The sequence below is a fragment of the Pagrus major genome, chromosome 2 (genome assembly GCF_040436345.1).
Source record: "Pagrus major chromosome 2, Pma_NU_1.0".
Classification (NCBI taxonomy): Eukaryota; Metazoa; Chordata; class Actinopteri; order Spariformes; family Sparidae; genus Pagrus; species Pagrus major.
This window is the reverse complement of record NC_133216.1, coordinates 15,207,334-15,266,772: the sequence shown is the minus strand read 5'-3', so window position 1 is coordinate 15,266,772 and position 59,439 is coordinate 15,207,334. Positions and strand designations below refer to the sequence as shown.

Genomic DNA, 59,439 nt, shown 5'->3' with positions numbered 1-59,439 from the left:
AAAGTGTGCCCGTCTTAATTGGATGTTGGGCCTTCACTGTGCAGAATGTTTGTGCAGAGTTCAACTTTAGAAGAAAGACTCTGTAATCACCAAAATGATGGGGGGTTTTTGTACACTCAAGGGAATATAAATCAAGCTGGTGTTGGTTTAATCGTTTAAAGAATGGCTTTTATCAGTTTTTGCATATTAACTCTTCTGTATCACAAACTGCGGGCTCAGAGTTTGATGGATGTGGACATTTATTAGGCACTGAGGGTCTAATAAAAGATGTGACATGTTTATATGGGAAGAGCCACATCCAGCAGTTTTACAGCTTGACAAATATTAGGACTGAAAGACGGGAAATCCCAGCCTCAGTTTCTCTTTTAACCATTCCAGTTGAAAAATCTGTTTTGAAAGTCGCCCAACTTTATGTAAAAGCACTGAAAAATCTGTGTTTTAATACGTATAATGGATGATCCTGCCATGCGTCCAGCTGTTTTTGTAAGTTTTGTATCCTTTGTTAGAAGGTAAGAAAGACAACACAAACACTCAGTTCACTGTACAAAATCTTCATTTTTTGTTTTTTTCTTCCTTAATGACATACAACAGGGGACCCGTAAACAAAAAGAGAAAGTCATCTGATACAAGCTAGAATGCAGTTCAAAAATATATAATAAAACAAAATTAATAAAAAGCAGGTCTCTTATCCCTTGTAGTTAGAGGAAATAGTTTGAATACAGCTTAATATGATGTACAAAATATCACACAGTGATAAATTGCTAATAAAAAAATAAAAACACAAAGAAATGAGTCCTTTACCTTGGCCTCTGACTGGTAACAGATTTTTTTTTTTTTTACTTATTTTTTTCATTTTTCATGTTTTTTAATCATTTTGCTTTTTTACAAGCTATACATCGCCATTATCAATCACAAGCAAGTTCTATGCCTAGCAAGGAAGAATGATTCACTTATGATATTACAGTATTCTTACATCTTAATAATCATATTCATAATCAAAAGAAAAGAAATGCAAGAAAGAAAACAAGGAAATGATGGACATTTACAGCACGTAATGGCATCTCTAGTCATCATTTACAACCTCTGTTTCGATTTCTTTTTTTGATGTGTCATACTGATTTGTCTTTATACTCGGCGAGGGGACGTACTGCGGTAGCTCAGAGTGAGATAACTGAGCCACAGCAGGTTGTAGTATTTACTCCAGATTGTATAAGAAATATCTGCAAAAACATTATTTCTGCACCCTGTCTGCTACCACTCCTCGCAACAAGCATCCACTATTAGATGTAGTGCAAAGTGAAGCCAAATAGTAGTTATATAACAGGACGTTATGCCCAGCAGCAGTGCAATAATGCAGTTGCACCCGGTTGGTTCTCTGTCTAAATTCAGACAACAGTCTACCACCCTGTTTCAGGAGGAAAAACCCTCAAACTATGACTACTAGTGTCTCTAGTGATTATGCAAGGAGTGTTTACCTCTAGGCTACTTTGACCTCTGACCCCTAGTGTGACCCTGTAATCTTGAAGAGGAAGGAGGGTGCCCCTTAACCAGCTGGTTTAACACCAGATTTTATCAGACTTTTCTCAAGGTAATTAACAGTCAAATATTTGTAAGTCATTGCAGGGCAATTTTTTACCTAAATGAAACTTGCGTCCTGCAGTTATGTGTATAACTGCAGAACGCAAACAGATGTGAGGTGTCCTCAAAGGAGCAACCTAAGCCGAATGTTATGTTCTTCCTGACATGACAAAAATGGCTGATTTTTAAATTGACTTCCATTTCTCTTTTCTTTTTCCCACCCTGGAGCTATTCCTCCCAGACATTAGCTCTCCTGGTTATGTGCTACTGTGCAACTGATGCACGTCAAACAAGAAGAGGGAACCTTAATCGTCAAGCTCTTTTTTGAAAAGCCTGAATAAATAATGAGCCAGAAACAGAGCACCGTCTACTGACTTCAAGATGAAATGAAAAAATCTGAGCAGCTCTTGTCTGAGGAAACTTTTTCGGTCCAGGTGGTCCTCACTGTGGTACAGTTACCATCTGTACACTCCTCGAGCCAGTTTCAGAGAACAGCGACCGTTAACTTTCTGAAATGTGACCACGGTTAATGAAATGATTCGACGATGAAATGTCATTTAAAAAGTCGACTGACTCGACGTAGATCTGTAGCCCGATGAGTGAGAAACACAGTCTCTCATCCTCACACACGCACACACACACACAAAACAGGTCCCTGATTCTGACTCAAGACTGACAAGGTCTTTCATAGCACCGTGATTTAACTAGTGCGCACACAAACACACACATGCACACACTCGTCTGTACAGTAAAAAGCACCAAATGACACAATCGGTCATTTGTCGAGACCCGCCTCACACTCCTGTAGTCTACGGCCTTTGATTGACCTCTGTCTTCTAGCATCAGTCTGTGGAGTCGAGCTCAATCTGTACATCTGTAGAAATGCATCGTGATTGTGGAAACGTGTTCGTTTATCTTGTACAGCAGAGTGACATTTAATCACGCACACACACACACACACTCACACACACACACACACACCTAGAGGCAGAATCACGGGGACGCTTTAATACTCAGACAAACGATGAGACTTGGCTGTAAAATTAAAGCTATTTGTTCCAACACTGGTTAGCGACTGTCTAGTGCCTCCTCATGCCACATACACACACATCTACGTTTGACATTCTCCAACCCCAAATACACACACACGCTCTACTGGAGTCTTTGGAATGTAATACATTGATTCCCACCAAGAGGTTTCTGGGAAAGGTTACCGTTTTTTTTTTTTTAGTCATGCCTACATATGTATGTTAGCCACAAGCAATCTGTCAACTACTTCAAAAAAGATCTGTAGGATGAATTGTGGTGCATTTGTGTGTGCTGTGCAGTGCGAGTGTTTCCTTGGTGAAAATGTGAGTTAGTGTGTCAGCAAAAATCAAGCGCACACACACACACACACACACACACACACACACACACACACACACACACACACACAGTGCTTTGTAATAGGCTGAAGAAAAAAAAAAGCTGAACAGAATATTGTAGTGTAGAAAAGTGTTACTCCAAACATGATTATTTGAAACGGAGCAGCCGGGAGTTTAAAGATATAAAAAAGCAGAGTGATTAGTATTACAAGAAGTCACTGAGGCATCAGAGAACAGTGAGGGAAGGTTGAGGGGAGGTGACGTCCTGTGGCGATGACCCAGCCAGTGGGGTGCAGGACAATTGTGTGTGTGTGTGTGTGTGTGTGTGTGTGTGTGTGACTGTGTGTGTAAGCAGGTGAAATTTGTCCACTGTAGTCTTCAGTCTCTTTTGTCCCAGTTGTTTTTGAAGGACTCTAAAAGCAGAAAAAAGGTAAACACAAAGTTAGACCACAAGATGTTCAAACAGCTCATGACATAAAGCCAATACATAATGTTATTATTATATATAAAGCAGGCAGACAACAAAATTATATATAATTTTTTTTTTTTTAAATCATATTTGGAGTGAAGAGTTTTTATAGGTGAGGAAACCAAAACGGTAGTCATTTACGGCAGCTCAGCGGATTACAATCTAATAATGTTTATGTGTGTCATGGTTCTCTAAATCCACAATTCAATTCGACTTTAGATTTTAAAGGTCACATAGTGTCATGGTGCGTGAACGGCCCAGGACAGGAAGGCTGTCAAGTTCATTGGTTTCCTCATGTTTTCTGGGTCTTGTCCACCTATTCAGACTTTTTGGAAGGAAGTGGCATCAATCATTTCAAAAATCTGAAAACGGGCTAAGTAAAGACAATGCCTAATTCTTCTCTTTCTGCCAGCAAGTAAGGCCATCACAAAATACTGTCTCTAGGTGACATACAACTTCAAAATTGGGTGAAAAGTTATTTAGTGGCCAGACAAATCCCTCATAGACATTGTACCATGTGTAACTTTTCATTTAAAATAGGCAAATTTGCTTTGATTTACTGATTTACTGTTTTTGTGTGTTTTTTGTCCTCAGTTCTTATAATGTGGATAATGTGAAAAATGTCCATAAATAAAGAATTAAAAACAGATCACAGCCCTAACAACTGTCATTTATATCTTTACTTCATCCTTAAAAAAAAGGGGCCACATGGTATCAAGTGTGAAATAATCATCATGTCTTGTTTGTGTAATGAACTGCACTATGGCCACATGGTCAAATTGAAATAATTAATACAAAATGTAAGAACAGTGTTTCACCAGTCAGTTGGGAACAAATTGTTATACACAAAAACAGAAAGAAGAGTCAGTAGATAGCAGACGGGTACTTCACAACAACAGCTTGAGTTTCCTCAACTCCAAACACCCCACGCTTTTTCCAGTATGTGTAGCAGCCCACACACAGACAAAAAAAAAAAAATAGGAGAAACACCTATCCTGCTTTCTAGGACTGAAATTAAAGGCTCATTTTAAACATTTTTTTAATTTAGAATTGAAATCACCCCTATAAAAAAAATGTTGCAAAATGGCAAATGTTTAAAGCTCAACGGCAGATCCATTGTACTCAGAATGAAAGCTATCCATGTATGTTTTTTTATTTAAAAAAGAAGATGAAAAATGCTGAAATAAAAACCTGACAGATTAAATATGTGCTCCATCAATCAATTTAGTATCTCACTTTTATAAAGTTGGGGACTCGCAAGAGACAGATTTTAAAAATGAATAGTCAAAAGAGAAGCAGCAGAGGCTTAGATATCCTGACTCTAAGTCCAGTCCAGTATGAGTCAAGCTTTAAAAAAAAAAACTAAAGACTACAACACTTTAATTTATTATGCCCCCTGATGATGACACATTTTAGTTGTTATTTTCTCTGGAAAGCTCCCCCTGAGCCACAGCTGTCTTTTGAGAAGTGCTAACCATAACAAAGAAACAGTTCCTCTTCAAGATTGAATATTGTGCTTCTTTCAATGATAAGACTGAAGACAGTGAAAAGTTCTGAATCTTGATGGACTTGTATCAGAGCAGCTCACTGTGTGTGCACTCCCATAGTAAGTTAACTCCGTCTCACCAGAACGACGACAGTGCTGTCAGACAAAGATCTTGGCAAGTGCATCTGCGCCGGCGCTGGCAATGAAGGGCTGTGAAGGGTGGAAGGCCACGTCATGAATGGCCTCGTCGTGTTTCTTCCTGTGGGCCGTGATCTCCTGCACGCACGTCCTGTTGTCCAGCATCCACAGGCGCACCGAGCAGTCGTGGCCTGCAGGGGGCAGAAAGTGGGTGCAAGCAAAGGAAACAAAGTCATGAGGGACAACGTGGAGTACAATGTAAAGAAATCTTATTCACTCTTAGATGTTCAGCTACATCACGACACAGTACAGCTGTGGTACTCACTGCCAGAGATGAGGTAAGTGCCTTTAGGGTCTGTGGTGAGACAGGTGACCGCATCCAGGTGAGCCACCATAGAGTGGACAACTTTACCTGAACAAACGCACAAAGGAAGCCGATTTAGACACATTGACATACTTGACAAAGTCTGCAGAGGAAGTGAAAAGATGACAAATAACGGATACCTGTCTTGTTGTCTAGGAAGCGGATGGTGCGGTTCTCATGTGCAGTGATGGAGACGGGCTCAGATGGGTGACTGACCACACGGTTGATCAGCTCACTGCCTGCAAAGGACAAAAAAAAACATTTTAATAAAGTCTGTTTTATCTCTTCATCTAACTTCTTTACTTTATTACTTGTGACAGGAAATGTTAGAAATTGGGTGATGGACACATACCATCCTTGGTCTGTGTCTCTAGCGCAGTGGTGCTCTGCTCTGTGTTGAGGTCGTAGAGCAGCGTCTCACCGCCGTCAAATGACACCACCACCTGGTTGGGGTCAGTGGCAACAAAAGCCACCGAGGTGGGCGTGCCGTGCTCTGGGAGAACACAGGAGATGGTTAAGTTGTGCAACGTGGACATAACATAAAAGCTGAAAAATAAAATCTCAAAAGTGATGTTCTACCTCTCTCCTTGTTGAAGACAGACAGGCAGGGAGCCGAGTTCTGAGGGTCCCAGATGCGAATGGTGCCGTCGGCCGAGCACGAGGCGAGACGATGGTGGACCGCCGAGTAAGTCAAACCCCACACGCTATCCTCGTGGCCTGCAAGCACGCTGCTCTCGATGCCGGGATCTGTGAGGACAATCACACATCTTATTAAAAAAATCATGGGGAAAACCTCAATTGGTGACTGATTATATTCTGACAGTTGAGGATGGCTGACCGTAGTTATCGTAAGGATCCACGTTGAGGTCGAGCATCTTCCAACACCTGACAGTTCCGTCTAGACCTCCGCTGTAGCAGGAGTCTCCGTCCTCGCCCATGGTCAGAGACAGAACAGCTCCACTGGTGAAAAAATGGGAGAGGGAGGTCAGGGGTTGAACTGCACCCGTTTATGTTTGCGATGTGAGTTAGTATTTGTACACATCTCAGACTCACCTGTGTGCTCTAAATGTGTAGATGGGCTCGACATCCAACGCTGCGTTCCTGTGGAGGGACACAGTCTTTTAAAAGTGCTGCAACTAACGATTACTTTCACTGTCCATTATTTTCTTGATTAATCGATAAGTTGTTTGGTCTATAAAATGGTGAAAATGTTGATCAGTGTTTCCTAAAAGCCTAAGATGAAGTGCTCAAATGTCTTGTTTTGTCCACAATCCAAAGATATTCAGTTTACTGTCACAGCGGAGTAAAGAAACCAAAAAAATATCACATTTAAGAAGCTGGAATCAGAGAATTTTGACTTTGCAGCTCTATGCTCGTTCTGTCCATCTGCTGCTTGAAAGCCATTAGGCATGAGATATAAAAAGTGCTAAATAAATCAACTCTCCATTTTCTTCTCCCTGGTGGTTCTTACTTTTTAGAGTGCATGGCCTTGTTGAGGTTCCACAGCTTTAGTGTTCCATCCTCGGAGGCTGTGAGCAGCACGGCTTGGCTGGGGTGAAAGGTCAGAGCGCGGATGGCGTCAAAGTGGCTGCGTAGTGTGAAGCGAGGGTTCCATGTCTTCTTGAACTCCTCTCTGTTGTCCTGCATCTGACGGGACACACATTTTTTAAAAAATGGAACATTCCCATATTTTGAGCACGCACATTTAGTTTGGATTACGAATCTGTAATTACATCCATAGAGAGATCGTTGTCATTGGCGACAGTGAGATCAGCCAGTTCGCCAAGGTTTATGTCCCCTCCTCCGACAGCGTCCATGATGAAGACATCAGAGGAAAAACCCAGGGCGCCGCCTGCATGTTGGAGGTGCAAAAGCACTAGAGTTACTATAATACATCATGAAAAGGGTAAAATACAGCAATGATTCTATGTTCTGCCTGGCAAGAATCTATTTATCTTGTTTCCTGACTCCCACACTGTGTACTAGAGGAAATATTTTTAAGTGTGGGAGCAACTTTGTACATTTACCCCTACGCAGATATGACAGCATCTAAATTTGAGATTTAACGTCTCGGCCACAATAATCCGTGTGGGAGACTTGAGGACGAATATTTGGAGGAGGATAGTCTATGGTTTTCTACAGGGCGTATTTGATGAGGGATGTCTTACCTTCCCCGGAGCGAGCCTGTCCCGATACAGAGGGGGGCGGGGTGGGTTTAGGGGGGAAGTCCGACATCATGCCTTGTAACTTGTTCCTGCGGTTCTCTGAACCCGGCAAGAGGAGAGAGACACAAAACATCCAGTCATGCAGAGAGGCGCAGGAAGGACGGAGAGGCCGACAGACGGACAGATGAGGCAAAAAGACTTCATTCTTTGGATACACAACAAACGCTCACACAGTTTTTAAAGACTCTGTTTGTGAGAGGATGAAATCAATAAAAGCACAGGCACACAGTGTAGAGATGGCTCAAAGAATGAAATGTGGACATATAAAAAAAAGAGAAGGCAGCATGCGTGATAACCTTTCAAATGACCCCCGACCACAGAGAGTGCATCTACAGACAGAGATGACAGCTACACAACTGTAAAGAGTCACAGACTGACAGCTCGTGAAACAGGACAGAGAGACAGGTGGTTGGGAAAAGAGGTTGGTTTTATTGACAAGAAGAGATGCCAAGACACAATGAAGAGTAAAAGATAAAAAGGTGAGCAAGGCTAGAGGGGAGGGGAGGGCAGCGGCAAAAAAGACAGATACACTGGTGGCAGTGATTCTGGTAGTGCTGGTGCTGATGGTGTTTCTATGGCAACAGCGTACCTAACTCCCGTCCGTCCCCCGAGATCCGGGCCTCTCCCGCCCCCTCCCCATCCTCCCCCGAGCCCAGGAAGTCAAATTCACTGAGGGCGTCTTCCGAGTCGTCTTCGTCCTCCTCATCCTCGGGGTCCAGGTCTGTGGTCATGGGCTCCGAACCCATCTGGACACAAGAACAGAGAAACTGATGTTACTCACGTGATCGCTCATGAATTCAGTTTGCCTGATTTCATTTTTGAATCATCGCTCATACCTTTACACGAGACTTCTTGTTCTTGCGCGGTCCATCGATGCAGTCGGTGGCCATGCCCTGGAAGTCGTCTTCCTCGTCGCTGTCGTCTTCATCGTCGTCCTCACAGCCGTGCAGGAAGGGGATCTTATCGAGCACCGAGCCCCCCAGACGTTCCTTAGAGCTTTCCTTCCCCGCGTTCCTGCAATTACACACAGAATTATTCTCTTAAGTTAAAAGGAATAAAGCAATTATTGAGGACAACACCATATAAAATTACCTCAATTATACCGTATTATACCATATTATTAAACTTTTCTTTTTCCTTTCCTGCTCAGGGAGCCACACTCAAACATGTCTGAGCGGTACAAACTATATATTTCTAAGTAAGCCTGATGAAGGATGCCCTCCATTTTAGAAAATCTTTTGTGCATCTTGTTCTGTTGTCTTTTGAGATTAGGATGTACTATTGTTTCACTGTCTTCACATTTCTGCTTGTTCAGACAAAGGCATGTGGGTGCTCTTCACAAAGCTGCCTCATGATACAGCAACGAATTGTCTCATGTTATCACGACGGTAATAAGGTACGCTTACATTAATCCTATTGAGACTTTATAGAAGTATTTCAGCCCTTGCATAGAACTGGGTTGTTTATGCAGTAGAAAGAAGCGAAAAATGGCTCTCTGACGGGTGATGTACTGCGAGTTAGGTGGTGCTTGGTTTTGGCTCGAAACATGTTTCTGTAAACATTTTAGGCAAGACAAAGGCAGTGTAGTAACAGAATCTTGATGATGCGTGAGTGTTGAGCTCCGTGTGAAGGCAAGATGAAGAGAAGTTTACTATTGATCAGTTGGACACACTACCAACACTGTAGTAATACAAAGCTGGTTGAATGCATATTTTCTTTCTGGTAAATCTAATTTATACTCTGATTGTAATGATACTAATACATAGTGGCCATCACTATTCTTTTGTATCTGCTTCCACAGTCTCACCTCTTGATTTGTTCCTCGATCTGTCTGACCAACAACGACTCTCCACCTGCCCGGGGCTCTGGCTCGGCACAGGTTTCACTGGGTGGAGGCCCGTTAGCTTCGGGGCTGCTCCGCCCGAGCAGGGAGCGCACACGCTTAGACCGCATGTCCAGGATGGTGTCTGAATAACCCACTTCCTCCAGATATCTACATTCACAGGAAAAAGCACAGATAAATATACACTCAGACTGTTCAATGATAAAGTACTGATTGAATACATTAGTATGGTGCGGAGATAAAAAAGGGAGCTGATGACGGAGAGGCCTTACTTGCGTAGTAGCTGACGTCCCTCCTTCCAGGACATCTGATTGGCTGGCTCAGAGTCTGACTCAGCCGGCCCATTGGGAACTACAGAAAATAGATTGGTCAATAGTGATGCAACAGCAAGGCATGAGCAGAAAAAGAGAAAAGCAGGAACTTTGCTCTGAATGTACAGCAGCAGTAAAAGAAGCAACAGCAGACGATTATGTAACAGTTCCAAATAACAGAATCTAAAGGGGCTTTGTTAAACATACGTTGGTCTGCTTCTGTCTCTGGTTTCTTGTCTCCTGGACTCTGGTCGTTTCCTGTCTTCAGCTTCTGGTGCTTTGCCCTGCAACCCCAGGAAACACCACATGAGGGCAGCGTTAAGGGCAAATACATGGAAATCTTTTACTATCAAGTCACTATGCCGAAAGCATGCAAAACATTAGGACAACAGGCTGAGTGGATGACAGACACGAGGACAGAGATGTGTCTTACCTCTCTTGTTTGAGGGCGTACTCTAGCATTTTGATCCGCCTCACCAGGTCCTGTTTCATATTCTCCTGCCCTTTCCTCTCACCCTGTAGGAACGCCACCTGTGCCTGAAAACGCACACATACACAGGATGCTTTAAAAAAAAAAAAAACACACATACATGCATACATACATGATCAGAAAATCAGTTAATGTAGACAGTGTGACCGCTATAACTGCAGTAAATTAGATAAAATGCATGTACTCCCCCTATTAAGGCTGTAGAGTGAAGCATTTGATATCAACAGAGACCGTGAATGTGAAGGGGGGAAAAAAAAGTTTGATGTGACGAGCATAGCAAACATGACTTCTGAGAAGCCGGAATAAGTAGAGGGTTGTGGAACAGGGCTCTTATTTTTAACTTCTCCTGACCGAGGCCTCAGTGCGCATCTGCAGCAGAGGAAAAACAAGACACGGACTGGCCAGATTCAAATACCCTCTTTTAAAGACACATCCTTCCTTTGTGCGCTTCCTCTCTCATTTTCCGTCCGCTTCCTTCCTCACCGAGATAAAACTCTTACCTCTTACCTTGAGGACAGAGACGTTCTGCCCTCTCTCACCGCTTGTCAAACAATTAAAAAGGTTTTTGCGAGACGAAGACGAAAAAGTGATAATGAGAGCGATAATGACGAGACTGTCGAGTTTTGATGAGGACTATCTTTAGACGGGGTCTTCCCTTGAGTAAGCAGGGCTTGATGAAATGTGAAAAGGCTGCCAGACTGGATGAGGAAGATTTCTAACATTGGTTTCTGTGTATGCACCGGGTGATGCTTCAGAGTTTTTTGAGCAAAACTGTGGGTTGAAGTAGAAAAATGCCTCAGTTAGAGGGAGGTTAAACTGTCGACTGCTCTCAGGGTTTGCATGCAGGTGATTGTGGGCATAGTAGTTTTACATTTTCACCCTCTCCTCCCTCTCGTTCTCTCTTTCTGAGCCAAGCGGTACTGGAGCATTAATGCCGATTGTTTTACAGTCCATTTCTCCGCTGCGCGTCCCTGTCTGTGTCCACGAGTCTGCTCCCACACGCAGACGCAGTTCTGTAAAACTAGAACAGTCTAAAAACACTATCTCATGGGGCAGGCACTCGGTCTACTTGAGAGGGTAGTCAATCACCCAGGAAAGTGCGCACACACGCTTCACACACACACATAAATACACACAGTCATGTAACCAGCAAGGAGGGCAAGTGGAACACCGGATAATCTGCCAAGCAAACCTTACTGCTGCTGCTGCTGCTGCTGCTGCTGAGTAATCCTGATTAATGCAACGTGATTTTATATGCTTATCTGAGAATTTTGGAGATAATTGTCAGAGCGAGCAAGTCAACACTGCAGGCATGAGCTAAGAGGTTGTGAAATCCAGATAACTGTACGTGGTATATACTTGCCCTAACATAGAGGAGCAGTTCAGTTCATGCCAAACATGCAAATATCTAATGCATTAACTGTGCTTGTGTGTCCGGGGAGCTGAAAGGATGGGTTGTACAGCTCTGCATTCATTTAAAAAGCAATGAGTGAAACACACAAAAAAATAACTGCTTAGCCTTGTATAAACAGCTATGTAATAATATATAATTTGCCGTGGTTGTGTGGTTTGATTAAAGCAGCTAGCATGGGTTTAGCTGCAACAGCAGATAGTTAGCTGTGCATTTCCAGCTGCACACAAGCAGCGATTGTGTGGCTGCCGTGTTTCGTAATGGTAGATGCAATACTGTATTTGTACATTTCACACAAGCAGAGACAGTCGCTCCCCGTGTGACATAACCAGACGTGAATATTAATGTGCTAAAAGAAAGCCGAACAGAGCTCGGCTGTTTTGCTAACTTGTCATAGTGTGGGAGGTGCAGATAAGAAAACATCATGCAGATTATATATTAGGGGCTATAAATAGTTTAAAAGAGATGGTACATTATAAAATAATGATAATAAATTCACATTAAATCGACACCTTTAAAGTTAAATGGCATAATATTTACTTTGATAAATAAATGCTGCATTCAAGCTAGCATCCACAATAATGACAATAAAACATCCCTTTAAACATTTCGACTGCTCTGATACTGAGGCCAAATATACTGGGTGAAGCAGCAGGCAATTTGAGGGGGGGTGGCATCCCCCTTGTTTGCAATAGGCATGGGACGATATGAAAAGTTAATGTCACGGTTACCCTGTCTAACATAATTGTGATTCAAATATTACCCCAATAATCATTAAAATATTTGTAAAACTTTAAGATAAAAACTAAAATTAAAATAAAGTGGAATCACTATAACCTTAAATTTAGTTAGGAAACAAATATTTTTTATTGCATCACAGGCAGGACAATGACAATTTAGTGAAAAACAATCAAAGTAATCAGAATTCTGCACAAATAAAGGATCAATAAATGGTTGTAACCTCGTCTCCCTGTTGTTGTTTAGTTTGTTTTTGTGGGGGGTGCGATGTGCAAGCTGAGCCTTCAGCCATGGTGACAGGCTCAGGCAATATAAAATAAATCAGGAAACCAATATAGGACTGTACCTCAGCAAGCTAGAGAGCTTTATCGAGTCATTCATGTGAGGACAGACACGAGTATCTTGATAATTAAAATTCACAACAAGGACTTTTTATCGTGATCCGCAATTAAATCTTTTATTGTCCCATCCCTAGTTAGCAAAATGACCAAAATGCATCCCCCCTTTTTGATCCCCTTGCAGCACGGAGAATGCAGGAACAGAGGGGATGTTTGATTCAATATGTCAGTCTAGTCTGCCTGAATTATTGATCCTTTATCCAAATGGAGTTTGTTTAAGGTAGAATCTATAGCCCCAACCATGGCTCTGAAACCAAAAGAATCAGTTCGCTAGTCGCGCGGAAATGAAATAAACTGTCTACTGGGGTCAAGTGGAGGCCAACTCGGGCAAAGGCAGTCAAATTCAAGCGAGAGGAAGAGTTGAATATGAGGTCATCTGTACACAAATAAACAAATCTTTAACATAGACTCAGTAGCTAAACGCCATTGTCAGCTCAGCCATGATACAGAATCCTGCTTAAAAACCTACTAAAAGACCACGATGGGGTAACTAGCTGCAGATAGATCAATGCTGAGCTCTTCACTGTAAATGGTTCTTGTGTTAGAACTGAACAAAAGAGCTTGAACGCAGCGGCAGCATACTAACAGAGGCAGCCAAGGTAATGCCGGCCCAGTATGAACAGTGATTTGATCATTTACTGATGTACAATTGAGTCAGTGTCTTTTTCCACCTCTAAAAGGAATGCGTCTCCTTCATCCTTCAGGGGCAGGGCACGCGTTTCTACTCCTACTCACACACAGACGAGCTACAACCTGCTCACACACACAGATTACCATCACATCCGTGTGCGCTGGTGTCACGCTGAGTTCCTAGACGGACGGGTTCCCACTACTGCCCAAAACATCAAATCCCTGACACGTCTTTGTTGGCCAGGATAGAGACCAGGCTCGCATGTGGACACATAAACACACCCGATAGTGTGTCAAAGGGTTTATTGCTATATGCCATTCTTTATCTATTCACTTCTCATTCTTTGGCTGTGACCTGGTTTTACTCGCTCTTCCTTTGTACATGATTTCCCTTTCCCCTCTTTAAGAGTCAGAAAAACTAAAAAAGATCCCATCAAGGTGTGCGAGTAAATCGACAAATAACATACCTAGCATGCCTCTTTCCTAAGGCAGTCGGACTTGCATTGTTTTTAGCTTTCACTGGTCTTTGTTACGCTGCAGTTTGTCTGGTTCAGATTGGGACATGCTTGTGTTTACTCAAGTGTGGGACCCCGGCCAACAGAAGCGAGACAAGGCGGTCTATTCATCAGCTATTAGAAGTGTTCTTACCGAGAGACTGACCCGTAAAATAAGAGCCGAATCGGACGAGACGTTCGGAACAGTAGAGGAGCAGCAGGTCAGAAGACGTCATAATATTTTGAAAGGAAGTGATACTCAAGTTAAATATCATTCCAAGTCGATGAGTAACCAAAAAAAATCCCTTGTGTTGACACTGCGGTTATTCTCTTTGTATCGTCTTGGTAAACTAACAAAGCCTAAAGGTACACAGGAACCTTGTTTGCGAGCGAACCTGTCGTGCCATCTGATCTCTCCTTCCTGTGGGTGGGTTTTCCTCCGTGTGGCCTACCGCTGCTGACCTTTCCACAGTTTGTTGTAGCATGGAGAGCTGACACACATTTAGCCTGTTCTGTCAGTCCCTCTGTGCTAGCTGCAGAACAGGGTCAAGGGCAGCTTTCCTCCTCCACTCCACTGGCCACCCTCCATCTTCTCATCCCTCCATCCCCATGAGAGAACCCATGAGCCAACAAGTAGAGCAATGAACTTTTCTGGGACAGTGTGTGTGCAAAGTATTTAGCTCAAGAGTGACATCCTAAAAAGTTGGCGTTGCTGTTCAAGTTTGATATGAAGATGCTTGATAAGCACTGGGAAGGGAAAAAAATCTGCATGTCATGATTGTGTTTAAATAAAAGAAGGTAAAAAGAGCTTTAAAAATACTACAAATAATTTTAAAAATCACACGTATAACAGGAGCGCTGCGAGTCTGCGTGGGTGGGAGGCACACACTGTAAAAAAGCTGTACATATGGATGTCATATGTGTGTCATGGCTGAGAGCGTAGAGCTATTAATTAGAGATGTGTACCCAGGGCCCCCGGGGCCACACTCAACAGGAAGTGATGTCATCTGGGTCACCAGTAATCTATTCAACACAACTACTGACACGGTTAATAAAATTAAACAGCTGACACTGAGAATAATGCAAAGGGAAACAGGTAGAAGGCTGCCCTTTTCCCTGTAGAGTAAGTTTAGAGAATTTGTTCCACGTCTCCTACACAATCTGTTTATCTATTCATTTTTAATGAGGATCAGGCAAATAACAAGCTTATTTCTTCAGGCTTGTTCAAACACAATACACTGGAAAAAGTGTGTCTAAAGGCCGGAGGGCCAAGGCCACTGCCACCTGTCCCCTGTGCTGCTGCTGTTGTCCCATGATCGTGCTGGGACGTCCCACCTGGCCCCGAGCAGCGAGGGCCCTCATTCCCAGCCTGTCACTGGAGACACGATGCCACAGGTGGCCTTTCACACCAAAAAACACTCTCACACAGACGGCACATGTGTTACAGTCTCACAGAGACAGGCTATGCTACAAACGCAGACGTCCATGCTGTCACACAAAGACTCGTAAGATGATAGTGTTCATCTCCGTCAAATGTTGGTGATGGTTTTTCTACAGCTTCCTTACCAGCCTTATAAGTGCCATAGAAGCACAAAATGTCATGTGTAGATGACATGTAAGCAAACACATGTACAGAATGCTGCTAACTGTGCAGGACATGACCGGGGGGGGGGCATGTTAACTGGCATGTTGAGAGCCCTGTGAGCAAGCTGGCAACAAAAGCCAGAGGCCTGTGGCCTGTGGGTGTTAAAATGTAAGCTAGGTCAATTTTTCAGCCTGGCACTCCAGCGATCCTCGCTTTCGCTCTCAGCACGGGACGTGGTGCTAATTGTACCCGTGAAACCAGACCATGTGCAGCAAATACGCACACGCAAACAAAGTTCCATAACAAGCACTAATGGCATGTTGGACATAGCGATGCCCTGCTTCTGACTTCCATTCCCGCTCTTCCCCACACACGACTATAAAAGCAGCGAGCGCAGCCCGTTTGTTATTGTTCATCCATTTTTTATCATGCTCCTATTAATAACTACATAGGTTTGAGTTGGGGGCAATGGGAGAAGCGGAGTGACAGAGGAGAGGCAAAGATATATGTTCAGAGTTTTTTTCTGTGGTTTTGTCAAGCTGGTGAGCTGCAGAAGATAGTTAATCCTAATTAAAAGCAAAGTGTGGTCACAGGAGGAAGACCACATATGGGTTTAGGAATGAAAAGATGAACTGTTTATCCCTCCAACCCAAACGCAGAGCGAAAAACATCTTTAAGTGTGAATGTTTTCCTAACCTGCCTTAATCCTGGAACAATTTGATGAGTAAGCGCAACCTTGCTCAGCAATGCTCTGCCTCAGACACTTACACACATGCATGTAGGAGAGCTGCATAGTACAACCTCTGTCTACTGCTACTGGTCTCTGAATAGCTGCAGCCATTAGGCGACTCATGCCTGGCTCAAGGGCATTTCTATGGCACTGACTCACACATTCACATGGATTTTTCTAGATGTTTCACAGATTCACGTTAATGACCTTTAGGCACCCAAGCTCACTACTCTAAACCTAAAGGCAGACAACATGTATGTGGAAGTAATTGGCAGGTCATTTGGTATTGTTGTATGTTTTTAGATTTAGGATGGTTATAAAAAATTTAAAGATTCTGACAGATACAACTGCACTACAAACATATCAGCCATGTTCATCAACCACACCACTGACTCATCCGTGTGTGTGACAAATGTTGATTTCCTTTCAATGCCACCAAATACAAAAGACATGCACATTACTGCAGACCACCTTTTGTTAAGATTCACCTGAAAGAACTTCATCTGAGAGGGATTTTGCAGTGAGACGTGACTAAGTACAAAAACAATGGCAATTCAAAAAGGTCACCCTGATCACTTTCCTCCACTGTGGCAATTGTTTTATGAATAAAATGCCATTAACGTCAAACTATGCCTCATTTTACAGTGGAATCAACTTAAGTAAGAATGCCCCTTTGACAACCAACCCTCAAAGAAAGCATCACTCTCAGTGCAGGGATCTAAAGCGAACTCACAGCTGTGCGATCATCATCTTTTAACCACAGCACCACAGCCACCGATCACTCGCTTTGTTGCTGTGGTACACAAACCACTCTCTATTGACAAACTGCAATTCCACATAAATGCCAAAATACAATCATTTGTAAAGGGAGTCTGGTACAGGGATGTCACTGATGTTTACCTGCGTGAATAGCAAGGTAGCCACACCTAAACTATGTTTACCTGCCTGTCTGACTGCAGGAAAACTTGCTTGTTTTTATAATAAAAGCTGTATCCTCTAACATCAAGGTGTATATTGTTGTGAGCCGAACTGATTATATGAGCATTTGAAGGGCAAAAAGCATTAATAAATGTTTTCCTAAAATACAGTTTGTCCTATATTTTGTGGCTGTTTGGCTTTAGGTGACCATCAGCTGGTGGGGCATACAGTCCCTTCATTTTCCTTGGCTGTGTGGCAACAATCCATCCTGGTCAATACAATATGACAGGGTGTAATGTTAGCCCGTTAGCATTTTGTCATCCTGAGACTGATTGATTGTGGGGCATGTGTACTGTCACAAAGCGACACTACAGGAGCTTCTGCAATATCCTCCCTGGCCTTTATTCGGCGGCGAGGTTGCAAACGGGGGCTAAATGATAAACAAATTTTACCCTGAGTTCGTCTCTCTCAGCCTCCCAGCGGTATTTCTCGGCCTGGAAGCGTCCCCACTCGTACTGGATGAAGTGCAGGATCCCAGGAAGCGTCATACCCGCGTCCCCGTCCTGCAGCTCCCGAGCCTGCGACGATCCGGGCATGGCCCCGGCTGCCGCCGCCGCCGCCGCCGCCGCCGCTGCCATCGCCCCGGTCGCCGCAGCTGATGTCGCCTGGCCCGGTGCTGCTTTGGGCCCGTTTGGGTTGCGCCCCGCTCCGCTGCTGCTGCCGCCTCCGGAGTTCGGGTTTGGTCCTCCGCCGGATCTGTCCGCCTCCATTTTAACCGTTCAACCTTTCGCCAGGATAAGGAGGTGGAAACGGGCAGAGTGTACCAACAAGTATAATAAAAAAAAGTACCTCGTACCCTTCTTCCAACCCAGCTGCACTTCGCTATAAGCGACCCTCTTTTCTTCCTTTTCTCACACGCACAGAGCAAAATTACTATTCAGGTGGTAAAATACTACACTTCCGCTTTCAAACCTTCAACATAAAACACGATCAAGCGACATGTTTGTAACATCGCGGCCTGTTTAGTCACCAACGAGCCATATTTAACATCGATTCTTACCTGGAGACGTTTGCTAAGGTGACATTAAAACATAGCTATTAAATGTCTATCACTCAAAACAAGCGTTCAGATTTTGTTTGCGACTCTTATTTTGTAAATCCCGGAGCTGTTTCCTCCTCCTTGTGTTTGCTGTTGGAAATGCCCACTGTGGGTGACAAATAAAGGGCCATGTTTGATGTAATACACAATGAACATGTCGCTAGGGGAGCTCATTTCCTGCCATTTTGTGAGCATGGATGTTTGAGGACTGTGAAGTGAGCCGACATTATCCATTATTTCGTTTCCGGTTTGGACAATACAAAAATACAAGAATCTCCACAACACTGGTCGACTGTGATTTTGTGACGTAGGCCTAACGCAGCTGTAAGGAAGTGTAAGGTTTATATCACATTTTTACACACTGTATTTTTGTTGCAGATCTATAATACATTGGACTTGATTAACACAAGCTTAGATATAGTTATCCGTTTTTTTCACAACATTGACATTAATAGTAAGCTAGATTTATTGAAATTGAAAAGGGGAGGGGGCTTCAAAGTAATGAATACGCATATTGCAAAACCTGGAACATTCAAATCTAAAAATAAATAAATAAATAAATAAATAAAAGCTATGCAGATGCTGGTTGACGATTTCCCATTGGGTCCTTTTGGCATCCCTGTGTCAAGACATTTATAGGTAGTCTGTCCAAGTGTGAGATTTTATGGCATATTCCTCAGGTGTCTTAGGTTTTTTAATGTTTTCGATATATTTTTTTTACATGTAATTTGAGCAGAAAAAGAAAGACATAAAGCTGTTCAGCTCAGTGTACATGTCTTAAAATGATAACATTGTTCAGTTGACGTTAAAGAGCTGAGGCTTTTGTTTTTCTAAATATATACCGATATATATCCATGTGTTTTTATTTAAGAATAGACTTAGTCCAGCAATAGTATTATGATATACAGCTGGTTCAGTTTTTGTCAAAAAAATCTTGAGTTGTTTACGTTTCTTAAAACTGCACTTTTATTCTGAAGGATACGAACCGGAAGTCTTTCTGTTGTTGCTGCGGGCAACACAGACTGCAAGCGTGATAGCTTAATGGTAAATTCGTGCACTTGGTTTTAATGGTTGAGCTTGTGTGAAGCTACATACTAATGAAACATACTGATGCGATTTGTGTGAACTTAGTTGTGGATTTCTCCTCAAAATGTCGGAGACTCGATCTCATTCACAACCGCGCAAACATTAGCTAACAGTGCAGATTCATGTGTGTGTTTGCTGCTACCGATCCAGCCAGGTTTGCTCCACTGCTACCACAGCTGGCTGCGATGGACCACCATGAAAAGCAGATATAGTACAGCAAGGTTAATGGGCTTAAAGCTGCTGATAACATGGCTAATGCATGATGTACTGGGCTGGAAATGATCTAATAATGAATAAAATAAGATTCATCCAAATGAAGGTAAGTTGTGGTCATGAATTTCACAGCCTGATTGGCATTGCAGCCATATTTTATATTTTTAAAGAAAGATTGCATGAAGCTACAGCCCTCCTAGTTTTACATTTAAAGTATGCATGTAAGTTTGATATTGTAAAGGTGTCTTTATCCAGTTATAATGTGCATATAAGTATATAGGGGGCAGCAACACAATCACTGTATCACTCTTTTTTTCCTGTTTCACAGGTTGTCTCCAACTCTCATTCCTCTACTATCACTCCAATGGGGACCTAAGATCCACCAATCTTAACTGAACCTTTAATTCTTCTCCTGCGAGAAACTGGAAAGTAAAAATCCCTTGCCATGCGGATCAGTCTCTGCCAGGGCCTGTTAACTGCCGCCATCATCCTCAACCTCCTCATCCTCTACTATGTGTCCCGAGCCCAGCAGCAAATGATGGAGAAGAGGAAGGAACTGGGCAGGGGCACGAGGAGGTCTGCCCTCCCGGCCTCCGGTCTAGGGGGAGGCCTGGGGGCACTTGTAGGAGCTGGAGGCGAGCCTGGAGTAGTCGGAGGGGAGGGACACGGCCGTGGCCCACGTGTGACTGTTCTTCTTCGGGAGTTTGAGAACTTTGAAAACTATGTTGGGGATGTTGCTACTTCTTTCCTCCGCCAGAGACCTGAGCTTCCCTTCCTGGCCGTGGCTGACACCTCTCCGTACCCTCCCTTGGTGCTTCCGGAAGGGGCTCGGCTTCTGGTGCTCTCCCCCTCCCCGGACCAGCCCCCGCAAGCTCACAGGCCAGAGTTCCACGTTCAGACAGAGTTTGTGCTGCTGGTGCCTGATGGGGTGGAGTTAGAGCAACCTCGGGCTATCGAGAGGCTGATCAGGGAGTTGGAAGGTGAGGGTGGAGGGCCCGTGAGGCTGGTAGCTGCACCTGTGCTGGCTCGATCTGCTGTGCAGTGCCTCCACCTGCGGGTGAACCTCAGAGAGTGGACGGCCACCTACTCGCCGGCTGCGTCTGGGAGCAGCGGGAGCGTGTGCACGGCTTTACAAGGAGATGCAGTTGTCCTCATTCGCACTGAGGATCTTTTTAACCTCTCTGTCCCTCTGGGACGACCACTCTTCTCCTCACTCTTCGTCCAGACCGCCTTGAGAGGCTGGAAGGTCAAGCTACTGGAGAGCCCCTGTTTCTCCGCAAACCACCGCCCCCTCTTCAGCTCCGCTCACAACCAGTGGAAGGCCGATACTCGACTGAAGGAGGCCACCGGGAAGCTCATGAGGAGCTTTGGTCTGAAGCGCCTCCTGCAGCCTGATGGGAGGGAGCAGTGGTTTGGCTGCAGTAAAGAGACGCCTCGCTGCTTCGGCACTGTGCAGGATGACACTCCGGACTACCTCTATCTGGATCGCTGGACGCCTCCCTGCTGTCTGCGAGCTCTCAGGGAAACCACCAAGTATGTTATCAACATCCTTGAGACCTCAGGTGTCCGCTACTGGCTAGAGGGGGGGACTCTGCTGGGCGCCGTCCGCCACCAGGACATCATCCCATGGGATTACGATGTGGACCTGGGCATCTACCTGGAGGACGTACCCAACTGCGATCACCTGAAGAACCTGGACTCAGGCTCTCTCGTGGATGCTAACGGCTATGTCTGGGAGCGCGCAGTGGAAGGTGATTTCTACAGAGTCCAGTACAGCGAGGCCAACCATCTGCATGTCGACCTGTGGCCATTCTATCCACGCAACGGCGTCATGACCAAAGACACATGGACGGAGCACAAGCAAGACGTGGAGTTCCCGGAGCACTTCCTGCAGCCGCTGGTGCCCATGTCCTTCGCTGGCATCTCTGCCTATGGCCCCAACAACCATCGAGCCTTCTTGGAGCTCAAGTTCGGAGAGGGGGTTGTTGAGAACCCTCAGTATCCCAACCCTGCAAAAAAGAGGCTGGACAGAAGCAAATTATGAGAGATGATGGAGACTCTCTTATGATGAACTGTATTTGTTTACAACACAGAGTATCTTGCCTCAGCTCAAAAACAGATGATGCCTGGAAACTGAAAGGTGCCAAAAGGACTGCATTTTACCAAAATCCATACTCTAGTGCGTTTACATCAGGCATACTTTAAAGAGTCAAAGACTGGTTTTACTACATGGTGTACCCAATCTGTATGTGTACTGTAAAGTATGAATACTGCTGCAAAGATAGTAATACTTCTAAATTATACTTATATTGCTTTCTTGTTAAAGGAGACATATTCTGCTCATTTACAGGTTCTTGATTTTAACTTAACGTTACTACTAGAATAAGTTTACATGCTTTCAGGCTCAAAAAACACATCAGTTTCCTCATACTGTCCAGTGCTGCAGCACTGTATCCCCCCTCTGTCTGAACACACACTTTTAGCTCCTGTCTCTTTAAGGCCCCCCCTCCCGAATACCCAGTCTGCTCTGATTGGTCAGCTCACACACACCTGAGCCAGCACCACTAACAACAACAAAGCAGTTTTGCTAATTAATTTGTACATGCCAAAGTAGATGCTAAACACAATTTAAGCAAATGCGTGACATGGTGACAAAGCGTGATGTCACAAAGTCACGGAATTAGAGGTGGAACTACTGACGAGGCATTTCAGGAGCACTGTTTGCTGTGGGAGAAAGGAGCTTCTTTTTGTGTGGACTTAAGGCTTTTTTAACTTTCAAGGCATTTTACATGCACAAAAACTTATATAAAATGCTGATGGAAAGCTAAAAACAAAAAAGCATATTATGTCTCCTTTAAAAGCTACAATATACACTATCTTAAGCAGGATTTAAGGTTTTGTACAGAATTATTTAAGCGGTTTTGCCCTAACAGGTGTTTTATGAATTTCTTGTCTTGACTGCGTTGCATTGATTTGCACTGATTCTTTTATTTTTGCACAGTTTGTGAATGAATGTTTCGACGCCAGCTGTAGAATGAGGAGTTACTTTCCATGTGGTGAAATGAGAAACACACCGTCATTCATCCCGTTGTTTTTGGCATATGAGGATGATGAAACCCTGCTCTATCAGGCCGTGGTATTCACTTAAAAACATCCAATGTTGACTGAATCTTTAAATCAATATTAACCCATAGCTCAATTATGTATTGACTGAAAGTGAATTTCAATTCAGTAGATTATTTACAGAAAATATTTAAAAAGAGAAGTTGCACACAGCCTCTCTGGGTATGACGTGTGTCCTCTCGTGTTGTTACTTGTGTGTGATGTATCAAGGTCACTCGAAGTCATGAGCTGTTAAAATAAAGGAGTTGTAACATATGAATGTGTTTGTTTTATACATTTGCTTTTTAGGAATTTTAGCCAAACCATTGTTAAGTGCAGTAAATGTACAAATGTTGTGGCAATTCTTTTTGAACACTAGGTGGCACAACTTAACAAGCATCTGCACTAACTTGTGTTCTCAGCTCTGTCAACAGCTATGGGAGTTCTCCAGCCATATGGCGGGAGCCCAGGGGGTTGAGGATTTTATGACGGGACAGACAGGAATGTAAAAGCACAGGAATGCAGCTCTCTTATTCGTCAGACTAGTCCAGCAATGTAGTTTTCAAATCCTACTCAATCAGAAGTTATTCTGTATAGAACAATAACAGTCTTTCACCTGTTGATGCTGCACATACAGTATTTCTTACTGGCTTACTAATGAATTTCCAGCAGTACTCATACACGGCCTGGTAATTAGACAGGCATCTATACCACTGAGAGATCATGTGTGGTTATTTTTGGCAAAAACCTAAAGGATCCTAACTCTAAATATGTCTCCCCTCATGGCATATGGAGATGACTCACTGTAACATATGTAGCTGTGGTGTTCACACACACGTTTCTTAACTTCCTGACTGCATGAAGTGTGTAAACACACAGAAGGTTGTAACAAACATCACAAGAGAGACAGACAATTAATAAAAAAAAAGGATTTTTATTGTTTAAAGACAGTATATTCAGACTGTAATCTAGAAATTTCGTTGAAACATAGCCCCATTGTAATAAAATCATTGCAACTATCATGTAAATACACACAACATAGACACTATGATTGAACCTGACAGACATCCATATGGTGAAAGATCTCAGAAAGGAATGTTAGCATCTTCACAACTTTCCACCAAAAAGGCATTAAGTAGAAACTCAAGCACATTAACTATATTTGGAGGCGATGGCTAATGTCTTAGCACTCTCTCATGACATTTAAGATTGCAGATGTGATGAGACTCCAGACCTGCGATGACTTCTTTGGAAGGACTGCAAAACTCGTACAAATAAAGCTGATAAATAATACAGACTTGGGAGCACTGATCAAAAATGTTGATTTCATTTTGTATATAACAACAGTAGTAAATGTCCCAAATGTTGGTAGAGCTTTGTACGTTTACAAGACAGCATGGATGAAAAAGATATCGTACATGCACATGTATGCTGTGTTGCATACCGTATGATGTGTTTGAAAATAGACAATATCACTCATATACTCATCACATTACTGTGACAGCACACATCTTCAAAAGTCTCAAGTCTAGAAGTTTCTTAAATGCCCACTGCCAGACTGCACAAGAAAACAATGTATTTATATGTAAAACATTGGCTTAACTCTTTGGATTTTGATAAGGGAAATAAATATGAATTAGAACAATTATCCGAGGCATCGTCAATGACATACAAGAAGGCCAAAAGCCTATGTTACTAGCTTTTCATGTCCATGGCAGTCATAGCCAAAACATAAATAGGTTTAAGTTGAGACACGCTTACTTTCACTGAAGTCCTTTAGGTGTCCAGGCCTCAACAGTCGAAACAAACTGGCAGTCCACTACTGCTATTCTGGCGATGTAGAGACATCCTTGTAGTGGAAGGACTTTTGTTACTTACACATCACATGTAGCCACACCACACTTTACATAACATCAACAGACTGTCCTTCTTGTCACATACTGTGCTTTAAAACCCATTTGTGCCTTGCTGAGATGCTAGGATCTACACAGAGCAGCAGCAGAGTAAAATGTGGGCTATAACATTTAAAAAAAAGTCATTCTTTGTTTTCAAGAGTTCAATGGTCTCCCTCCTGTTTGCTGGGTCTGTGATTTTTGGTCTGACAGTATTCAAGCCATAGTTAAACCTGAGGATATGTTGCCTGTCACCGCAGGTCCATATGAAGAGGCATTAATGCTCGGAGGTCAGTCTGTCCATGCATGTTGACATATAGAATCCTTGAGAGAAAAAGTTCCTTCATTCAGCTTTGGGAGGTTATTGTGAATATTATTTCATTTGGTTTGCTTCAGAGCAGAAAAACAGTCTTTAGCACAGGTTGTCTAAGGCATCATACATGGCATGGAGTAACCACAGACACAATGACTGATAAATGTCTTAAGCCCCTTTAAAAACAACTATAAAAACAACAAATGTTTGTGCTTTTTGTCATGCATACATTATCACAGCCATTTTCATGCAGAGTATATGACACTTAATTAGTGTATGCTTTACATATGACAAATCATATCCAAGACTTGCAGTTTTTATACATTAGAGGGAATCTGCATGAAAGTGGCCATGATCATGTACAAAAATATCCGACAAAGTAGAACACAAAACACAAGAACAATTAAAACAGTGACAGTAAAAAAACATTTTGAAGGTAACGGATTCCAGATGGAGAATAGAAAACTTTGCAGCAAGCCGTTTGGTGGTCTTCATCAACTTTTAAAGTCAGACTTAATGCTTTCCACCATGGTACATACCTGCTTTTACTGCAGGTTGTGGGAGAAGTTTACAAATTGATAACAGGATGCTAAAAAAGATGATACATCAATGTAACTTCCATTTATCATTGCTATAATACCAGTTACATTTCTTCTATTTGTAACATTAGATCTGACATATTGCAGAGGGTCAGTAGGTCCAGCCTTTTAATGCTGCAGTGGGTGGAATTTAGCTGTGACTGATGAACACCTGGTTTAACTTAGCCACATGATCAAATTCCGACTTTAAAGTTGATGAGGACCGACCAACTGTAACCAATGTTAGTCTCGAGTCTGCACAGATTCGGCCAGACTAAATTGTTTATCACTCAAAAGGAAACAAAAACTCACTGTGCATAAGATTTTTGAATTTTGAATTTTCCCCCTTGTGCCCAGAAAAGTGTTGAGGACTTTTCAGAGAGCTTATTTTTGCATTGTATAGTGTGCATGTTCATCGTCTCTCCTTTTACCAGTTTCTTCAGGGCAGGATTTTTTTAAAAAAAGGAAAAGGGGGCCTGGACCTCAGGTTTCAGCTTGCAGGAGTGTCAAATAAGTGAGAGGGTCACTGATAATGTCAGCAGCTTGATTACATGATGGACTCTGACAGAACTCTAGCGGCTTCTTCGCTGTCCTTATTTCCTCGATGCGCAATGAGCGGCGAGCTCTCGGGGGCAGGGACTGACGGGTCCTCCAACCTGACATCGCTGAGCTCTGTTCCCTCTTCTCGTTTGGCCTGGCGGTCCACGAAGAACTGCAGGAGTCCGGCTCCAAAGGCATCGCCCTCGACGTTCAGTATTGTGCAAGTACGGTCGCTGAAGACAGACAGAAAGGATGGCAAAGAATTTAACAAACTGCCTCAATTTAGGCATCGCGTGACATTGTGGAAGAGCACATGTCAGGGAACTTGATGCTCTATATGTCAAAAATAATCAGGTTTTGTACTCACACAAGCCAGTCAACAGCCAGGATGAGGGAGATGTCATTGGTGGGCAGTCCGACTGCCTCCAGGATGATGGCGAGGGTCAACACACCACCAGCAGGTATACCTGCTGCTCCAACACTGGACGCTGTAGCTGTCACACTAACACATTAGGATGGAAGATGATGCAGTTAGATACCACTAGAGCAGATAGGATATCACACTGATGTCTGCAAACATTAAATTATAATTTAGGGCTTACAGGATGGTAACGACTTGGATGAAGTTAAGGGAAGTGTTGTTCAGCTGAGCGATGAAAACAGCAGCCACACACTGGAATAGAGCAGCTCCGTCCATGTTGACCGTCGCACCAATGGGCAGGATGAAACGGCTGATGTGCTTGGATACGCCGTTATTTTCCTCCACGCACTTCATCATCAGGGGCAGAGTGGCAGAGCTAGGTAACAAGGAATAGAGGGATGTGTGAGTGTATGAAGATGAAAGGTATGTGCATGTGTGTTTGTAGAGAGAAAAGTGTGTGTGCTTAAGAACAGGAGAACCTCCGTATTTGATATTTTACAATCAGGAAGAACAAACAAGTGTGTGTGCGTGCGTGCGTGCGTGCGTGCGTGCGTGCGTGCGTGTGTGCGTGTGTGTGTGTGTGTGTGTGTGTGATAGTTACCTGGAGCTTGTTCCGAAGGCCGTTGCCAGAGCTGTGAATATCCCCCAGAGGAAGGTATATGGGTTTTTCCTTGTGATGATGAAGTAGATGGCGGGCAGCACAAGAACGCCATGGATGGCATGTCCGATGATACAGCAGGCGATGTATTTTCCCAAACTGGCAAACAATGCGCCAACATTGTCCATCTCAACAATCTTGCCAGCTACGAGGAACATGATACCAAGAGGGGCGTACCTGTAGAGAGACAGGAATGTTACACAACATAAAAAAAGAAAGAGCCTCTCGTACTGCTCCATACCAATTTTATTCGAATCCCGCCTAACCCAGATACATGCAGGTCTTTCTTACCACATGATCCAGGACACCAGTACCATGGTGGCCTCGTTGAAGGAGTTGAAGAACTTGATGAGGATCTCCCCCTCCTCTCCCAGCTTCCTCAAAGCCACGCCAAACACAATGGCAAACACAACCAGACCCAGGATATTCATGCCGTCCTGGTCTGTTCCAATGGGAATCTTTGAGAAACATACAGACAACGATGAAAAACACAGATCCACACTTGAGTCACAACAAAAAAGATGGTGTCCTTACGTTCTGTAGCGCATATGTGGTCTATGTTTAGGGCTTTTTCATTGGCACTTTTGGCCACAGCAAGTCAAACTGTGCCATGCTGATTTGCGTTTCCATTACAGGTTTGATTGAGTTGACTTCTGTAAGCTTTGACCACTCGCCACTGCTTTTAAACGTTCTTCCACTGAAGACTAGCACATCATTAGTTAAAAGACAAACCTTCAAGCAGATAGCCTTGTTGTAATGGAGATGCAAATTCTGGCTGTGCTGGGCTCAAACCAAATAAATCCAGCACATGTGCATGGAAAAGCCCTAGTTTATGTGGACAACAATTCACTTTGCTCACCTTCTCCTCTGTGGGGATTCCATCTGTGCCATTCTTCGTAATGTTCCTGTAGCCGGTTGCATACTGGGTGGTGAAAAAAAAAACGTGTTTTTTTTAGGGTTAGATGGGTTTATCTAAATATTCCCTTTAGACAATTTGAATAATAATTATGCTAACTTATAGAACCGGGATGCAGTACTTACTGATCGAAAGGCAGCAGACACCAGGTTGGAGGGAAAGATGTTTCTGTGGGGAGGGAAAAAAAACAACAGTTCAACCAGATGTCATGGGAAAGTTTAAATGAAGAAAGATGTGGCCGTGTAATGACGTGTTTGGGAACTGAAGAGCTGAACACAAAACAAGTGCCCCGGCTTTGTTTGTGTCTTTCTCAGCAGTATAAGAACAACCCTGACCACGTATACAAATGGACACACAGCACCAGGTCACATTTGCTACAAGCTAACACTGCACACTGTAAAGCCATAAACTGGCCTCTTGAGTCTGAACTGATTGCACACCACATAGATAAGTTTAAATTACACTGCAAGGCAGCCCTGGGCCACAGTGTTACTTTATACCTCTACCTTAATTTTATAAAAATACTTCCATTTTACTGAAGTCTATCAGCAGTGGTGTTGAAGAGAAGCAGTTATACCTTCTGGATGTCTGATGGAATCACAAGGTTGATCATGTGGAAAATAGCTGAGAGAATTTAACTATTAATCTCCTTTTTTCCCCACTCAGCACCCTATTTCTGATTGCTCTTGTGTTAATTCATTCTCTACTTACTAAGTACATACACACACACACACATGTTGGTACATAGGTCGAACTGCATATTAAATCTCTCAAGATCTCATAAAAACTCATGTGTTCCCAATAAACCTTTACTCAGCTGTCTGTAATGGATTAGAGTAATAAGGCATTAACTTCACAATCTCTTTGCAGCCATTCATTCCCTCTCATTAGAACACAGTGCATCAGGATTAAATGTCATGTGACTGTGTGACAGGGCGGCATGCATCTGGATCACACGCTGATTTCTGGTTGTGTTCTACAAAGAGCCATGACAAAAAGGCTTCCAGGCTTTCAAGCCGTTATTTGAATATTCAAATATTTTACTATGACACCGAGTTAATACCACGGAGCTGAAACCTGAGGGGGTCTGCTTCCTTGTTCTTCGTTGTGGCTACTTTGCTTCATTAGTGGCACAGGTACAACACACACACCCACATTCTTGCAGGCATTTACTGGCAAAAGTTTCACTTCCTCCTGTCCTGCATTTTTGTCTCACTCAGGAAGCACCTGTCACATCCCTTTTGAAAGTTAAGTCAACACTAGACATGTTATTATCCATGAGCATGCTAAGCTTAATATATAGTATGGTCACTAATCTGTTTAAATGTTATATTCATTTCAGTTTTTGTGCAGTTTTTCATTTACCGATATTGAGAGAAGGTTATAAAAATCCTCTGACGAACATTTGATTTCTGGCTACGTAAACAAACTTGATAATTTGCACCACCACAGATACTGAATAGATTGGTATGACAACAATTGACACACGGTGCTGTCACACGCCGTCAGGTGGGTGTGTTTCTTTTATGCTGATTGTTTAAGGTAAACTGCTCTGACGTCCTCCCGGCATCTGGTTACACCTGCCGGATCTGACAACACAGGGAACACCTCGGGCAGGTCTACGTGGAATAGTAAATGTTTAAGTTTGTGACCTAAACGCAGTAATCGTAGATGCGTGATGGAGCAGATGAATGGATGAATAATGGACTTACACTTGCTCCCATTTTGTTCATATTGAGCCATTAATATATGCGAAGTCTTAAACGTAAGTAGCTTTTGTAAAAGAGAAAAAAAAAAAAACACCCCAAGATACTCTTATAATGCTGTTTTTATGAATAAAAAAAACAAGTCGTCTAAAAGCAGCTATCACATAACCTAATGTTTACAGATGTTTTTATAAAACTAAAATCTTTATACTGTGTATTAGCTGTGCCAGAAATCTACTTGAATGATGACAAAAATAGTAAAAAGGAAGGATAAAGAAGGGGCAAAAAAATGTATCAAAACAGGCAAAATGTGAACTTCTGAGGTATACTGTGTGCCACGCAATCTGTATTTAATGTCACTGCTTTGCTGGAGCTCGAGGCAAACAGTGTACGTGGTCAATAAATTCACAGCTAATGCTTGCACTGACTGATAGCCACAGCCTGTGAATGTAGACTGTACGTTTTTTTGGTGAGAAAACAAACAAGAAGCAGGTGATAAGGAATGTCAACGAGGATGTGTAGATGTGGCTCCACACACACACACACACACACCCTTAGGCAGACATGTGGCCACTACTGTAAGCATGTGTGTGTCTACGAACAATGACCAGGCCATTTTTCACACTTTGATGAACAGCTCTTCAGTCAAAGTCTCCCACTGTCTTTGTTGTCAAAACTAACCAGGACACCCACAGAGAGGGCTCGCTCTAATGAGAGGCACGGGGTTTGCCTGCCGTCCTATTACGATAATGTGCAACAGTGTGTGTGCACATGTGCTTAGGTTTTCTCTTTTCAAACAGCTGGAAGCTACAGTAAAAAAATCACGATGATGCATTCAGGAAGACTATTAACTAACATAAGATAGACTATTGCACTGATTCTTGACATATTAAAAAGGTCTTCGTTATGGGATCCCTTTTAATCCTAGATGTTAAACACGAACAGAGAGAGTCAGACAAAATGCTACCCAGCCTATCCGAGTTTCATAACCCAAACCATTGTGTTGTTCAAGATACTCTTAAGTAATGCTCTCTGACATAAAGCAGGGTAACAATGTTAATCTGTGATCGTTTAAATTTTGCCCCATTTCTCTTGCATGTCTAATCCAGTTCTGGGCAGCGTGAGCTATTTTAACAGAGGTGGTGCCACAGCTAGGTCCCACTGCTGGAAGAGGAGGAGGAGGAGGAGGAGGAGGAGGGAGGGAGGGTGGAAAACTCTTGGCTTCTGTAGTGCACAATTCCATAATTCATGGAGCGAGCGGGACTAAACGCGCCAGAGAATGTCCATACTAACCAAAGCTATGCAGTCGGGTCGCAAATGTATCAAGACTGCGTGTGAAGAGAGACTTCATGTTAATGTGAAACTTAAAGTACTCAACTCAAGTGCTCCTCTGTTTGAAGGCATCAAAAAAGCTGGTGATGGATTGTCGTAGAGATCACATTAAAAGTCAGAGGACACTGTTGACACTGAATACAGTCCAGTTTGATCTCTGTAAGCGATAACATCACAAGCCCAGGCTATCACACTATGCACTGTAGTGAGTGGCAATGTGCTGTTCTTTAAGGTGGGTTCGTTCGTTTACTTTATTAAGTCATGAAAACAAAGAGAGCTTGTGTATGATTTAAATGCCTTCCCCTGCAAACTACATAGTGCACCTTTAACTCCCCAGTAAACTTATCTACTGAATGGCTCAGACAGACGATGCCATCTGGGCTCTTCCCATTTTGGGTGCTAAAACAGGAGATGTGTAAAAAGAAGGAACAATACCTCTTGCCTGTTGTGTAAGATGCGTTACTTTAAATCCCGTGTATGATCATGTGTCAGAAGGTTTTGACATCTGGCTATTTCAGTCTCTGAGTCAAGTGTTGGTTCACTGATGCCTCCTTTTGCACCTCAGTAGATGAGGTGGCACATGTCCCGTGAACGTCCCATGAATGTGACACGTTGGTTTGAAAAGCAAGTGCTGCTTGCTTGCCCGCCCGACCAGACAGGTTTTCTAGTCATTAGGTTACACTCTGGAGTGCAAAAAAGGTCACCGAGTGCAGGAGAAAGGGCTCTCGGCCATCTTTCAGACAACGGCGAGACCACATTTCCACATGTCTGAACTGTATAAGCTACATTAGCTTTGAGCACAGAGTTAATTTAGCTAGAGGAGCGGGGCTGTGTTAGTTTCTGCAAACGGGGCTGTCCCAACAAGACCACATGTAGGTCTTATGGTTGAAGTTGTGGTTGAAGACTCCCTGTGTGGTTATACACGTGTCTGCTACATTGTAAATAAATCGAAATTAGTTTTCCTGAAAAGACCATTGTAAAAAAACGGACCGTGGTCGTGCCAATGAGCAGTCCGTGACACCTGGCGCTGAGCCCCGGGGAGTTAACCCTCTAATACGGGCTGATGCAACTGCTTATTGTCGTTACGTTACACCACGACAAGCGCACACAGCTTGGAGGGAAGTTAAGCTAGACGTGTAGTTTGGTTAGACTCTTTATTTCAAATAAAGTTAGGTGAATAGACAAAAAGGTAAAGAGGGTCCTGTGCCTTTTACTGGAAGCTTCCACAAAACTACGATGTGTAACGTTGCCACAAGTTTTGATACCTAGCTAGCTTGTGACCGAGGGGAGGCGTTGATGAACAGTTAGACTCATACACAACCGCACAACACAATTTAACTTAATTTTAAGGGTTTATAGGCTCAGAGGATGTAGTGTTGGGGGGGGGGGATTCACTCACCTGATCAAATCTAAAAAGGAGTCTATCACTTCTTTCGCGACAGGCACGTCGTCACCCATGCCCGCCACCTTCGGTTTGGTTGCCACCGACCCTGGGGTGAGGATGAAAGCCATCACGACCCCGATGGACGACGCGATCAGCGTGGTGACCAAGAAGAAGAGCATGGCCCAGCCGCCGAGTTTCCCCAGGGCTTTCGGGTCAATGCTGGCAGCCCCGGACACCAGACTGCAGACCACCAGGGGGATGATGATCATCTTCAGCAGCCGGATGAGGATCTCGCCGGGGAAGCCGATGTAGATGATTTGGGTCTTGGTGAGCTCCACGTTGCGCACACCGAGTCCAATAAAAACCCCAATGATGACCCCTGCTACTGTGAGGATCACCAGTAAGTTGGCCATCACGATCCTCTTGACCCGCTGGGCCAGCGGCTCCGGGTTGCTACTCTTGGGGCTGCTCAGTCCGTTGGACAGCGGCTCGCCGTTGGATGCCTTCCCCTCCTCTATGTCCATCTTCTCAGCCATAGTGCGCGTTGGAGGTTACCCTGATGTTATCCCTCAAAGCTCAAGTACTACTGAAAAGTAGTGTGTCGGAAGTACCTTGTAATATAAAAGTACAGCCTGACTTCCTCCTTCCCGGTGATGTCCAGAGCGTCTGGTGCCACCGTGTATCCTACTTATCTCTATGTACCTAAAGGCAACCCCCAACGTGTGACGTATGACTGGGCGTGGTCAATGTAGACGTAGGATATAACAGGGATGTGGCAGCTGTCAATTACTAACCAGATGTTTTTTAGGACGCATTCCATTCTAAATATATTTAGAGAGATTGTCTGTTGATGTTAAATAACCTAATTAATTGTAGTGTAGTGAGAACCTTATATGAGGAAGAATTTCAGGGAAAGAAAGAAAGATTTAGGGGACATGTGGACCATTAAAGGAAGGCTTTGTTAGTTAAATTTTATGTCCATATGGCTTTTAAGGTCTGTTCTTTTTAGGCAAATGTCTTTCAGCTTTATTGTGGCAGATTTTATTTGTTAATCTGGGGTCAGAAGACAAAGTTCTTTTTTTACGTTGTTTAAAATGTTCCTTCTGGCAAATGTTTCGCCATTGTAGCTATTTTTTGGTGTCTTAAAACAACATTATGTAGCTTTATACCTTAAAATAACAGCTTCAATTCCTGTTGATGGTTCAGTGTCTTGTAATAGACTGAATGGTGTCTCTGTCTCAGCCACTCCGCCTCCCCATCACATGTTTCTGCTCTATGTAACTTCAGTGAGAGGGTAGGATCACAGCGTTACACACATATTTACTTCAACATACAAGTTTTCAACACATAACATTGTTATGACGTAATGAGTTTTATAGCTATTTTTTGGTGCCTTAAAGCAACATTGTCTAACTTTTTACCTTAAAATAACAGCTTCTAAATCACGGTGATGGTACAATATCTTGTAACAGGGTGAATGGTGTCTCTGTCTCAGCCACTCCATCCCCCATCACTTGTTTCTGCACTATGTGACTTCAGTGAGAGGGTAGGATCACAGCGTTACATACATGTTTACTATCGTATTACTAATATCGTATTGGTTCCTCTTGTGATTATCAATACACGGGCAATATCGATATATATTTTTTAAAACATGCAGCCACTCTAAATAGATTCCCCTCACAATTTGACTTACCAAGTTTGACTTACAGACAGAATCACTGTATTGTGAAACTATCATTATCGTGGGCAACGTAGCGTGAGTTACTCACTGATTCCCATCCCTAGTCTAAAAGCCCACGCAGGTTAAGCTTGTATGTGCATGACTCAAAAACAACTACTACCTATTACAGTTTACAATTTATTGAAGGCTTCGTTTTGGCACAAGACACTTTTATTCTGCTACAAAGCAATGTCACACGGGCCTAAACCATCTCCTCAGCCAATATTCAAAGAGGTGTGGAGTAATCTTGAACAGCAGATGTTCTGGACTGAACCGAACAGAATAAATACACTGTATTTTGAGACCTTGTGGTAAAAAGCAGAGTTTTGCCTCACAGCAAAACACAAGACACTATATGTGTTTTTTATTTGACCATGCAGCAAAAGCAACAACTGCAAGAAAATTCTCTTGAGTAAATATGTAATCATTTGGTCCAATCAAGATTGAGAAAACTTTTGAACTGCTGAAAATTAATAAAAAATTACAGCCAACTGTTGAAAACTACATTGAAAAGGTGCAGAGGTACTGCAGCTAATGCAGCTTTGTCTGTACAGCTGTGGGGACAGCCACTGGACTTGATGAGACCTCCCTCCTCTGTGTGTTTATTTGCTCTCCTCTCAAGTACCAGTTCAACAAAGAATACCATCATTGTTGGAGTTGTAACTTCAAAGGGTGATGCATGTGGAACCACAAGCACAGTAAAAACATTAATCTAACATCTGCCATGTTTGCATGACAAAGCGTGATCACTGAGCATGATTTAATTTGTCTCATCCAATCATTACAGTGAAGAGAGAGTGACCGGGATGCATGGCGATACACCACATCCTTCTCTGTCCATTCTGATATTTTGCGGGGTGGAGTGATGACAAAAAATAAAAATGAAAGTGATGAGTAAGAGGGAAAGTTTGGGATGGTAACAGTGAGGTTTTGAATTTTCTGGAAATGTCGGTTCACTGGCTACCACCCTGCCGTTTTTGGCACATGTGTATCAAACTGTAACAAGAGACAGGCTCATTGTCTGTAATACTGAGGCCTACAGTCTGATAGCTTCAAATTTGTGTGTAGGGGTCCAAGAAAGCTTGGGGTTAGCTTACACTCAAACAACAATCCAAGCCCTTTTTAAACAGGGTCCCACTGGTAGAAATTTGTGGGAAAAGCACCTTTAACACCAAAGAATGCCCACAGGACCAGAACTCGGACTGGTAGGAAGCTGTCCTCTCAGCGCTGGGTTTGTTATCTCAAGCTCGTTCTTTGTTCCCTGTGACTGTGTGAATGATTGCAGGAATCGCTGTGATTCTGTGAAATAGTGCATTACTCTGTGAGAAAGGACAACATCAATGGCTAAATCAGCAGGCACATGAGGCGAGAGAATTTTTCTAGAGTGGGCCCCGTCTATAAAAACACACCCTGCACACACACACACACACACACACAGTGGACATACCGTGGAGATGCTCTATTTGCTGTTATTTAAGATATCATAATTTGACTGTTCTTCAAAATGGAGGAACGACCAAACGTTACAAGTGTACAATCATTTATATTGATGACCTAGAGTTTAAATATTGTCTACTTATAGAAGTAAGAGGGTGAACATGACAAGCATTAGCATTAGCATTGTTATTATGGGCATATTAGCATGCCGATGTTCGCATGTATCTCACTGCTGTACAGCCTCAACGAGCTGCTAATGTGGCTGTAGAGTTACGGTATACTGTAACTCATACCAGGTGTATGCAGGTATAAATAAGGGTTGTTCTGCAAAGCAAAACAGGATGTAGGCCTATACATGTACAGTATATCAAGCTACCCTCTAACAATTCAAAGGTAAAGCTTAAGGTTATTGCTTGATGATGCACCTGAATGAAGGCACGCACACAAGCATCACATGACATGAAATTGGGACATGGAAAAAAGAGCACGTTGGACAACTAAACACAGCTGTCTCAGGTGTCGTGAGAAGAACAGATGAGAGACAGGGAGGCTGACAAAGAAATAAGAAAGGTGGAGACCGAAAGGAAACTCAATACCACACCTTCATGTGCCAGTCCAGTAACTCCTTACCTTTCATCTTGTTTCTACATGTGGCAGGACCAAGGTGCAGGACAAAACTGTGTTTTCACTGACAGCAAACTGCTCTTTTCACTTGCAAGGGACAATGTATTTTGTAAGACTTCTATCCAGAAAAGCTTTCTCAGAGTGTAAATACTGTACGCTGCAGGGTGGATGAGGAAGGTGCTGAGTCATGATGAAAATACTTCCCTGGATGTTAATCTAAAAGGAATGTCGGAAAGAGGAGAGGAGGGCCTACGAATGATTAGTTCAGCTATAAACAATTACTCAACAAAAATGTACTCATCCACAGAGCTGCTCATGAATCTTTTGTCTAACATGCCAATTTGACCTACTGTTTATGTTTGTTGCAACTATTGGATGGCAAAACATGAAATTTAATATAATGGTCAGGGTCTCCAGAGGATGAATCCTGCTGACTTTGGTGATCCCTTGATTTTACTTCTAGCATCATAGTTTGACAATTGTGGCTTAGAGTACATGGCACAACATGTAAATATGTAAATGCGGGGGGGGGGGACATTGTCATTGTGATTCATCTGGAGAATGCTGATGATACTTGGCAAATTATCATATGAAATGCTAAGATGATCAACATTGTAAACATCATCACATTAGCATTGTCATTAAAGCATGTTCTCATGCTTACATTAGCCTATAGCCTCACAGAGCTGCTAACATGGCTATAAACTATTAGTGTTGTTATAACTCTAGCTAATTACACAATTCAGTGTATTTTTAAAAGCACTATGAATGCAAATTAATGCTCCTCATTGTATTTGATCATCCACAGTATGTCTACAGCTAAACACGACTGGCATCTCTGTAGCTCAGAAGTGATGGAAGGCCCATAAACCCTGTCTGATCTCACAGAGCTCTATGTGACCAGAGAGGCCTCCCGAAATTTTTTACAGATTTACACTGTGTAATCAGACTCACATGCCCTGCCTACAACCATCCTGCTGTGTCTGTTACAGCCTGCCTTTCTTTTATAGATTTCATGAGTAGATGAAATATGATTCCTTTGTAAATAATGTCATTATTTTTAATCACGTTGTGTTGCACAACATTTTGAATTGTTTGCCTGACTTAACTTACTTAATCTAACTTTTAAGTATTATTACAGCAAATCAGTATCAATCATATCAATCAAATGCACATGAACCCTCCCAAGTCTGAGTGTAGTAATATGCACAATGTAGAAAGTAATTGATTTTTGAAATGCAGTTATATTTTGCAGAGCAGATGGTAGGGACCAGTTTCAACTCAAGGCTGCTCCCTGTAACCATGTTTTTATGTTTTCGTGTTGCTATACGTCAGTTGATAGTTGAGAGAGGACACATTTCCGCTGGTGTGGACATAAATATAATTTGTGGTCCCACAAACCTACAATGTCTAAGTGAACTATACGTGAGGAAAGTACAGGCCTAAATAAAGTACATTTCCTGTCCTCTCATCACTTGTGTTATTTGAACTACGTTTCAGTCATTAGACCTATCATCAGAAAGCTTTTAAGCTTACAACCAATGTCCATTAGCATTAGGTTGCACAAATGGTCCTGAGCCCTCAGACTGTTGAGAAGGAGCATCCAGTCTGAAACTGCATAAAGAAGCTTTCGACCTCGGACAACCTTTAGTGAAGGGTCAGATCAAACTCTTGAACATTTTTAAATGATTAAGAGTCTCCTTCAAGGGTAATTCCACCAATTTTACACACTAACTTGTGTTTACAGGTCTTGGGAGTACAACTGCAAATGAGAAACAGTAGTACAAAGTCTTGTGGCTCCAGAGAAGGCTGCATGTAATCTGATAAATAACCTCCTCTTACAGACATGCAAGACAAGACAGACAGACAACATGTGTATGTATATGTTGGTTGTTAATGATTGAATTATTGATTAAAAAGTTCAATGACATAATAAATACTAATAAATCTGTCTGTTGTACAGAACAGGTTATGTGCAAAGCTCTGCATCCTGTTCAATCGTCTCCACATCCCTACGCACATTCTTTGACCCACGACCCTCCCCCACATACAAAGACAAACCTGTATTTTGTGTTAATCATCCACACACTGTGTCCAACCGCACGAGACATTAAGAGAAACTAGCTCAAACCATAACATGTGTTGGAAAGCTGTTCTTGTCTCCTACATGTGTTAGCTTTAAATATTTAACCCTATAATGCTTCTCCTCTTCTACACAACACCATTTTCCTTTGGCTGGTTTTAGCTCTAAAGCTCAAGTGCTGACAAAGAGTTATGTACCCATAGGTGATCTATTATAAGTGTCTCTTGTTAATTTCTGTTGTCTATTTAATTCATTTTTGCCTGCCAACACTGCTGTCACATGTAGACAGTGTGTGATTCTAGTTAACCGTTATCTCAATTATAGGAGTGCTACAATTGGAAATCATTCTCCCTCTCCGCTGCCTCTCCTAACAGTCAGTCATCTGATCTCTCTGCATCCTCTGCATATCTCTCCATCTGTAATAGTGGAGGTCATAGCAGTGTGCTTAGTCCAGGCTTATCAAAACACACCCGACTACAGCCTCAGGACACAGACGCCCATCACTATTATTTACACGTGCGCGCATGTCATTACTACATCGTGTAAATGTGTGCGTATGTTTGTGTCACTGCGTGTATTGGAATAAATGACCTGCATTTGGCCGAGGTCAATCAATAATCCACAGAGAGGAGAGTAACCTGCTCTGGGTCTTGTTTTCCTTCATGCAGGCGCATTGTTTTTCTGCCTTGTCATGAACACAGACCAGTCTTAATAGCTGTTTTCATTCTCTCCATAATTATTCCAAATCAAGTCTGGCGATTTAGAGGATTTAAATAATACATAATCTAATGATTCAATTGCCCTCTTCTCTGCCCTGTGAGCCAGACCTTTCCTCCACTTACACATGGCCACACTGAAGGACAGGCCCAGAGGTGAGATGCAAACGACGTTTCACATTCCTCACGTGTGTCGTGCTCAAGCACAAAAACAGTGCACAGATCCCAGTTTGTGTTTTGTCAACTGTACAATGCCAAACTGCAGCGGGACAAAAACTTTATTCACTCACTACAATTATCCATCCAGTCAGATCAGTTGTGATTGTCACGCCCTTGAACACCGCAGGTCTCATTTCTGCACAGTCTTGTTTTGTGTTTGTAATTATGGACGCACGCCCCTATAGTTCAATGCAAGGAAAAGCAATACGCTGTTGAACTTTTAACGGTATAAATAGAGCTGCATTCAAGGTTCAATGTTCATTTTATCAACATTCTACAACACAAAAATAATGTTTGTTTGTTTTTTTTATGGTGGAGTGGACATATGCCCCTAGTGTTCAACGCGAGAAAAGGCATCTCTTTACTGGTGGATAGAAACACCACTGGTAGTATGGGAGAGAAGCTCATTTTCTGTGTTTATTCATGCACATGGAGCATTATCGTGACAAAACAGGATCAATAATGTATGGCGACAAAGAAGTCAGGGGGTTGGCCTGCCAAGTGTGTAGCTAGTTTTCTGAAATATTTTGTTCAAGACATATGAACCACCATGTTACACATCTAGCAGGCTACCAATGTTAGCAAACTACGCTGCTGAATTGGAAAAAAGATATACATCAAGCTGTATTCGAGGTTAGAGGTTCATTTTATTGTCACTCTACAACACAAAGAAATGTAAGTTGTAGTCCCTTAATGCCACACAGGAAAAACTATTTTTTATGGTGGATTGTATCTCTAACTTTTGGCCAGAAGCTCACAGGGGCTGAGATAATTTCAGAGTGCAGTTGGATGAATGAGAAGAGAGGGTTGGGGGCTGTGGGGGCAGGCAACCTGTAGACTAAAAACACACGCAGAACATAGTCCTCCCTCAGGACATTTGCAGGGAACATTCAGGCCTGGGCAGAACAAACCAGACTGAGTGAGCGCGGGTTCTGATTCGCTGAGATCAACACGCCCTTCTCACCGCGTCCTTCCTCCCCTTTCCCTGCTCCTTTACCCGCGGCCATGCTTTGGCAGTCATATGATACTGTATGGCACAGAAGGGCTCAGAATTTTCTCTTTTCATCAGCCCACCCCTTCCCTGTCTCTTGTTTTCTACCTCCTACTCAGTTCTCGTTCACTAGCTTTCTTTGTCTAGATAAGGATTGGGCCCAAAGAACAAGAAGAACTGAGAGAAGAGAATGACTGTTCTGTTTCTCCTGCCGTCTTCTCCGACTTCTTTTAAATCTGTAATGTCTAGAGAGTCTCATAAATCACATCTGTTCTGAGAAAGTCCCAACTCAAGGGCTTCAAAGTAAGGTTTAATGCCGTGGATTGTTCCCTGTGTGAGCATCTATTTGTCTTTCGCAACAGTGCTCAACTTATGCTGCTGCTGAGTCATTGTTTGAGTTTCAAAATGCATCAAAAGAGAGAAACATCTTAAAGATTGTAGAAGCAGCCGTTATTTCTCCGCTCTATTCATGTGCACATGCTCCAGCTTGTCATGAATGTTGTTTTGTGTGTAAACAGGTCCTGCGTTAGTTTTTCCCAAATGTTGGGGCTATTAGAGGGCAACTAAAATACTTGTTGGGGTAAGACTAGGCTCTGCCATCATATAATAAGTGTGTACGTGTGCAAAGGTGCAGAATAAAAGTATCTCTTATCCTTTAAAAAGTTATGATTGTGAATTAATCATTTTAAAATATTTGTCAGCTCCATAATGATTGTTCTGTTTACGTCTGTGTAAGAATTCTGGCGGCTGGTTCCAGCTTCTAACAAGGTTTGTCGGCCAATAGTATAACGCCATTGGTATCACGTGATATCTGTGTTTCGTCAGCAACAAAAAGTAAAAATGATGATGATTTTGTACAGGATGTGCTCAGCACACTGTACTGCCCTCATGTTAGCATTAGTGACAATAATGTGCATTGTCATTGTATTCAGTTATTCAGTAGCTTGCTACGCCACCTGTCATTTCCTGATATGAAATGTGATATGGCTTTCAGGCAAAACACTGCAGAAAGAGTGAGGCGTGGCCAGCTGCACTGCAGTATGAACTGAGTGTAGTTTAGTCAAAGGCTGGGGGGCCATATGTTACTGAACCCTTATGGATATATATAAAAATGAATGTCACTACTCCACATGTAGTAAGGCTACTAGCAGTTAAGTTAATCAGTCTTGAGTTGACAAATACTCCAGAAGCTCACAGTGTTTGACGACCTGCAAATGAGACTCATCAATCAACCTTCTCCAGAATCACCCACAGCACCTTTAACTCAATGAATCACTGTTATCTTGGTTTATAGTAGGCCCTGGCAGATAATTCAAAGCATCAAACGTCATCTAGAAAAAAAGGGGTCATTTTGTGTGCATGCAGCCATACATGTAACTATATATGTTCAGTATGCATGTGCCTGCTTATGCATGCTGTATTCTAGCATGTCATGTGTGTATTCATAGCTCTGTTTACATGAGAAGTAGCTGGCTGTAACTGGTCCTGTCCAGAGCAGAGGTCACTCAGATCTATAAGTAAGTTTACACAAGATTTGAAAGAGAGGCCGGAGGTGTGACTGCTGTGTTTACTGTTCCCCTCACAAGGGTTTCTGAGCTGTTGTTGTCCTTCACATGGCCTCGACAAAGGCATTGTCCCAACACTCAACAAAGGGCGACACTGAAGAGGTGCCAGGTGTAAAGTGAGTGACTTAAGAAACTGGTTTAATCAGTGTCGAAGTAAAATAATTCTTTACTTTACCATTTTACTGATCTAGAGGTTCAAATGTCAGTGTTTCCATGGCAATGATGACATCACCAACACCTTAGTTGAGAGATGTTGATGACAGCTTTTCTGTTGTCATAACAACCATAGATTCTCTAGTTGTGTTGATTGCATTACCCTTAAATATACTCTTCTACTCCCTGCTCCTGCAGTCAGTGAGGTTTCACATTTGATTACCTCCTCTCCTCCTGCCCCTGGCTCCCTAATAAGCAGAATATTTTTCTCAGTCTTTGCTTATCCACTTTCTCATGAATATCACATCTTAGTCCTTCAATATTGTGAGGATAGAAGACTGTAAACTCATACCACAATGAGTCAGTTTAATATAACTTCAGTGGTCAGCGCTATTAAAGGATTCTGCTCTAAATGAAAAACACAGCTGGAGGTCTTTATGCTGATGTACTACACAAACACTAGCTCTCATGTTCCCAGTAATAAACTGAGAGCTGTATTCACCTCCGCTGGGATTTCACCATAATGGACAGTACAGTGAGCATGTAAAAATGAAAAAAATAAATAAATAAAATCTCTTAATCTCCATTCCCTCGATCTCCAGATTCACCGCTGTTCTTCGCTTCCTCCTCCCCCTCCCCGCCTCTCCCTCTCTTCTCTCCCTCTCAGTGCGTGAACCCACATGGCAGCCTAATCCTCTTACTGTAGCCGATAATGCCTGTTGGCTCTGGCTGTTAGCTGCAGTAGTAGATTGGATGAGGCGCAGTGCTGTCATGTCTGTTGGATAAACTGCTCCTGCTCCCACTGACACAGTTCCCTACTGTCACCAGACAAATGTGTTTCTACCTGATCTGAAAAGCTGACGTGAAAATGCTGCTCCAGCTGCACAAGCCTTCAGATTTAATAGCCCCTGTGAAGGTAGTCTGCATTATCTTCGTCCTCTGCCCCAGTTTCTTACTGCCCTAATCCTCTTCTTTTGCATGTCCTACACAGCATACTGCTACCTAATCAAACACTGGCTTGGCCTAAGAGGAACCATAAGCTGATGCAATAGGAACTTAACGCCACTCTACAACAATCAGCCAAAACGGTAAAACCACTGACAGGTGACGTGATTAACATTGATTATCTCTTTACAATGCCATGTTCTGCAGGGAAACCTCGGGTCCTGGCATTTATGCTGCTGCCACCCTCACACACACCTCCCACATGAAGAATTTCAAGGTGCTGTCCTTGTCCAGAAATTCCCCAGATCTTGTTCCTATCAAGCATTCATGGGATGTGCTGAAACAGGTCCGATCAATGAAGGCCTCCCAGGACAGGACACCCTTAAAGGTCTTGTGACCACGCCTCAACAGGTCCCACCTGTTTTGGTGGTATGAGGGGGACAAATACATTATTTGGCAGGTGTTGATTTGGGACATTTTTGGCATTTTTGCTTGAAAATTACCATAACAATGAGTGATTATCCAAATTAGTGCTGGTTATTTTTCTGCGGACTGACCAACATACCGACTTTGACATCCCTTGAGCCAGGCCATTAGGGAAAAAGTGATGCATTTAGCTTTGATTAATGTAGTGAAAGCAAAATGTCAAAATACCAAACTCACAGGGATTTTCTGTTTACTGTACTGTTCAAAGTATAACTGGGTGTTTTGTTCTCATTTTGAGAAAACTGCCTTCTGTGTCAGCCCCCACTGTTGAACTTTCTCACCATTAGCACAATTAAGTGGACACACCTGAAGTCAATTTGAGTTATCATGTTTTATCATGCAGATCCCCGTTTCAACATCTGTCTGAGACTACACCCACATCGATTTAGTCTGGACTATCCCGGCAGCTTTACTGCATTGCTGGGCTGATATTGCACTCTTTCAGAAGTTGTTGATGTACATGTGACACAACTATCGCCCGCTGGTGTTTTATAAACCAGACCTGAAAGAATCTTGCCAGGGGGGCTTGCACAGACAGACGCCAACATAGGCTGGGCTCGCGGGGCCCAGTAGGAGGACACTGGCAGAGGTCAGACAGAGGGGTCAGACGATCTAAGCCTGTGCTGGGTTGGGGATGCCCCTGGGATAGGTGTTCAGACGCAGCTCATCCCGTGAGAACGGTCACACTGCGTAGCTCCCCTGGGACACACAGACACATCCATGTATAAAGTCTGCCAAGTCAAGCATCCTTAACTATGTCTGTCATTTTACACACACGCAAATGGACATTATACAAACACACACACGCAAAACGTGAATGCATGAAAAAGAATCTGCCTCACAATATACAAACTAAGTAGATGCAGTAGTGTGTGTGCTCCACGTGTGTGTGAAGAGATACACATGTATTGATTTGACTATAACATACACAGCCCAGGAGAGGTGGTAACAGCCGTAAGGAATCACTTAATTATTCTGAGGTGTGCTGGGGTACCACATCCATCACCATGGCAACTACAGATGTGACCTTAGAGTAGAGGACATGTTAAAGGCATGAAGCATGGAAGACATAATCCTGCTATTTCAGTTTGGGAATGAGATGAATTACAAGTGAAGGTGAAGTACACAGATTTATGCTTTATTTTTTGTGCTTTGATTTACTGCCGATGTGTTTGTCTTTATATGCTGCCTGGGCCCGGTGATGGGAGTCAGCCATAATTACATGTTTTTGCATTGTGGTGAGAAGGACACAACGTTCCTTTGGCAAAAAAAAAAAAAAAGGTCAGAGCAAAGAAGATTTCACTGACTGTTGCCGCTGATGTCTCAAACTGAAACAGAAAAATACTCAAAATTAGAGGAGTGGAAAATAAATTTGGTCTCACTGACACACAAAGACACAGGCATACACCCAGACACACCCTATGACGAAGGTTTTGTGTGTGTGTGTGTTTGTCTCTAAACATAGACACAAAAACAATATACAGATACAGGCTCAGTATATGCAATATGAATACATGTTGAAATATAAAGACAATAATTTGACTGCAACAATCACACATTCCACCAAAAGTTGGTATCATTTGTATTCAAAAGACAAATAGTTGCCCGGCCTGTCATTGTGCAGCTTTAACCTGCCATGAAAAACACACACAAAAGCCTATTTAAGCAACATGATTATCATCATTCCTGTCAAAAAGCGTTTGTGTCTCTTTGGTAACTACATCATATCCCCACTCTCAGTTACCTGCAGTGTCCCCCAGGAGTGCATGCTATGCCCTGTTGTAATTTTCGATTTATATGCTCCCCCTTACATTGCAATGTTGCCTGCTTCACCTTTTTGTCCAACCCTCTGATGTCAGTACAGCTTCTCTCCCGCACCTGGAGGATTTAAGATGATGGATCTTATTCATTTATCATATGAAGACACTGCAATGTGTTCAGTATATCTGGCAGGACAGTACCACGAACAATAACACATGAGTCTGGCTCTACTCCAGAATGACACAAATCCAGTGTGACAGAAATAATAATTATTTCCAATGTCAGAAAAATGGTGGTGGTGGAAATGGACAGATATACTTCTCACAGTCCAAGGTGAAGTCTTGAATAGTCCAAAACTCAAAGATATTCAGGTTATTGTCGTGTAAAGCGTTAAATCCTGACAATTCATCGACTCATCGTTGCGGCTCTAGTTCTGAGCAGTTGTTTTTGCAGAGAGGTCACGTATGATTACAAAGTATACAAAACATGCAACTTTAAATCAACTTTCATGCCTGTCTGGACCACTTCACAGCAACCACACTCCTTCGTTAGAGGAAAAATAATACTGGGCTTGGAAGAGGAAGAAAAGTTTCATAATTATGTTGTATTGCCAAAAGAAGCAAGTGTGCCTTGGCCCAGACGTTCGTCACCTGGGGGAACAAAAATAACAGAAATGGAAGCCATGTGTTTTGCATCAATTGATGTCTCATTGTGAAACCTAAATGGCTAATATATGTATGTCATGGAGGGACAGTAATATTAAATTACAGAAAGTCCATCAAAAATAGGTAATAATAATGAAAGTTAGGGAAAGGGTGAAAACAGCAGCATTAAGACACAGGCCAGATCTGATATCACTGTTTTGGTGTTGTTCATACAACATGACAACTGATTTCACTAATGAATCATCAAGTTTTGGGGATTTCAAAGCTTTACAACGTGGGAAAAACACTGGAAAAATAAGCACATGAGAGAAGTTAGCCTTTCTAACATGTGGTTAACATGAAAGGGTATATCTGAACCAAAACCATGATCTTTTCCTAAAGCTAACAAAATGGTTTTGTTGCCGTATCCTCAATGAACTGCGACAGAAAACTGGAAACAAAACAAAAAAAGTAATGTAGGATAGCACTCAGTAGAGTGCATACCTCCGCCAGGACCAGCTCTAGGATCTGCATAAGATTGTCACAGATTTCAGCCACTGAAATACGCCAGATTTTTTTCATCAAGATCCATGCATTCTTTCATGAGAAATGAATGCAAATGTCATGAAAAATGCCCTATCTGGCAACATTAAATAAAATGAGAAACAAATATTCCCTTTATCTGATCTTCACCAAAAGTTAATGGGTCTATTCTGGGCCAATTTTGTCTGCCAGAGGGCATGAAGTCTCTCTGGAAAATGAAGTCGGACTGGCACCATTTCTATCTGCTGTAGCGTTGCCACTATAGACTTTTGTCTATAATTTTGTCCTGTGTTGTTGGTAGTTGACGCTCTGAGGTAAACTAAAACGATCCAGTTTGTCTTTGCAACAGTGGCGCCGACAATGATACCACTTGGAAACACTAGGGTGGGGAAGTTGTCTGTTTCCACTTTAATTATGATGCCATATCAGGTAAACCTAAGAGAGAAACCACAGAGAGAAAACAAAGCAGGACAATGAATAGACCGGTCAGAAGTAGCCATACTGTACAAATACATAATGTTGCTTCAAGTGAATCCGTGATACTGGGTGGTGATTTACAGATGGAGTAAAGTCTACCAGCAAAGGCATGCACTCATACACCAAGATCATCAACGTGAAGCTGAAGCCAGACATCAAATTTCCTGAGAAAGTTGTGGCTTTTGTGTGTGTTTGAGTGTGTGTTTGTGTGAGAGAGATCATGTAACACAACACAAACAAAGCACTGACAGCTTAACCCACATAACTGACAAATGTGACGTGAAGAGGCTGAACAGGAAAGGTGACAGACAACTCCCTGCTACAGGAGGTGTGAACAGGTTGTTTTTCAACATCATGGATGATTACTTTAATTATGTTTGTGTAGTCTTTTATTTGGGATTTGTAGTCACTAACACGCTCCTCTAGCAGAACATATCCCACATTTTACATAATAATAATAATAACAACAATAAAAATAATAATAATAATAATAATAATAATAATAATACACTCTATTTCTATGGCATAATACCATACATACCATCAAATTTTGCGTTTCAGGTAGTCCACCTGCACTTTAGTCCCACACTCAGAGGAGGGAGGGGAAATACAAAGGAACAAAGCTTTTCATTTATTGCACAAGAAGGTGTTTCAGGAATGGCATTCCAGCCATTTTTCACTTTGATGTTCTGTTATGGACGCTATTTCCTCAATAAAGACAAGAATTCAGAATGATCCAGAATCATTCACATACACAAAACACACATATTCAGAAGTAAGATCTGGAGAAAAGGACGACCAGGCAGACATAAAAAAAAAAAAACAGAACCTTCACAATTTTCTGCTCACAGCTACAAAGAAAACTGTTGAGTCTATTCAACAGGGTTGTGTATGTGTGTGTGTGTGTGTGTGTGTGTGTGTGTGTGTGTGTGTGTGTAGATCTGTGGCTCACACAACAGACCTTTTTCACAGCAGACATTCTCACTGTCGAAGCAGGAAAAGCACAGGTGTGACCAATAATGTTAACGATGGCTCCATTCCTTTAAGTGTCCCAGTAAGCCATGTCAGTGAGTGAGCATGCATGATACTGGATGCAGTGGAACAAACGCAACTAAATGGAATAAAGCCATCATTAATGTAAGAAATTGCACCTGTGTTTTTCCTGCTTTGACAAGTCAGAATGTCTGCTGTGAGAAGGGTTTATTCTTCTTCTCATGTCTTCTAAGTATCATTTATCATGATCGACAGTGGCGATGTGGAGATAATGGCTCACTGCCTATATTTGGTTTTCCTGTAGCCGTTACAGCAACTGCAATACTGTATTGAGGAAATAATCACAAATAAATTGAATAAAGACTGGGCCCAGAAACAGCATGATAAGAAATAAAAAGATTTTAAGAAGACAGCCAAAACAAGACATACTGAAACTTACAAAGGGGAAAGAAAATGCTTTGGGAAAATATTGTGCAAGTGTACTGGAACATCTAAATCACTGTTTGAATCAGTGAGGCTACAAGAAAACAGTCACGACATTCTGAAACTTACACGAGAGAAAGAGAAACAACCACCAAAAATCGGTGTGAAGGATGGAGGAGTCATGCAAAACCTGTATTAGAGGTCAGAGCTGAGGACAGAGCGAGGTACACACACACTGAACCAGCAGTCTCTACGTGCACACCCAGACTCTGAACAACACAGTCATATAACTATTAATAGTATGCGTAATGGTTTGGAAGGATTGCATCATTGTGACTAGACAGCAAACATAAATCTAAGAGCCCAATAAAGAAAAAAATGGACTTCCATATGATGCAATCTGCTTGCTTGTTGCCGACGATGGCAGGATGTCAAAAATATCATACATAGTGTAGAGATACAGGGTCTGCGTTTTGTAGGTGAGAAGCTAAAATAACTGCAGTGAGGAAGTAGCAGTAGTGCTGCAGCTCATGCTTTGTGTAACAAGGTTTCCTCAATCTGGTTAATGAACCTCTTATTTAGAGGAATCTTTTGGTGTGTTACTTCGGTTTAGTGCTCATGGGTTGATTCCATTTTGGTGCATATTTGGTGGTATTTGGTTTGGAGTTGCGTGAACTTTGTTGATTTGTCTAGCTGCAGGCCACATCTTTTAAGACACGCGAGGAGCTTAGCAGAGATTGACTTTGTTTATACTGGCCATACTCTTTACTTTCATCTGTTCCTGCAAGAACCACATTTGTATTGAGGTGGGTAATGTCCACACTCATTTTAATATGAAGCATTTGATTTCAGAAAACTGCCATGTACCATGGACCTCATGTTCCAAGGTTTCTGGGGTGGCAGGATGGGTGGCAGTAGACGATGGGCGGTCATGGTGCTGTGTTGATGTGATAGCCATTCAACTACAATGTGGACATCTGTGTAAGGCTATTATATTGATACACTTCTGTAACAAAAGATTGTTGGTACTTACGGTTCAATATGTACAGGTCATAATGTGATCTTTTGTGGTTTTAGATCATTTGTTGTCTCCAACCCAAATATTTACAGGAATTTCTCTTTTTAAAAAACTCTTTCAATGATCTTGAAAAATTGCATTTTCAGAGAATTGACCCAGCAGCCGCATGCATTTTAGATGAAAAACATCCACAGATGGGGACAAGGACAGCGAAAACAGGACATACTGAAACTTACAAAAAGGAAGGAAAATGTTTTGGGAAAATGGTGAGTAGGAGTAATGGAACAATGAGATAGTCAGGCTACAAGAAAACAGTGAGGAGTCCAAATAAGACATTTTTAAACTTACAAAAAAGAAAGAAAAACATTTCAAATTGTAGGAAAATTGCCGTAAAAGGATGGAGGAGTCCAACAAAACCTGCATTAGAGATCAGAGCTGAGGACAGAGACAGAGGACAGTCACTATTTACACACCCAGACACTGAGCAACACGGTTGTATAACTATATATAGAAAGAGTAATAGTTTTGAAGGATTGCATCATTGAGACTAGACTGCAAAAATAAAATCTAAGAGCCCAATAAAGACAAACATTTACTTCCACAACGACAGTAGGATGTCAAAAACGTCATATACACTGTCAAGTTTTAGTGCTCAAAAGCAGGTGACGGCTGTGTTTCCATTATGTTGACTGCACCTGCTAACATCCCGTGTGCATCTCACATGCTGCGCGTGTTTTCAGTACTACTGAATGTGTGTGTGTGTGTGTGTTTGTGTGTGTGCTGCATCACAATCCGTACATTCCAGCAGACAGAGAGCATGAGAGAAAGAAATAACACTTACATCAGGCCAAACTCCACAAAGGGAACACATGAAGACTTGTTACGTTCTGACCTCTGCTGGTAACATGTGACACTGCACGACAAATCTGACATGAAGTGCTGTAGAGGAGATTAACCACAAGGTGGAGGGATAGACCGCAACAAACTGTACTACTTTCCATGTAGCTGTCTGAACCTCTGCTGCCACAAGAACAAGGATGAATCTCCTAACAATCACTCTGTTCTGTTTTTTGTCCAGGAGAAGCACAATCATCAGTCAGATACATATCCTGTAAAAAATAAGCAAAAAGGTAGCCTGGAGTGATTTAAATATTCATTCAATACGACAGATACACCGTTACAGGAAGGACACACCACTCGAAGGCTCCTCATCGTACAATCTTCCTTGTTATTACTAAAGAGTCTTAGCAGAACAGGAGCCAGGGTTGAGGGTTTAATATAATACTGACCTCACTGTTTTATATAAAAGACAAAGCAGAAAGGCTCTCTTCTAAGAAGTCAGGGGTATAATCATTAGGATGTTTGTTCAACACATTTCTCGCGGGCTCGACCGGGTACATTTTGATTGAACAAAATGATGGATAAAGAGCCATAATTAGGGCTGGCTCAGTATTTTGTTGGTGTTCCTGGCACTTGGTTTCTTAGACTGTTGAGTACTAAAAGATGGTATTTAATGTCAGAGTAGATTTAGAAGTTTCAGCCTATGTTAGACCATTTTAACAAGGCGTAGCTCTTATTTTTTGAAAAGATAATTATCATTTGAGAAGTCTGAAAGAAAAAAATGTAGGATGCAAGTAAGTGGAAAAAGTAGATTATCATACCACCTCACACAAAGGGCCACGTCACATAGGAACTAAAACCGACCATTAAACAGAAGCATATTAGTCCCGCAGGTGACATTTAAATTCCCCCTGGACCATGACGAAGTATCTTGTACAGGTCATATTTCCGGTCAGGCTCCAGGAGTGTGCAGACGAGAGGAGGAAGTTGAGGAAGAGTGCTCCAAAACAGCAGCGAGAGTCTCAGGGTGCATTGTGTCGCTCTGACCCTGCTGTTTCTATGTACAGTTTGTTTGGCTTGTCAGTATGAATACACGAGTGAACTGCAAGACTATGTTCAACTGAGGGAATTAAACACATTGTGATGGTTTGTAAATACACACTTGAACACCATCTGTGTGCTAGTGTAGTTTTGTGGGAATATGTAATTTGAGAGTGTGTTGTGTGGATATGTTGATACGTTGTCATGAGCGTGAATACTGAAAGGGTCTGGTTGTATGCTAAGTCTTTCCGTTGTGTGTGTGAGTTTGTGTCCACACATTAGTGTGTCTGGATGAAACAAAGTGAAATTAACGTTAAATTAAGTGACTGTGTGTATTTCCTTTATCGATTACGCTGTCGTTTATTGTTTTGATTGATCAAATAATCGGTCAGTGGTTCCCATAGCCCAAGGTGTCAACTTCAAATTTGTTTTTGTCTGATGAACCAGCCTAAGAGATTCAATTTCAAATACGACACACAAAAAGCAGCAAATCCTCATGTTTGGCATTTGTGCTTACAAAATAAACATTTGATCAATTATTGTAATTGTTGCTAATTACTTTCCTGAAGACTGACTCATCACTGCTGAATAATTGTTTCAGCACTAGTGAGTAATGTGAAAAGGAGGCATACTTGTGATAAATCCACATTTACAATCCAACAGCACCCTCCTTTATGACGTTAGTCCTCCTCTTCCACTCTGTTTCCAACAAATAAACTCTGATATACAGTAGGATATACACACTAGCACCAAACGCTAACAAAACTTAGTCAGAAACTAGTAAGGTGACTAGTGAAGAAACAGCTAGCTTAACAGCTGAAGACCCTAATATATTGTTGGTGGAGACCAAAACAGAGATAAAACGAGTGAATACTGGACTTACGTTCATCAGGTGGCCAAAATGACGACTCCTGTGTGATAATGCCTCTTTAGCTTACAAGCTCTTGCTAGCTAAAACAACTTCACGACAACTTTAAATATCTTGTATTTATCTTTTATTTTGGAACTCTTCTGCCCCCTAGTGACCAGAATTCTGTTAAAGCAGCTTTGATGGCCTTAAGTTATCTTTCTCTGGTGCTCTGAGGACTCACTCATGATTATAATTATTCAACAAAGGGGCACTATGCAGTTTTGGAGAAGAAATTCAAACTTTGAATTTTAAATCAATGAGGCAATAATACAAACTCAGAAATTAGCTCGACTTTTTTCCATAACTGAATAAACAAGCTGTTCTCAGAGGAAAATAAGGTCCCCAGACCACTGTTTGAAGCTAGAAAGGTGGCAGGGTCCGGCAAATATAAACAAAGTAAAACAGTATGAAATTATGTTAAGGTCCTTTAAGGTCAGTTTGTTTATTCAGTTTATGAAGTTATGAAAACGAAGGACAGTTTTTTTAATTTAGTAAGTTAGTCAATGAAGATCTTTCTCTTCTGATTAAAATTTCTCCCCCAAAAATACATAGTGCAGCTTTAAATATTTATGTACATAAAGTCATGTCACCTAACTTCCTACAATGTGACTGCAGTATCTATTCACTGTACAATGATACAGACGATCGACCCCATAACATTGTTCTGTTATCTCACAAACCTAGACTCCCTCACCATTTGCAGCATGCAAATATTGCTTTTTTTCTTCTTACTTATGAGGCTCAAGGGAACAAAAGCACGGTAAGAGAAGCAACGAGTGTCTTAGAATGGCATTGTCCTTTCGCTTCATTGATCTCTCCCCAGCCTTCTGATACTGTGGTCCATATTTTTAATTATTATTATTATCAACACTGATTAGCAGAACATAAAACCACAACAGTCTGTGTTTTGTCAACTTTTATAAACCTTCCTTGAATCCGGTGCGATCAGTTTGATGGTCCAACGTAAATCATTTAGTCTGTAATACAGAGCTTAGCAAGCTCTTAGTTACCATTTACAGTATGAATCATGAGGCCAAATTTAACTTTATTTGTTGCCAGATATAACAGGTGCTTTATGTGTTTAAGACCTTGGGAATATCCACATTTCTTAGAGCAGCCTTGTCTGGTACCTTGAGATACCAGACAAGGCTGTTTCTGACTTGTCTTGGAAGACTTGGAAGAGGTTCAACACTGTGACGAATCCTTTTTAACTAGAAACAAAATCATCTTTTATGCCAGTATTTGATTATAATGTTTAATATGCCTTCTGCTAAGTGTCTCTGTGTCTTGTGCAACACATGGTTTATTAATAGCCATGGAGACAGTCACTCTTCTTCACTGCATTATCCAGGTTGAATGCTGTAATTAAAGACTAATTTGGTGCTTTGATTTGTTTTCACTTTTTGTCTCTAAAATTAGACCTTAATTACACAAGAGCTTCAGGGTACTTTTCTTCACAGTAAGACTAGAAAATGATGGAAAATGAAATGGTTCGCCAACCCATATTATGGTTTTCGTTTTTTCCTTTCTTTCAGTGTTTTATATATGTTGATATATGATTTAGCACAGCTGCTCTGTTGTTGTTAGCCGTGCTGGCTCAGGCGTGTGTGAGCTGACTAATCAGAGGAGACTGGGTGTTTAGGGGAGGGGCCTTAAAGAGACAGGAGCTAAAACAGAGTGTTTTAGACTCGAGGGGGAATACAGAGCTGCAGCACTGGACAGTATAAGAAAACTGGTGTGTTTTCTTTTTAACATTAAAGCATGTAAACCTTTTCTAGTAGTAACCCACAATAAAATTATAAACTTCTCCTTTAAGGGTCTGTCTTAATGTTTATTTTAGCCATATATTGGGTTGCACTCGTACACCGGTTTTACGGTATGCCATATATGAAAATTGATGGTTATCAAACAATGCACATTTACATATCTACGGACATAATATTGGTCTTTGTCAGTCAAAAGCAGAGCCTCGTGTACATGATTGAGATTGACTGTATTTAATCTTCAAAATGTGTCAGGTGCTGCTCTCTTGTTCTCATCTCTCTAGTTGAATAAAACTGGGATTCAGCTCAGATTTGTTCCCACTAAATCAATTACAAATTCTTTGTGTACAAAAACAGACAGGTTTTAATTAAATACTGAAAAATAAAAACAAAAGAATAAGGCAAACAATTTCCATTTGTTCTCATTGTTTTAGTTTCTATTGCATTTGAATGACCATATTATCCACAGCATAAAGGCATTAATCTACATTTTCAGTTATATTTTTTCTATCATTCACCCATGGTATTTCCAAACAATAAAGTGCTTTTTCAAAAAATAACCATCTCTTTAACCAAAACACACTGAGAAAACACCTGTGACCCTCCTTGACGGTGGACATCATCACATACATGTGCAAGCACACACATTTACACACAAACACTCGATCCCACACACGAGCAGACAGTAGTTTGACCCTGCAGTTCACATACAGTGTATGCTTGACTCTGTGCTTTAGACTGTAAACGGTCTTAAGTGTACAGGTGTGTGTTCGTTTGGGCAGAAGGTTTGTCTAATGGCGTCCACTCTGGTGATACGTACTGTTTCCATCTTGTTAAGAACAGGTAAGAGAAGCTAATGAGCATACACACACACACACACACACACACACACACACGCCGACACAGAAAACATACTGTTTCATCAAACCCTGTTTTGACCCCATGTCGCTGCACAGCTCGCCTCTTGTCTCAAGTGTGAGTCGTGTATTTCAGTCATACAGAGAGCACAGCTCTACGGTTATGAAGAAAAGCTTTGTGTTTTCTACGCTCAAAAAAAATCATTTTCCTAAAATAGTGACTTCCAGTATTTCAACTACATTAACATTTTCCATCTAATTATTTTACATAAGTTCAATGTAAAGGGTCACATTTAAAGATGTAATAAGTTAAACATGGGCTACCTGTCCAAGGCCACTCCAAACAAATAGGGGGCAGCACAACACTAGAGTAACTGCTGGGTACAGGGGGACGGGGTCAATAGGCGATTTTTAGCAGGTTAACCCACTTTAGCAGCAGCTAGCGTTTACCTTGGTGATATGCTGCCCTGTATGTCTTTTGAGTATGAATCTGACAGCAATTCTTACCTATTGCATCTTTAAATCTGACACTTTACATTGAACGTATATAATAAAATTAGATGGAAAATTTACATGTAATCAAAATATTTTGAGTCGAGGCAAACTATTTTTTGAATGCGGGTGCAGTCTTCAAAATCTGATTCACACAATGCAACTGCTAAAAAAAGGAGAAGAATTAATCATTTTTGCGACGTGAATATTTTGAGGCTCCTGGACCATTTCCTGAACTCTACTTGTGTGCTATATAGAATGAAACTACAGCGTAGAGTTGTCCTCATGCAAGTTTTAAGTGCGTCCCTGTAATGTTTAGGTTTAAGTGCTTGTGCCAGGACTGACATGGAGGACTGCATCATGGTTAACAACCACTTGATGCCTCGTCTTTTCTGTGCCTCTGTCTTTCACAACGGACCACACGTACACACTTGCCCACATCATGAGACAAGGGGACCACATCACAGACTTGCGCCCCTCTCCACCACCACTGTCTGTCCACTGATTCATCATCACTCTCCTTGAAATGAAATCGACACCAGAGCAGAGTAAAACAATGATTTCTCACTACACCACAACATCACCGATAACTGAACAGGCAAAACTGCAACAAAATCAAATTAAGGAGTCTGTGTTTTCAGTTTCTTGTCTTCATACATGATTCAGTGAGAGGTCAAAGTCATTTTCTTCTTCTCCTTCTTCTGCTTTGACACGGCGCTCTCCTCTGCCACACAATCCAGTCCATTGTGCTCTTTATCTGCCACCTCTTTGATCAGCAGCCCAATCACATGGCAGGAAAACATTACATCACACAGCCAGTGACGTACAGCTGACACTGTAAAAGTGGCACGGTCGCTGCAGAGATAACTGACAGTTTAACGATGTCTCCCTTTATGATCTCGACGTCCATTAACAGTTCAGGAAGGCACATAATACTTTCGGAGTGCTCTCCAGTGATTAGATGAGATTTATGTCCTGCTGTTCTGAGTGACAGGCACTTGAACACCTTTCTGTCCTGTTGCTATGGACACACAGATAGAGCATATTAGTCACATACAATATTAACAAATATAACCAGATGTGATACAGTGCATTGAAAAGCTAGGAAAGTATGTGAAATCGACGCTGAATGGTGAAGAAGCTTACCCAGTTTGTACTTCTCTTTAGCTTCAGCTCTCTCTTTGGCATCAAAGTACCAGACTGTGATGGCATAGCTGTGAGACACAAGGAGGACAAAGAGATTTTAATGAGACTAAGAGGCTGTTCAGACCTGGTATCAACATGCGTCCTGAGGGATCTGATCTGTAAATTGCCTGTTTGGGCTCTGTTAAGCTGCAGCAGCAGACATCTGTTTCAACTAACCATTGGACAAGTAACAGCAATGTCCCCAGACTCCCTTAACAAATTGACTGATTTTAAGAGTTACGGTAAATTCTAAATCACTGGTAAAAAGTGTCAGTTTGTATAACATACTGATGGTAAACATGTCTAAATTTATAAATACAGTAACTAATGACTGAGTCATCCATAGAGATATTCCCCAGACTCCCTTAAAAAAAACCTAGATTTTGAGACTTGTTGCGTTAGGAGAAACTGTATAAATGTTGTGAAGGGCTGTCTACAACACATTCTTAACTGTTTGGACCTTGTTGTTAATTCGGTAAACATAATACATGGAGATATTTCTTTCTTGTGTATAAAAACGTTCGTACGTATCGTTTTTTTTCCGGTGTATATTTGCATATAGAGCGAGGAAGTGAGATCTGATCATGAGGTCACTCAAGACGTATTTAATGCCAGGCGTGAATTGACGGGCTTGAAGCTGTCCACTTGTGATCTAATCACTCACAGGAGGGAAAAAAAACAAACCTGAAGAGCCTCTAAAATGAGAACTAATATCTTTTGTCAGTACAATACCTAGAAATGGTGAAAGTTAAAACAAAACGGCCTATGAAAGGCCAAGAAAATGGCTGTGATGTGAATAAATAATAATAATCCCTTTTGATAATAATCAGCTCAAAAGGGTAAAAACTGATTTTAGAAAGATCCTTTTTTGGCCCAGCTAGCAACGACAGACGAGAAATGTCTCCTATGACATAAAAATCTAGTATAAAAATGTCTTAATTAGCGAAGGGTTATCTGGCTGTCCAGGGTAGCAGATGTTCAGGGCAGCAGAGGGTTAATCTCTCCAGCTTCTAGTCTCTCCTGTGGGGCTGTGTTGTTTATTCCTGTCTCTCATGTCTGTGCCTCTCCAGCACGAGTCTTGCAATCGAACCTTCCTCCCCTCTTCCTCCCGCCGACCCCCTCAGGAAACACATACTTCCTGCCTCCGGCTCCACCTCGCCCCCCAGCAGTCAGATGGAGAGGAGAGGAGAAGAGAGGAAGGGAGGAAATGCAGGAGTGGAAAGGTATGTGTCGTGGACGCAACTATTCACTGCTACGTTTTAAAAAGCGGTGTGTGTGCAGGTGTGTGCAGGTGCGTGCAAGCACTTAAGTGTGTCTATCTCACGTGAGCATCAAATAAAGTTTACCAGATGTGGATCGTGGTTTCTTTCTTTCAATATAATCTTATTTCTGTCACTTTTTAACTGATCTAAGTTCCTGAGAAAATCAGTTCTTGACCTGAGGAGAGCAGGAAAGAGGAAACAGAAAAGAAAAGGCTCCGTGCAAACACAGATATAGATCTGTCTTTGTCTGTGTGTGTCTGCGAGTGTGTGTGTGTGTGTGTGTGTTTGTGCATCTTTGCGCTATTTAACCTGCTGGGCTCGTATATTAAAAATGTATAATTAATCTAATTTTGTTTTCAGTGCAAACAGTGTTAAATTATTTAAACACTCATTTGCAGTTTATTCTCATTATAACCAACACATCATTAATTATATTGTGTGTATTTACACTGGAGAGTATACTAAAATATGCCAGATTTACACAACTGGCAATTCTGGCAGCATGCCCTGCCTCCATACAAAAATAAAATCATGGCATAACTTTATACGTGTTTGTGCGCGAGCAGACTACAGCATGTTTGAAGAGTTACTGACCGAGTGGCGTAGGCTGGCTTGACTTCGTGTGGGTTCCTGCGGTCAGACCAGAAGATGAGCAGCCGGTCAAACAGAGGTTCGATGCTGGCTACCACATTTTTGCCCTCAGGGTAGATCTGCAGCATCCCTCCTTGTTTCTACAAACACGCAAACACACACAGGAAGCACAGCCACAGTCACACAAGTAACTCGGTGTACACTTTTAAAATAAAAAAATCCATTCAAAATGTTCAAGTGAGTTCTATGATACTAGAGAAATTAAAGGTATTGCACCTTTAAATTAATATTTACACTAAAAATGTACCTTGACATCCCAGTTCTTGTTCAGATAGTAGATACACGTGATGCAGCGTCCGTCACCGTTTGGGTTGTCGACATGGCGGACGTACCCTGCCCCGTTGCCTGGGTAACAGGCAACCATGGCCTAAAAGCAGAAGGAATGAGATTGTTAGTTGAGCAAAAAAGCACTTGATGCAGCATCAAAACAAAAACAAGACAGCAGTGACTTAAGGTTTTTATTTTCCTCATCCGATAAACTAGATTTTTTTTCTTCTGAAGTGAATTTTGTCTCGAGCTGCAACGATTAGTTGATAAATCAATTTGTGGAATCAAAGGAAATTAATCGGCAACTATTAATCGCCTTCTGTGAGTGTCTGCCCTCCATCCACTACTCCATACTAAACTATTTTCCAGTTGGACTAGTACGATCATTAATATTAGATTTCCTGATGTAATTTGTGTCACGAGAGGGAAAAGGGGCAGAGAAATGTGTCAGAGTTCAGCCGTTGTTCCCAGCTACAAAATGATCTGAAGATAGAGTATCCACGTTCAAACAATGGTCTCACGCTGGTATTTCCCCTGCTTGACGTCTATGTGTTTGGAGGCCGTGAAGCAGGAGAGCGCCGCTCTCTCTGGGGAGCCCGAGAGGAACCGAGACCTGCGTGAGAGCTCTTCAGTCAATGCGCATTCCAGACCAGGGCCACTACAGGACCACGTGACTGTAAATGTACTGCAGCAGGGCCTGTGTTACTATGAAATATCAGCCTGAACCACAGAAAGAAGCTCATGTTTCAGGCTGGAGTTGTGTGAATAGTTTCCACACAAGTCTTTTCAGCTGATTCACAAGCTGACTGAAATCAGCCTTTACTGGCAGAGGGAGATTTTTAGAAGATGATAGTTGGCAGCACGTCGAGTAATAGCTTCTGTATTATCTCCCCAGGCTGACGTACAAAGACAGATCCTGTCACTTTCTTGACTTATATTGTTCTGCATGGGGAGA

The 59,439-nt window shown here is 42.1% G+C and overlaps 4 protein-coding genes across 4 annotated transcripts in view; 1 reads left to right on the top strand and 3 right to left on the bottom strand.

Moving 5' to 3' along the window:
• Positions 1-535: 535 nt before the first annotated feature.
• On the bottom strand, positions 536-18,097 carry strn4 (striatin, calmodulin binding protein 4). The gene is made up of 18 exons (XM_073487258.1): positions 17,628-18,097; positions 10,215-10,318; positions 9,989-10,065; positions 9,743-9,821; positions 9,435-9,620; positions 8,464-8,641; positions 8,217-8,373; positions 7,571-7,666; positions 7,136-7,254; positions 6,874-7,049; positions 6,456-6,503; positions 6,241-6,362; positions 5,982-6,149; positions 5,755-5,895; positions 5,543-5,641; positions 5,364-5,450; positions 5,041-5,229; positions 536-3,358 (listed from the first exon to the last, which is right to left on the bottom strand). Exons 1-17 carry the CDS (start codon positions 17,943-17,945, stop codon positions 5,060-5,062), a joined length of 2,325 nt encoding a protein of 774 aa, XP_073343359.1. The 5' UTR covers positions 17,946-18,097; the 3' UTR covers positions 536-3,358; positions 5,041-5,059.
• Positions 18,098-19,313: 1,216 nt separating this feature from the next.
• Positions 19,314-22,951, top strand: fkrp (fukutin related protein). Its single transcript, XM_073481203.1, has 2 exons — positions 19,314-19,679; positions 19,902-22,951. The coding sequence occupies exon 2, from the start codon at positions 20,019-20,021 to the stop codon at positions 21,615-21,617; it is 1,599 nt and encodes a 532-aa protein (XP_073337304.1). The 5' UTR covers positions 19,314-19,679; positions 19,902-20,018; the 3' UTR covers positions 21,618-22,951.
• Positions 22,952-23,589: 638 nt separating this feature from the next.
• slc1a5 (solute carrier family 1 member 5) lies at positions 23,590-33,094 on the bottom strand. The gene is made up of 8 exons (XM_073490866.1): positions 32,431-33,094; positions 28,119-28,161; positions 27,937-27,999; positions 27,369-27,535; positions 27,021-27,254; positions 26,601-26,795; positions 26,366-26,500; positions 23,590-26,231 (listed from the first exon to the last, which is right to left on the bottom strand). Exons 1-8 carry the CDS (start codon positions 32,949-32,951, stop codon positions 26,006-26,008), a joined length of 1,584 nt encoding a protein of 527 aa, XP_073346967.1. The 5' UTR covers positions 32,952-33,094; the 3' UTR covers positions 23,590-26,005.
• A 20,887-nt stretch (positions 33,095-53,981) lies between these two features.
• egln2 (egl-9 family hypoxia-inducible factor 2) overlaps positions 53,982-59,439 on the bottom strand; it is a 15,571-nt gene continuing 10,113 nt past the window's right edge. Inside the window, exons 3-6 of the mRNA XM_073482050.1 lie at positions 58,465-58,584; positions 58,161-58,297; positions 56,266-56,333; positions 53,982-56,140 (exon numbers count right to left, since the gene is read on the bottom strand). Of these exons, the coding sequence (XP_073338151.1) occupies positions 56,088-56,140; positions 56,266-56,333; positions 58,161-58,297; positions 58,465-58,584 (378 nt within the window). The 3' untranslated portion in view covers positions 53,982-56,087. The remainder of the gene's footprint in view (positions 56,141-56,265; positions 56,334-58,160; positions 58,298-58,464; positions 58,585-59,439) is intronic.

Coding starts and splice junctions, on each gene's coding strand:
- strn4 (XM_073487258.1), bottom strand. CDS start 17,945: ATGGAGGCGGACAGATCCGGCGGAGGACCAAACCCGAACTCCGGAGGC. Junction 8,374..8,463: donor ACAAGAAGTCTCGTGTAAAG/GTATGAGCGATG, acceptor TCTTGTGTCCAG/ATGGGTTCGGAGCCCATGAC. Junction 6,150..6,240: donor GGATCCTTACGATAACTACG/GTCAGCCATCCT, acceptor TTGTCCTCACAG/ATCCCGGCATCGAGAGCAGC.
- fkrp (XM_073481203.1), top strand. CDS start 20,019: ATGCGGATCAGTCTCTGCCAGGGCCTGTTAACTGCCGCCATCATCCTC.
- slc1a5 (XM_073490866.1), bottom strand. CDS start 32,951: ATGGCTGAGAAGATGGACATAGAGGAGGGGAAGGCATCCAACGGCGAG. Junction 28,000..28,118: donor TGTCTGCTGCCTTTCGATCA/GTAAGTACTGCA, acceptor TTCACCACCCAG/TATGCAACCGGCTACAGGAA. Junction 27,255..27,368: donor CTGGTGTCCTGGATCATGTG/GTAAGAAAGACC, acceptor GTCTCTCTACAG/GTACGCCCCTCTTGGTATCA.